Here is a 71121-nt window from a genome sequence, read left to right as displayed (position 1 = left end):
CAGTTGTTCTCTGGATACCTGGTACCCTGAGCTGGTGGAAGGGGATGGGGAACAGGATGTGGCCCTCACTATCCACGAGGAAATGGTTGGCGACCTGCTACAGCACTTGGATGTACGCAAGTCGATGGGGCCGGATGGGATCCACCCGAGGGTACTGACAGAACTGGCAGAGGAGCTGGCCAAGCCCCTTTCCATCATTTATCGGCAGTCCTGGCTATCAGGGGAGGTCCCAGTCGACTGGCGGCTAGCAAATGTGACGCCCATCTACAAGAAGGGCCTGAGGGTAGACCCAGGGAACTATAGGCCTGTTAGTTTGACATCAGTGCCAGGGAAGCTCATGGAGCAGATTATCTTGAGTGTCATCACGCGGCACTTGAAGGGCAACCAGGCGATCAGGCCCAGTCAGCATGGGTTTATGAAAGGTAGGTCCTGCTTGATGAACCTGATCTCCTTCTATGACCAAGTGACGCGCTTGGTGGATGAGGGGAAGGCTGTGGATGTGATCTACCTTGACTTCAGTAAGGCTTTTGACACCGTTTCCCACAACATTCTCCACAAGAAACTGGCTGCTCGTGGCTTGGACTGGCGTACGCTTTGTTGGGTTAAAAACTGGCTGGATGGCCAGGCCCAAAGAGTTGTGGTGAATGGAGCCAAATCCAGTTGGAGACCGGTCACTAGTGGAGTCCCCCAGGGCTCAGTGCTGGGGCCAGTCCTCTTTAATATCTTTATCGATGATCTGGATGAGGGGATCGAGTGCACCCTCAGTAAATTTGCAGATGACACCAAGTTAGGTGCGTGTGTCGATCTGCTCGAGGGAAGGAAGGCTCTGCAGGAGGATCTGGATAGGCTGGACCGATGGGCTGAGGTCAACTGTATGAAGTTCAACAAGGCCAAGCGCCGGGTCCTGCACCTGGGGCGCAACAACCCCGAGCAGCGCTACAGGCTGGGAGATGAGTGGTTGGAAAGCTGCCTGGCCGAGAAGGACCTGGGAGTACTGGTTGATAGGCAGCTGAATATGAGCCAGCAGTGTGCTCAGGTGGCCAAGAAGGCCAACAGCATCCTGGCTTGTATAAGAAGCAGCGTGGCCAGCAGGTCTAGGGAGGTGATTGTCCCCCTGTACTCGGCTCTGGTGAGGCCGCACCTCGAGTACTGTGTTCAGTTTTGGGCCCCTCGCTACAAGAAGGACATGGAGGTGCTCGAGAGAGTCCAGAGAAGGGCAACGAACCTGGTGTGGGGTCTGGAGAACAAGTCTTACGAGGAGCGGCTGAGGGAGCTGGGATTCTTCAGCCTGGAGAAGAGGAGGCTCAGGGGCGACCTCATCGCTCTCTACAGGTACCTTAAAGGAGGCTGTAGAGAGGTGGGGGTTGGTCTATTCTCCCACGTGCCTGGTGACAGGATGAGGGGGAATGGGCTAAAGTTGTGCCAGGGGAGGTTTAGGTTGGATATTAGGAAGAACTTCTTTACTGAAAGGGTTGTTAGGCATTGGAATAGGCTGCCCAGGGAAGTGGTTGAGTCGCCATCCCTGGAGGTCTTTAAAAGACGTTTAGATGTAGTCCTTAGTGATATGGTTTAGTGGAGGTCTTGTTAGTGTTAGGACAGAGGTTGGACTGGGTGATCTTGGAGGTCTCTTCCAACCTAGACGATTCTGTGATTCTGTGATTCTGTAAAGAGCCCTGGCATCCTCATGCTCCTGTTGCAGTTTGTTCTGATGAAAGAAGACCAAGTCTACAAATTGTATTTGTAAAAGCTGGCGCAGAATAGCATTACCTTAGCTTCTATTTACTGGGGATGGGAGTAGGCTCCACTGGCCATGGCTGAACATCTGCACTGAGCTTAGGACTTCTCCAGAAATTGCTGCTAATTCTGAGCATTCATCCACAAGCATGGCCAATACTGGTTTGCATTTGCCTAGGATAAATTTTACCTGCTATCTTCCTTGTCTTCTTCGATACTTTTTGTCTATCTTCTTTGATAGTTTTGTCATGTCCTTTCCAGTCTCCTTTCTTGTTTAACCCATACAAGTGATTTGCCAACTCCTGTATAAAGTAGGACGTTGAGATTTTCCATATTTACTGTTAAAATAAATGAGAAATGTGTAACTTTGACAGTCATATCACTTTGCATAGCATTTTTTTCTAGCTGTTAGTGTCTGGGACAAAACTACCTACAGATAACTTCTCCACCAATCTTTTCCTACAGGAGATTTTTTGTTGTTCTTTTAACTTGAAAAACTCTTAAATCTTTACCCTAAGTCAATCATTTGAACGGCCATTTTCTTTTACACTACCTTTTGGGAAATATTTTAGTAAAGTATTAATCCAGTCTGGAGCTTGTCCTTCAGGCTGTCACCTCTCTTGCATGACTGAAATAACTACTAAGTCACCATGAAGTCCAGTTAAGCCCTCAAGTCCAATTAAGCCTGCAGTACCCAGAATATCATAGGTTATGGTCCTCACAATATTTCTACATTTATCAAGTTTTGCCTTAACTTAATCCAGTGTTTGACCAATACAGAATCAAATTATTCAACCTACCCTCAGTGCATCACTCTTTCTTGAATGATTGTATGCTTTCAGCATTGTCGACTTTCTAATTAGAAGCATGACTCCTAATGTTACTGTTTTGTTGTTTTGTCTTCTTTTTTTTTAAAAAAAGAAATTTGGTCATATTATAGCAGCTGAATGAACATTCTGTCAGAGAAAGTGCAAAATGTTCTTAGTTTGCATATTCTGTATGTTTAACAATTCTTTCCAATTAAAATAGTTTTGTTGCCAGGAACATGCATTCATTCTCCTGTCACTGATTCAGAATTAGTCTATATTCCTTGAAGGAATGAAACTCAAATTGAGTTCTGAGCCTGTGTCTCAGTTTTATCATCTGTGTCTACGTTTATAAATTGTCCTGTCAGGACTTTTTTCCAACTGCATTAGTACACTGTATGTCCTAGTCAGTGTTTGGCATACTTAATTATTGAAGCCTGTCAGGGCCACTGATTCTGATAAACAGAGATGACAAAAGAAAGATGAAGCAAGACTGCATTTTATCCACTTGGCATGTCTCCCATGACACTGATGCTTGTATTTGCTATAGATAGAGGCTCCCCATGGACATGACCTGCATATTTGAGAAGGAAGAGTTCAAACACAAAGATACATCTACAGAACAATTAATAAGTGCTGTAAATTTGCAAAGTGTCAGCAATGGGTGCAGATTAAACATGCCTAAACACATCCAGCAGTGGCAGCAATCTAGTGCATTGTCTGAGTGATGCTGGGCAGGCACCCAGAAGGGTTAGCTGGAGCCTCCTAGCTAATTTTGTTTTCTTTGCTTTCACACATTTTATGCAGAACTATATGAGTTTTCCTTTATTTAAGATATCGCTGCTGATTTGCAAAGGGAACTTCCATAGGACATTGCTCTGTAACTAGATTAGCAGACAGCACTTGGGTACAGAGCTGGCAGCAAAGATAATAAACAGAAGCAGATGCAATTGGAAGAGGGGGTGGGCTAGTCCCACTGTGCTTGCATATGTCTCTCATCTCTAATTCTGCAGAGCAGACAGACTAGAAGAATATTTAGACCCAGTGGAGCTCTTAGTCGCTGTGTGCTGATGGATTTCCTGACTAAATATCTGGCTTTTAGTAAGTGGAGAAAAGATTATATTAACAATACTTCACATTTGTATAGTGTTTTTCATCCCAAAGGGTCCCAAAGTGCTTCATGCACACAGCTACCCAGGCATGCTGATCTGGTGTGATGCTCAGTGGCTAGTAGGACAGCATGCTTATACAGAGGGTTTGGGAGAGAAGGAACAGCAGGCACTGGCTGTCATGGCAGGTACTTTGTGCATGTTAGGAGTCTTTGCAGAACAAAAATGACCTTTTTTTTTTCAAGCTATTGTCTACTTTTTCCTAACATATTTTGTTTGGTTGGTCTGTTTTAATTTTTAAGAATAGAAAACTGCATGTGAAACTTGGATGAGTAACTTCAAACTTCCTATGTATTTTAGTACTGATGAGGCTCACATCTCTAAAAGAGGGGTCTCACTACATTTTTATTATAGACCAGCACTGCATGACTTACATAATATCTAAGCTCAGCTGAATGCTAGGTGGGGATCTGCACACAGTGACGTGTTTCTTTTTCAACTCCTATTTCAGAGTCCTTGAAATTAGATGAGAAAATGCTGTTATGTAGTAGACTTCCTAAACACCAGTGTACTGGCCGTCTTGAGAAGATGGAGTCTCTGACCTAATTAGCTCTTCACCACTGCCAAGTCCATGTAACTGTAGTGCCATGGTCTCCATAAGCAGAGTATGACAAAAGAGCTACAGTCCAATACCTCTCTCTTTCTTCAGCTCTGTTTCTTAAGGAATAGGTATGCTCCCTCAGGACATCTGAACTGGGACCACAAAGTCCCAACACAGACAAGTGCCTCAGGGCACCATCTACATTCATTATTAACAGGAAACAATGAGACTAATGAAAAACTTTAATTACAATTACGAATGCCTTTTGGCTCTCCCTCACTCTAAACTTAATGCAGAATAGGTTGGCAGGCAGTGGGGTTGGAGTGAATCCTTCTGCACAGTAATCAATCCAAATGGCAGTTTTACTTCTCCTTTTTGTCTTTCATGCTTTGGAAACATTAATAAAATCTGATGAGAGGGTCAGAGTCATTTGCTAGTCAACTTTTGTTCTGTTGGTGAATTCAAATATAAATGAATCAGGAATGATTTCAGTTGTAGCAGAGGGGATTCTTTCCTGGGACATAAGGAAAACATGACTGTTATATTCCACTGATATATTTTTCGTTGTTTGAGGAGAACGTAATTCTTTGTGCCAGCCTTTGCCCAGTCTGCCTGGGCATTACACCATCTTTCAAGTTCTTCCATTGATACCATGGTCAGCAATCAGCAGGGAAATAAAATGTTAAGAAGTAACTCAGACAAATCAAAATGTCAATCCCTGTATAATAAAGGAGAACTGTGTGTCTGAGGGTCAGGTGGGGCTCTGGTCCTTAGAAACAACAGGTGTTTCTTGCTGCAACCAAACATCTGTAGAGGAGTGACTCTGAAAGGACGTACACCAAGTAGAAGGGTAACAGATTTGGCAAGAACATGTGGGCAGCAGCTTCTCTAACCAAAGAAATAATGACAGTAAGAATGACCAAGGGCACCATATTTTCTCCCTTTGTCTCAGCTCATTTAACACTGAAAGAATCAGAAGAATTAGTGCAAAGTAATAAACAACGTTTTAATTTTCAGTTCAACGTTAAGAAAACAGCAGAGCCAGTCCAGCCTCGACCACTCCTGAAGTTTCCCAACATTTATGGCCCCAAACCAGTGGTAACTTCACCTGAAATTGTTAACTACACACAGTATTCCTTGAAGACAACAGAAGAACCAGTTACTGGAAAACATACTGTTTTGGATGAGAACAGGATGAAGATACAAGTCAATGAAGAGCTTTTTGTTCTCCCTCAAAACGGTAAGAACATTTGGTCTTCAGACTACAGATTGCTTTTCTGGGTGTAGATCTGTAACACTTTTGAGCATAATGTTATTGTAATTAGAGAAATAAACATGGAAATGAAGAGATGGGGTGCTTTTCACTCTCTTATCATGAACATTATGAGTTCTATTTTAAATATATGTGTTTAATAGAAAGTAATCATGGAGCACATCAGGATATTCAGATAACAAAGACATAATTGAAACTATTTTTTTTTCTCTAAAAGTGCAAGAATTGCACTCTTGTGTTGAAGAATCTGTCTCAATGGAAGCAGACATTTTGTAGAAAAACATGTATTTAGAGTAAAGTTTTAGTGAGAGCAGTTGCCACAGTATGGGTGGAATACTTGGCCAAAACTAGGCAGAATTGCTCCTCCAGAAGAAATGCTAGCTGTCCAGCAACTGTCCCTGTCAGGGACATCGGCAGCATTGGTTCAAACTTGTACTTTAGTTTCCTTGCTTCTTTACTTCCACCAGTTCTGTGAGATGGTCTTGGTTTGTTGTAATGTGAAGTGAAACCAAAGGCTGATACCTAAGACATTTTTGCCAAACAGAATTCTTGTTTTCCAGCCAGCCCAAATGGTAGCATGCCAAAGCCTGGAACATAAGATTCCTGGAGCATACGAGAAAATGCAATGTTAATTATATACATCTGGCAGCAAGTCTGGGTTGCTTCCATACTGATTTTTACCTTCACAGCTGTTTTTTTAACAGCATAATTGACTCTTATGGTTACCATGTTACCACATTAATAAAACCTTACTGAAGATTTGCCAGAGGCACAATGCCATCTGTCATGATTTTTTTCAGAGCATTTATTTTTTAAAATTGCTTGAGATTATATTTTTGTCCTTCGGGGAAGAGGATTGCCACATGCATCCCTCCACCCTGAGACTTATGAGTATGCAAAAGCAAGGAGTACTATGGGAAGCAGCTGCATTAGAGGAAAAGACTGTCTGAGCCACATCCTTCAGTGTCAGGAAGAATATTACAGGGTGGAGAGCCTGAAGGATGATTGCTGCGTGTAGGATAAAGCTTTACATAAGTGTGTTGGTGTAAGAGCCTCTCTGCACTGGTAATGGCACAAGTTTACTTCCTTCTTTGCCTGATTTCATAGCTCAAGTATTGCTGAAATTAAGCCAGATTTGTTGCATTCTCCTTTTGGTGCCACATTGAACAGACACAGACCATGGATGAGACTTTTAGGAGGAAATGTGCTGGTCTCATTATTGTTGTCTGTGTGAGTCAGGACCGACCTTGCAGACAATAGATTTTGATGCCAAAAAGTTGTGGCTTCCCTTTTGGTCTTGCAATTTGCTTTATTTCAGTATGAAATATGTAGCCAGCTTCAAAAATGACACGTGGAGAAACTGCCTCAAAGCTTCCCAAGCTCATGATCTTTAACCTGGTTAAGTGCTATCTGAATAAATGTCATATTGGCCTTCTGCATGACAAAGACTGTAGAGTTAAATTAAAAAAAAAAAAAAAAGTTATAGAGGTCTGAATTAATGCAGAGAAGAACACAAGATGCAATTCAGCAATGTGTGTAACAAACAACAAACCAAACCAAAACAGTGTAAAACAATAGTGTAGATAAAAACAAACAAAAAAACCTATATAAAACAAGAGTGTAGTTTAAGCACCTTGACTTAGGCACAAGGTAAAAGAGCAAATCTGTGAAGCAACGTAGAGCACACAATGGTGAAGAGAGCAGGAAGCTTGTCCGGGTGCTGTAGAAGACCTGAAAGTGTGAGAAGAGAGAGCAAGAAGGAGATTCGGTGAGGGAAGAAGAAGGAACATAAGTGATATTCCTGCATACAAAGTGCAGGCATAGTAAGACATTTAGAAGAGTTGAGTCCAGACATGGTGCGTTTGTCCTTCTTGGAAGGTGAAGACTTGCTTGCTAATGGGGTTACTTCAGTTTCAGGTGTGGTAAAAGATGTGTGTGTCACGGAGCACTTGAACCCCGAGAGGGCAGCCAGCTGTAACCAGGTCCCTGAACTGCGCTACTCCCTCACATACGATCAACAAAAAGCTGAGCTGCATGTGGCTCTTCTGGAAGGTAAGGGGCTGAGATCTGCTACTAGTGATTCTCTGTCTGGAAGGTACAAGACACCTTCTGATTTTATAGAGAGTTCCCCTCCCACATTAAAATCAACATATTTCCCCAGAACCATTGGATGTTTCATTGGCAGCTGGATTTGCAGAATAGAAATACCTAGAGATGTCAATGCTCGAATGAACGTGCAGGGCATGGCTTGTGAACAACCAGTTGCACAGTTCAGAAGCAGAAGCCAGGAACTAGGATGGACTCCTCTAGTCCCAGCCCTGGTACAAAGCAACCTCTTATTTAATTTTTACTTTGGGGATAGGGGAGGGGATCTGCTATCTCCTTCCTCTCTGTGACTTTTTATCTTCAACATGACCCACTCCCTACTGCCTCTTGCTCAGGCCAAGTTAGAAGGTGAGTTGTAGACACCAGACTTACCCTGTAGGCCCCTGAGGAAGAAGGTCCCTCTGGCACCGCCTGGCCAGGCGGCTGGGCTCTGTGGCACTCTCCGAAGTAGAGACTGACAACCGTAACAGCTTCTCTGCTCAGGGCTGGAGCATCATCGGTTCCTCTGGGAAAGTAAAATAAGCTGACTGAATAATTCATGCACAGTGCAGATCTCTGTGGAAGCCTAATCAAATCACACCCTCTGAAGTGAGAATTGAATGGGTGCTAAACGGCGGCTGCTGCTGTGGACTGACTGGAGCAGCAATCCCTCCCACAGCCTCTGCTGCCCTGCAGGGTGGATGCCCTGGGCTGCCGGCATGGCTCTTCTGCAAGCCTGCTCCTCCCTGGGTGCCCCAGTGCCACCCAAGCTGTGTCTGCTCTGCTCCCCAGCTCCTCTCCCCCAGAAATCAGGGGACTACAGTTTTCCGTGGGGCCTGGCAGCTCGGGAACAGCTCTCCTCAGACTGACTGCAGCAGGGACTTCGGTTTTGCCCACGGAGTCCTGCTGTTCCATGACCCCTCTAGGGAAGGAGTACTCCTCTTGCTGCACAGAAGGCAGTGTAATTCTCTTGATGCAGAAGAGGAGCATAAAATGCCATTCTCATTCTAGACTTTTCAACATAAAAGGGATATAAAAATAGGGATCAATGTCTCTTGACACAGATCTTTTGGGCTGTGGGGTGGCTTCTGAAGGAGTTATTTGCCAGAGGTTGGACAAGCAGAATGTAATAACCCTTAGGCATATCCCACCCTGGCCTGCAGGTGTGGATGTGTGCCAGGAGAGAGCTCCCTCCCGTCTCTGATGCCTATGAGTGACAATCCTGCTTTTAAACCTTTTTAAGAAGCTTTCTTTGTGTGCCAAGGTAAAGGTAAATGGGAGCTCCCTGTCCCTGTGCCATGCTGTGTCTCATCTCATTGCTGCTCTGCATCTTCAACAGAGCATGTTTCTTTGAACTCAGCTGATGGTCTCCCAAACACCAACAGCATCCTTCTGCAGCGACAGAAGGACAAAGACATTGTGCAACATGAGGAAAACACCACAGCATGGACTCATGGCTTAGTCTGCTCTGTGCAAGCAGGAACTGGAGTCAGTGTCTATGTGGCTGTTTCATTTTATGGCTTTTATGAAATAAGCAATTTAGCCACCAATATTTATGGGCTGTCTTTTATGAGAGGTCCTTAAAGTCAATCCTTCCTTTCCAGCTATGCATGGCAGAATGAGTGGTGACCAGGATGCTGGCTGCCATTGCTACATACTGGGCACACTGGTGAGCAAGTCTGGCATTGCTGAAGCCCAGACAGAGCTGAAGAAGAAGGTGCTTCACACCCTCTGGGAGGAGGTCTTGCGGTTCCCATTAACCGAGGAGGAGATGCCAGAGGGGACACTGACTCTCACCCTGAGAAACTGCGACAAGTTCTCCAGACACAGCATTGTGGGGGAACTCAAACTGAGCCTTGCTGACATAGAGGACTCCTTTGGGATGGCCCAGTGGGAAAGGCTAAAGATGCCAGAGAAGGTATGGACTAAGTCTGTGTTGGTAGACCAGAAACTCCATTTTTTTTGGGGAAAAAAAAGAACCCAAAACTCTCCAAAAAAAACCAGTGTTTTTTTGGAGAAGAGAAGCCCTCTTCCAAAACAGCTGCATGTCCTTGGGTGGGTGGCTCTGTTCATTTGGGCCCAGGTTTGGCCGGGTGATGTGTGACTGCAGAAGTCACTTAGCACTGCTATGTGTTGACCTCACCATTTCAGAAAGCAACCAAAAGCCCATCAACCCAGTCCCTGCATCTACAACTCCCAGCATGTGTGCCAAAGCTCCCTTTTCCCCTCCCTCAATTACATGACAATCTGACACTGATATCTGCAATTCAAAGTCTATGTTTAGAAGTTACGTGAGTTTCTGTGTGTTAACGATGCAGGGACTGTGGTAGCAAAAGTACAGCGACCAGACTGTGCCTACATTGCAGGAAGGAGGGACTCTGCTGCGCTGGGTGGGGTAGGGTACATGGTAGCAACTGAGTGAGCCTTTAGCTATTCAAGTGAAACACATTGATGGGACCAAAATGCTGAACTGAAGACAAGGAGCCGTTGCTCCTCAGTACAATCAGCCCAGCAGCGCTATTTGTTCTGGCTGATGTCAAAATATCACCCATTGCATTGTATTTTTTTTATTATTATTTTTATTTTTTGGTGGGCGTTGTTGTTGTTTTGTTTTGTTTTTTGTTTTTATGACAAAACTTATCTTTCTTTTGTTATCCACATCTTCCCAGTCGCACAGACAGGGAAAATAGGGGAAAGGATTCCAACAGTATTTGAAGTATGTACAGGGAGTGCCTCATTTGTATTAACATTTTACAAGCAAATTTCCTCAGGAACCTTTTCTCTGCTGTAAACTAGATTATTCTAGCAGCAGCAATATGCTTAACAACACAGCAGCAGGACACTGCTGTTGTTGCTTATAGTACATGGCTACAAACAGCTACCTACTGTACTCTGGTATGGCACAAGGTGAGCGATGCAAAATAACGCTAGTGTTGTTGCTAACCCTGCTATAATAAATTATTGCTTGTCACCATTGAGGGTGAGAGCTCTCCACTGAGCTGGTCATAGTCACAGAGTAGATTGTTTCTGATTTCCAATATTGATAATTTATCTGATCACCACTTGAATGCTAATAGGGCCGCCTATTCTGAAAAAAAACCTCTGGCAGAGAAAGGGGCAGAAGAAATAAATGGGTGGTCTGAATCAGTTTCATAAAGCAGAAGGCTAAATAGGTACCTAATAGCTGTAAGTTGAACTGAGACCCCAGATTGTTGCTTCAAAAAAAGATGTCCAAAAAAAACCCTATTCCAATATAAGCCATAATAATTTTAATTCCCAGACCAAGATAGACAGAGGTCTCTCTGATCCCTAATCTACTGTAGTATCTGCTTTGTAAACAATACCCAAGAAGCAGCCAGTCCACGGCAATGGTCAGTTTTCACTCGTACACCTGACAGAGTCCTGACATACTGGGTACTCTGGGACACACAGAAACAGGACAACACTCATTGCTTCTCCAGGCTGACAGCACAAGGTTAACACTAACAGTACTGCTGAACAGTGCCCCAATTTGAGCTGAGGATGTGCAGTGAAAGCTGAATTTGCGTCATCTGGGACCTGAGAGAGCCAACCATTGCACAGACAGCTTATATACAGATCCTGAATCATTCATTGAGAACCAGAGCGGGAGGCAGTGAGGAAGAGCTGATCAAAAAAGAGCAGCTATTTTTGACAGCATCCATCTAGGAACAAAGTTATTGGGCTTTGTTTAAAGTCTGACATTTCCTTGAAAAGCTGTGTGCTGCAGAATTTTTATTCCTAGCCTCCCGGTAATTCTCCCACACAAGGAAAAGCTCAGAGGGAAGCTTACAGCTAACCAGGTAGTGCAATTAGTATTCAGGAATTCATGGAGTGCTGTGAGCAATGCAAAACATAGATACTGCAGACTGATATCCTTATCTTGTCTTCCTTCCCTCCCAGTGCTTTGCTAATGACAGTGATGATAGCGGCTGCTTGCATAGCACCTTCCCTTTTGTGATTTCATGGTGCCTTGCACACGTAATTCACCGATGACCCCCTGATGCCTGTTATCCTCAGTGCACAGAAAGGAAGACTGAAGCTCTGGCAGTTGTGTGAATTCGCTAGGCTGTAGCACAAAGTGCTGGTTATGAATTTACAAGGGAAAAAACAAACAAACACAACAGAAAGAGTGAGAAGGAAAGGTACCCGTGGCTCAGTCTCTTCATGCAAAACTCCAGCAGAAACCAACCATTACAGGTTTTGGTTTCATGTGGATACAGGCTGGTCAAGAACTTGATCAGAACATGAGAGGCTAAAAAGCCATACGCACAACATGTGATGTGTGTGTACAATGTGTGTGTACAACATGTGTGTGTGCACGTGTGCATTCACACCTGCCACCCTCTCTCTACCTCTCAACCTTTACTGTATGTATCTGTGCCTGGAGGTACAGGAACCTTATTATAGCCAAGAGCTATAGAGTGAGACCTGGTGAGATACAGGGTGGATGCATAAGCAAAAAAACAGTTTATAACTTGCCTTAAACTGTGTTTTTGTATTGAGGTGGTATTTGGATTGGTCCCTCCATGTACAAACACCTATTCTGTTGTCGTAGACACACAGCCACTTAAATCTGCCTCTGCTTTTGTTTCTTTTTCTTAGATTCACTTGCATTTAGGACAGGATTTCTGTAAGTGAAACATATACAAGCCTTTCCTTGCTACCTGAGTGTATGAAGGAAGATTTACTTGTGCTGATTGGGGATTGAATTTCAGGCTTCCCTGCTAATGGCCTCCCACCTGATTTGTGCAGGACAAATAAATCATTCAAAGCAGACACTGAGGACAGCTATGCTTTCTGGAGACTCAATCAGCTCACAGGGAGCGTACAGGGGGCCTGTCCTTGCCTGTTGCAAGAAACCCGGTGAAAACTTAATTTGAAATATTTATGGCTCACTTAAAACGGCAAGTGGAGAGCACAGAAATAGCCTGGAGAAGGGCTGTCTGCCCTAAAGCTTGTAGATCACGCTAAGGAGTCCAAAGGGAGTCTATTGAATTGACATTGGCTTTCTGTGACTCTTCTGGGTCGTTAACCACACACTAAAACAGATTTCTGTCACAAGCTTGCACTCACCAAGAGAGCAGCCATTCCCTTTCGCCCCTCGCCACAGGCCCGCAGCCTCTACTCATCCACCTCCCGCCAGGCCGCAGCGCTGCTTTCCTAGGCGAGGTCAGCTGCTGGCGCGATCGTTTCCCTCCTGCTCTGCCTACGGGGATACTTGTGCAGAGTGAGTTAAGGGAAGAAAGGTCAGGAGGCTAAGAGGCCAATTGCTGATGGGAGGAAAGGAATAAAAGGACAGAAGAAGCAAGCAAACAAACAAAACCCACTGCCAACAAAAAAACACCACCAAACAAACAAAACAAAACAAAACAAAAACAAAAACTAAAAACAAAAACAAACAACCGCCACCACCACCACCACCAACAAAAAAAGCATGGTCTCCTGAAGTGAATGCTTGATTGTTCAGAGCATTTGACCCGGAGGAAATCCCACCTGGGCAGCAGGGCTGTTCACAGGCTGAGGGAGGACAGGCCAGGAAGGAAGGGTAAAACTGACAGAGGGCTTTAGGTTGGCTGTTGTTTTTTCTAATACCAGATAAGGGTTAAAGAAGGTTCAACACTGGCTCCAGAGTATGGCTGTGTGGCACAATCCAAGGTATTGCTTGGCAGTTAGTTAGTGGAACCTGCCTCCATGTCTGGTCAGAGCCCCCTCACACAAATGACAAGTGAATTATGAAAAGCAGTAATGGAAGTAGGGGATATAAATAAAGGACAGCTATATAGTTTCTCTTAAAACAAGTATCCACCTATTTGCACACAGTTCAGTCCCAAATTATTTTCTTCTTACTAAATATGACACTAAAAGTAGCTGTTGGGAAGCAGTTGCTTTCCAGCAGCAGAAGAAAGAAGTAACCCATGTGACCTGGGCCTTATGAGTGAAGGAACCCTCTCAGACATGTTTCCTGGTTTATTCTCACCCCTTTTAATTTTAAAGACTCCTGTAGAGAGACAACTTGGTCAGTCTATGACCTTACACCCATGCCCTTGTGCTATTCAGTTTTCCTAACGTTATGTCCCAGATTGTATCAGAAATTAACCTTTGCTGTATCTTCATTTCCAGGAGCCATCTACAGGCCATGGAGAGGTTCTGCTGTCTGTCAGCTACCTGCCAGCAGCTAACCGCCTGCTTGTGGTGATTATTAAGGCTAAAAATCTCCATTCCAAGCAGCTGAAAGATCTACTTGGAAATGGTGAGTGAAATAGTGAGTGGAACAGCACTAAACAGAGATTATTGTTTCTGCTGTGCCTAGAAAGAAAGTGGGGAGGATGGTATTTGGCAGAAAAAATATATTTGGCTTAGAAAGCTAGAGACTTAATAGTTTTTAAAAGTGAAAACCAAAACCCCCAAGATCATACTCTATCACTCAGCCTGATGTCATCAGTTAAATTTCCCTTGTGTTCATTCTATTGCATGATCTCTCTCTGCTTCTTCTATAGATGTTTCTGTCAAGGTGACACTGAGGCATCAGTCCTTGAAGCTGAAGAAGAAGCAGACCAAACGTGCAAAACACAAGATCAACCCTGTCTGGAATGAGATGATCATGTTTGAGGTGCCTCATGAGCTGCTGCGTGCCTCCAGTGTGGAGCTGGAAATGCTGAGCCAGGATGCTGCTGGCCAGAGCCATGTGCTCGGCAAGTGCAGCCTGGGATTGCACGTCACAGGAACGGAGAGGAACCACTGGGAAGAAATGCTGAGAAACCCCAGGAGACAAATTGCCATGTGGCACCAACTCCACATGTAGGTACACCATGATTACTGCCAACCAGATTTCCACCAAGCCTCTGAGCATGGAGGAATAAGCTGCATTTCACCTTCCACCTTCCCATACACAAAGTGGCCTGGCACAGCAGTCTTCTTAGGCCACCCTCCCTAATTTCCTGCCAAAAGAATGCCTCATGATAGCCCAGGGAACTGTCTGGAAAATGTATTTAGAGGACAATCTCTCACCCAATCAAGTGGTCCTCTGAAACAGGGGCTTGGCTGTCTAGATGGTTTGAATTACTTTTATTAGCCTGCCCATTGACATTTCTGTGACGTCCCTGTTTCTGTAGAGGAACAGAGGGAAGCAGAGGAATCATGGAAATTTAAGCTGTTCCTTGGCACCTGGCACTGTCACCCAAGTTCCTGTTGAGGGCTGGCTCCATTATTACAAACATGCAGCAGCCATTTTGCCAGCCACTGTTTTTCACAATGCTTTATAAGATCATAAGAAATGAAGATCACAACATTAATGTTGACTTCTGACCCAAAGTAGTAGTATGAAGGAAAGAGAGAAGCCATGTGGAAGCATAGACCAATTTACAGTAGATGGATATCTAGAAATAGAGAAAACAGAGGAAGAAGAGAGACAGTCAATACTATCATCCTGTGTAACCTTTGAAGCAAACACTGCCAAATAAGAAGTCAAATACTTTCCTTCACTTTTGTTTCCTAGGGTGTTCGATATCTTAGATTTAAGGTTCATAAAAATTGTTGAAAGCACGAATGTTTCATGATCCTATGATAGAATACCCGTATTTTCTATCTTTCTATAATGTCACCCAGGAAGACCCTAAACATGGACAAACAGTTATTGTGGATGTTACCTCCAAAATCTTGGACCAAATCCTTCTGCTTACTGACATTTTTTCTGTTTGGGAATTTCTGATCTGGAAAAGTCTCAAATACACTAATTATAATCCAGGCAGCATCTAAGACTAGACAAAATAAGTGGGATCATTTCATACCTTAGCAAATGATTGATGGTTTTGGTTTGACAGTTAACTATGACACTCAAATCCTCATACCAGCATTACTTGAAGACAACCCTTAAGAACTGCGATGTATTTCATCACTTCCAGACAGAAGGAATTCACTGACCAGACAGACTCTCTAGGGCTGTTTTTTTGTGTGCACTTTCAAGATTTGACATGGCTTAAATGTTACTGTTTACTCTCCTTTTATTGTCTAGATGGACTGAAAAGCTGGAATTGGCAGCAATGATGTTATGACCTCAAATGCACACTGCTTGTTCTACCACTTTGTTTCAAGTAGTAGACACAGCTTTGTCTACATGCATGGGGACAAGACATCTAAAAAATCTGAGAACAGAATCATATGGTTTGTAGCACTGAAAAACTCTGAGAACATTTTTTTTTTCCCAGGGTCAGCTTGACCCTCTATTTATTTCAAATATTAAGCTAGGCTTTATCTAGAATCCATCCCATTTTGCTGGTTTAGTCAAACAAGTCTAGCAAATTGTCATGTGAAGGATACTACCCTGCAGAGAAAGTGAAAACAACCAGAATCAGTCTCTGAAAACTGCTGAAGTGCCAGGCACAGAAGTTTATGAACAGAGGGGTGATGTTCAGCTGGAAGCCACTCACTGTTATTGACTGGGGCTGGTATTGCGACCAACTCTGTTTAACATCTTCATTAAAGACCTGAACAACAGGATGGAGTACACCCTCAGCAAGTTTGCTGAGTTTGATCCTTGGAGAAGATCAGAGAGAGAGAGAGAGAGAGAGAGAGAGAGAGAGAGAGAATGAGAGAGAGAGAGAGAGAGGAAGGAAGGAAGGAAGGAAGGAAGGAAGGAAGGAAGGAAGGAAGGAAAAAATCCTTTTTTACTGTGAAGATGATCGAACACTGGAACAAGTTTCCAAGAGAGGTTGTTGATCCTTGGAGACACTCAAACCTGCCTGGACATGGTGCTGGACAACCTGCTGTAGTTTACCCTGGCTTGAGCAGGGATGGGGTTGGACAAGATGAGATCTTCAGAGGTCCTTTCCAACCTCAGTGATGTTGTGACTCTGTGAACAAATCAACAAGGTCAAGGTACACTGGAAAACATTAACCATACACTGCTATTCCCATTATAGGTGGTGTAGCCAGAAGTTACAGGATCACTTTGAAGAAAGTGGTAAAAACAGCTTTGACCAAGCAAACAAACAGAAAAGCAAAATATGCCAATGACTCTTATACCTAATGATTTCATGTCTGATATCGCTCCACTGGCTAGGGGGGATTTAAACAAAAAAGGAATTGGCTTCTTTTTTTGCTCTATGGGCTTTTGTTTATTAAGAAAAAGATGTAGGATTCTGTGAATAAACTAGCCACAGTAGAGATTTAGTTGATAGAGCATTCTTACTAGTAGCTGTGTTCATGATTTGTCTGTATGTGTTCCTATAGATTTGGAATAATGTTTTCCATTTAAGTGCAAAATTTGTTGTCATGTTGGCGTACTCTACCTATAGTTTTCTGGCAGTGCTGCAGTTTTCTTCTTTCTTTTTAGGATAATGATAAGAAGGATAACTTCATGGTATGGTGCTATTTGGCTGGCACTGAAAGCCTGAAGGGCCAAATATTTGTCTTGCTGCCAAGAGATTTCTCTAGTTCTGCCTCCTGCTTATTTTAATGAGCCTTTTATAACGTCTTGGTGACTGATTGTAAACAGCATTATCTGCCTCTGCCCCTGGTGATTTTGGCACACCCTGTAATTAGATAGCAATCCTACAGCATCTAAGAAATAGCCCCTTGAAATCTGATTTTGCTGTGAAAAAGAATAATGTCCTCTTTTACAGCAGAAAAGATGTATATACAGATGAACACAAAACTTTCTTAGGGGCAAAGTGGTGGCATTCATGTTAAAGACTGGTGTTGTTCCCTCCTTTGCTGCATCAGAATTGAAATGGGCAAGAGGAGTACAAATGTATGCATCTCTCCTGGTTCAATCTTTTTTGTTTTCTGGCGTTTTAGCCTGGGAAGAATGTTTTTTGCATTCACCATAGTCTTAACAACCTGCCAGGTGTTGGTTTAACGAGGCAGCTGTTTGTTCAGGGACTAAAAGGCAGTGCAGTTAAGGGTGCTGGCTCCCATGAGCAGAAGGAATGCTGCGTACGTGTGGTACTGGAGGGGCAGGGACGCCCAGCCCGGGCCCTTTTGAACTCTGTTAATAGGGGCTGTTTGTCATCACATTCCTGCACCTGTCCAGGGCCCTGCCCTTATCCCAGGTTACCAACCGCCTGTATCACATGTTTAGCCATGCTTGTATGTCCCTGAGCCCCGGCACCCCGTGGGCCGCAGAAGCTGAACAGGCCCAAGGAGATGAACTGTGCAGTTACTGTGGTAGATGGCAACATTATAAATATAAACAAAAAGTATTGGAAATTCTCAGTGTCATCATATCGAGTAGTTTCAGCAATACGAGGAGTAGAAGTATCACTTCAGTGTAAAATTGCCGGAGAAGTCAGGCAAACAGCCCCATGGTTTTCAGTTCCTGAAGCTGTAAATACAGGAGTATCAGCGAGCATGACTGACATGTCTTAAATTAAGGGCTGCTGCTTATAAACTGCATTGTACAAGAAGAAGCTAAAAAAAAAGCAGTTATGACAATTAATGTTCGTAAGCTCTGTGTGTGACCAAGCAGCCAGGTATTTAGATTCCCCAGTGGTGATTCAGCGGTTGCACAGATCATTCTGCCTACTATAACCCACTAACATGAAGGTGCAAGTATGGCTGTAAGTGAAGTAGGGAGGAAGGAAAAAAATGCAGTCTATCTGGTCAGAAAGAACAGTCCTTTTCACAAAGCGCCAGGGGACAGGGACTCTGAGGATGGGGGTTCACTATCCCTCATCCAGTGACAGAAACCAAATGACACTACTGCTGTCAGACAGAATGAGAAATGCAGTTCCCATATTGCATCCAGCATCTCCTGGGAGAGCTGGTCTTCTGCTGAGACCTCTGTTCAGAGGAGGGAACTGAGAGGCCAGAAGTAACCTGTGGCTACATTAAGGTGCTATTTGGTCAAAGCATAGATGACAGCCATATGTTGTTTTGCCTTGGCCTGCCCTCAGAGCTAGATCTTCCCAAACAAATGACCTAGTTTGATTTTAGTCTATTTGTGATACTGTAAAAGAGGCAAAAAAAGCATAGATCACCAATAGTCCCTAAAACATCTATGGGATATTTTAGAGTCATTACTACCCTTGGCCACCTTCCTGAGTTGTAAGGGCCAGTGGTTGCAGCTTGTCTCCTCTAAGTGTAGCACTTTTTCAGTGGACAACTTATTTCCCTCATTTCTTGTCCCAAATATCCTTGCATGATGATAGGAACCATCTTTGCTTTGCAAAGAGGTAACACTTCAGAAATTAATGGAAAATTCCCTTCAACAGGACTGGGATAAGGCTGGGGAATTTTTCAGGCTCAACTATTCTCCCAGGCATTACTGTGCTTTCAACACTTTGAACAAAAGTACTCTGAATTTTTTTAGCATCTGTCATCAGTACTTTGTGGGAGTAGTGTCCCAAGACACACATTTTTTACTGGAATGGAGGAGGTTGTAATTTGGGCTCTAGAAATACAGCCCAAGGTTTACCCAAATTTTCCTGATGTGTGTGAATCTGAGATTCTGGACATGATCTTCATCAAATCATGTGCAGGAAACTGCATGTTACTTTAATTACTTGCTTCCTGTGATGACCATTGAAAAGGCAAACTGTGTAGTGATTTCTCACATCAGTGCTGCCACCTCTGCAGCATAAAGACACAATAGCTGTAAATTGCATACTATGCATTACAGCTCAACTGTTCTTCACCACTGGCAAGCACATGATTCATAGACAGCAATATGGTGGGAAATAGTTTAAAAACTGTATCAATAGCAGGGCACAATAAGCACAATGACATTTAGTTAAATCCGGAAGCCAAGGTAGCTTGGACCACGCTTCTTGCACTCTTTTGGAGGTCAGTTTGAAGTTCGATTGGACTGAAGGGCAGAGCTTTGGCAGCATCTTTTATGTGTTTCAGAATGTAGCGATGTCTCAAAATGAATTTGGTTCGTGTGCTGAAAGATAAGCATGATGAGCAAATATAAATACTTGACACTTTATATTGTTTTATTTTGTGTTGGTAATATCAAACTCTACAACAATAGTGGCAAAGTGAAGTAGTGTTTTGTGGCCTTCCAGCATGAGAAGGCTTTTCTGCTTACTCAGTCCTTCAGTGTTTGAATGTGTTTATTGTACAGAGCAGATATTGTTTGTCAAGACTATATTGTACGCACAGTCCAAAGCACAAACAAGAGCATGAGTCTCAACCATTGTGTCTAATGTTACAGCACAAAATGTAAATCACCACAAGTAAATAATTCCAAACTGTATTGACATTGTGTCTGTTTGTTTGCTGTAGGGTAAGTCCCCTGTGTGTGCGGCTCACAAGCCAGACGTACAAAACACTGGGATAAGTCCACAGAAGGTCCTCTGCACGGTACCTCCAAGGAATGGGTATACTATGAGAAGGGGAGCAGCCAGAAGTGGAGTCCTGTTCTGGCCACACATTGGAAAGCTGTTGGCTTTTCAGCAGGGTGGTGGCTAAGCAAAGCTGTAAAGGCTTTCCTGCAGCTTGAAGAGGTTAGGGAATAGGATCTGGCAGTCAGCTTCCACCCAGATACAGGCTCCATCTCTGAAACAAAGCTAAGAAGTGAACTTGGATTCAGCCTTTTTGCTGATCTCAGTACTTTCCAGGGGGTGCTGATGATACTCTGCAAACCACGCACCAATAAGAGCAAATATCTGCCTGACCTAATACTATCACCAGAATTAGCTGGTTCCTAACAAGACACAAAGATCTAAAACTACACATAAAAGAAACTGAAGACAGATTTTGGGGGCAGGAGTGGGAGCTATTTACCTCATTGACAGTTTGGGGGCAATCTGTCACCCATCACAGTCAGTGTTAGAGCACAAGGAGAAACAGCAAAGCGAGTCTGATGGAGCTCCAGGCTGTTGCTGGCTTCACAAAGAGGGCTGCTGCTCGTCTGTCAGCTGCACCACAGAGCTGATGCTGCTGGAGCATTTGCTGCAGAGGCGGAGGGAAAGGAGCTGCATGTATGCCCCACAGGGCATTGAACAGGGGCAGTATGTTTGACATGGACAAATCTCCCTGCCCAGGGGATCGATGCTGGACTACTCAGTAATTCCCAGCCCAGCCTATTCAGAAGCAGCAATAGCCTATACAGAACCATCCTTCTTTTGCCCCTACTGTTCATTGCCACATCAGGTTTATTAGAACTTTTTTCCCACCATTATTTAAAAATTAAAATGGGGCTGGTCCTTAATCCTCTGTGTGCCAGGAGAGAGGGGCACCTAACCCAGTGGATTTGTCACAGCTTTGGCAAGTGCTGGGCATAGAGGTCTGTAGCCTGTTCCTCCCTTTCCTTGCACCTTGAGTGGTGACCTCTGATAAACTGAACAAGGAAGGGGCCCCAAATGTCCCTGGAAAGACACCTCAGGCCTGACATGTACCCGCTGGCTCCGCCAGCCCCATCTCCATCCCGGCCCTGGTGTGCCTGCCGTGCCACGTGGCTCGTCCACCCCGCACCGTCTCCCCAGAAATGGGGACAGTTGACAGCAGTGCAGACAGCAAGCTTGTTTTTCCCCTTGCATCAAAACAACTTATAACGAGGGACTTCAGAGAGCTGAGAAGTCTAGTTAGTGCAGATGCTGTTCCGCAGGAGCCTTTGATTATCCGTCGGATATTTTTAGAGCCCCTTGTAAACGAGCTGTGCTTCTGTTTGTGTGGCAACAGCTCTGCAAGCAGCTGCATCTGTTCCCCTGTGCCCACTGCTGTGTGGTGCCGTGGGGCTGGACCCTGTTTCCCCTACAAGCCTCCTGTTTCCAGGAAGGGACAGCACGTTTGGTTTTTGGCTAAATTAAGTTTTGAGTGCCAGCTGCTAACAACAGCCATCTTTGTGGAGCACGGCCAAGACACCAGCAGAGCTGGGGATGAGCGTGCCAGGCGTTAATGCTATGACAACCATCACCAAGGAATTTTTCAATTTCCTTTTCACTCATATTGACATGGGAATCGGTGGTCCTAAAAATGAAAGGCACCTTTAGCCGTAGACCAGATAAATTCATGCAAGCTTCCCTTCCTTACACTAACTCAGATCGTGTACTTTGCTTGAAGAAATCTTGCTTTTAAGTCCTCAGTCTGCAGTTATCAGCAAGGAGGCCAATCACTGCCAACAGCAGTGGTCAAGTGTCCACAGCACAAAACCACTTCTAGGAAATTAATTACAAATCAGCAATGAATTTTGCATGCTGCTCTTACTCTTCACACACGGTTGATCTGCTGAAAGTGAAGCATCACCCTGCCTGGTGTGCTACCAATTGACTAGCAAAGACAAAACCTCAGCGACAGGGTTTCCACTGCTGGCTGCCGAGTGCCCAGCAAACCCCAAGCCTGCGGAGCTGGAGCTATGCCCTGGCTGCTGACGGGGTTTAGCTGGGCTTATTTACTGCTCAGAAACAAACAAGTTTAATCAGTGCAGTGAAAGCTGCCAGAAAATGGCAAATTATTTGTAATACTTGGATTGCTTCATGACTTCAAGGAAGTCACTAAGAAAAACCTTTTCTAAGTGAGCACTAATTTTTGGCTATTTTCACTTCTGAGTCTGGAAATTGCCTCTCGCTTCTAGTCCCTACGGCTGTCATTGTCTTTGGCTAAAACTGGGAACACTGAGTTCTGAAACTGATGTACAGCTACTCACTGGCAGTCATCTGTGCTCCTGAGTGCGTGTTTTCCCCCTAGGCCCAACTCTCCCATCAGCTACAGCCTGTGAGCCCTCTAAGCCCAAACCTCCTTCAAGGCCAGAATTTGCACTCATGTTTCCTTCCATCCAGGACCAGCAAAACGCCCAGCACCAGGGTGTTGTGATCTGAACAACCAGCAGCGGGACACAGCAAGTCACCAGGTTAAAGCCCAGGACTGTGAGGATTTATATGCCTATGGATTCTCTAAGGGGGAAAAACCCCTTTCTAAACCATACACATCCGTTGTATTAAGTTTGCTAGCAGGTTAAATAACTTGCCTACCTCATGTAACACTAGCTTATTCACTGGTATCCATTTCCAGGATCAACTGGAAAACTCAAGATTCACCCAGACCCAGTTAAATTAAACAGCAAGTCCTGTTTAAAACAGTTTTCACGTCTCAGTACTGAGCCTCAGCAATATTATCTGTATCAACATGCTCAGTTGTAGTTCTTCATACAGGATCCCTCCTCCTGTGTTTTCTGGTTCTCTCCCATTGACATACAGACACATTTACATTTGAGAGAGTAACTGTTTGAGCTGGAAGGGCCTTGCCCACCTACGTTTCCGTCTACCAGATATTGGCAGTCTGTGCCAGGGCTGGCGTGAAAAACTGAACCAAAGCAAAGGAAGGATGGGCCCTGTTGCACCTTCCTGGGGGGCTCAGTACCCAGCAGCTACCAGGCTGCACCGGCGATGGGAGGAGGTCATACTTCAAGCTTTGACAGCTGTTTATTCAGGAAACACATCTCACAGCCCAGTGCTCATCCACGTACGCTCCTGCTTCCCCTTGGTGAAATGATGCAGCTCCAGCCCAGGAGGTGGTGGACCTGCTCACCGAGCAGCTGGTAGGAGCATTTTGTGGGATTTTTGCAGTTACACACAGCACGTTTGGGAATGGGTCACCTAAGAAGGAGAGCTACCAGTACCTCAGGAGGCTGCAGCTTACCCTGCTGGATAAATGATCACTGGACCCGTGCCTTACACTCACCATCCACCGAAATGGGCTGGGGATGAGGGGGTGCATCTGTTTGGATGCCCTTGTTTTGGGAAAATCATGTTAATCTCCAATAACAATAGAAAGCATTAGCAATCCGACTTGATAAATTTAAATGTTTTTTTATTAACAATCATTTTACATTACAAGGATAATATGACAAAAGGAAGGTTCTCGTGTACATACTATGATATATCAACATAGCTCTATTCGTATCCAGTGTCCTAGGTCCTTTCACACAGGTACTATAAAGCATAGTCTGTAAAGTAATAACATTTTAATGTTCTCCAAAAGAGTGATATTAACATATTAATACATATGTAGTAATAGACTTCTAGATATTTTTCTCTCATTGTGTGTGTGTGTGTGTGTGGTAGGTGGGTGGGTGTGAGATAGCTTGAAACAGTTCAGCAGGGCTGTGCTTGGGTAGGGGTACGGAGAGGTTTGGGACAAAACCTTCTGTTTTCTGGAAGTAAGAACGAGAAACGCATCTCGCCAACAGTCGGGTGAGCCTGTGAGGACGCCACGACTGGCAGAAAGCTCTGCAGCCCTCCCGTAGCATCTGGGACATTACAGCATATGAGACGCAGTTCCCCCACCTGGCCCAGCGAGCTTATTCGACATGAGGTGCAGTGCATCAGAGTCCGTGGCCCGGCGGCAGCGTGCCCGCTCGCCGAGCCTGCATGAGTGTCAGTGGCATCCGGAGGAGGGGGCCGGGAGCAAGGAAACCCTCTCTGAGGTTGGCGAGGAGCGGGGCCGGGAGCTGCCCGCTGCGGGCGGGACGCGGCTGAGGTGGATTACCAGTTGTGTGGAGGTGAGAGGCCTTGTGGGGGGGGATGTGGAGTTTGGGGGGAAGCTTGCACAGCGCCGGCTCGTGCGATACCAGTGTAAGCCAACTGTCGGGATTAACGCCCACCCTCCTCCCAGCAGAAGGTGAAAATGAAAACAACCAAGCGTACATTGAGGTGGCCACCAGGCCCAGCCAGGCCTCTGCTTGTGGCCTGTCACTGCCAGACCCACTGCGCGGCCGGGCCCGTGCCAACAGCTGCCGCGTGAGGAGAGAGGCGCGGGGGCAGGTGGAGGAGCTGAACCACGGGAGCCACTGCCTGGATCCACCCCAAGTCCCAGCACAGATATGCTGGGCACATAAGCACAGGTCTGCTTGCACAGGGAGGGCTCCCACGGGCTCCTGGAGCACAGCGGCGGCATGATGTGCCTGACAAAGCCATTCCCTTCTTGCTTGCTACTCTGGCTCCATAGAGCATCCCTGCCAGCTCTGACCGTGTGACTGTCCCTCAACTCACAACGCATCGGCTCTCCTTGCTTTATTCCAGCTACATCGCTGATCACCGACTGATAACTGGTGCAAACGCGCTCTCTTGCCCCGTGCTGTGCTAGTGACAACAGGCGGGAAAAGTAGAGCCATGCTTTCGCAGCACGGGTACGCTCAGTTGCCAACCACATCCACGCAGAGACAGAAAAGTGCATACGAGGGTGGGATACATGTCTGTCCAAGTGTGAGCACACAGGACCTTCACCAAAGGCTTGCTCAGAAGAAGACAAGGACACTAGAGTGTTCTCCCACACCATGACATTCCTGTGTTACATAAACCTTATTGAGCACTTGGTGAACATGCCAGCAAGGAGCCCCCTTGCCCTAACCACAGCAAAGCCCCTCTCTGTAGAGTGCTATATGTGTAAATGTAGGCCTCAGTGTATGGCTAAAACTGTCCCAAAGTCCAAAGTCTTCAGTGTTACAAGCCTTGTGCCAGAACACAGGGCCAGCCTTACACAAGGGTGGTTGATTCTATCTCTATATTATATCTTTATATCTATCGAAAACATAGAAATATATAAATATATAGGATTTTATTTATAGATATATAAGCATGTGATTTTATCTTTTGTACGGTGTGTATATGTACTGGGATGTGCGTATATACAATATATAGACTGTATGCATATGTACTGTATACATACACTAGCTTACATGCACACACATCATACATGTCTCCAAGGGAGACAGGAATTGCATAGGCATTACTGCATTGAATACAATGGCTGGGGGAGCAACGTACCATTTCTCTGCTTTGAAGACCTCTTTCGACAGGGCTGAGAGGGGAATCTGCAAAAGCAGAGCATGTTGCTGCTTATTTGCAAGCCGGCTGTTTAAGGTGTTTTACCCATCGGTCAAACAGCAATACAAATGAGATAAAAAGGAAAGGGGACACCGAAGACCCTGCGGGCCACCTGGTTGAGTTTGTGCTGTGAGAAAGAAATAGACGGAGCCTGAATCACGTCTGAGGATTCCTATCAGCAAAAGCGCAACTGGCATGGGGGACATTGCCGGGGTCAGCGCAAACCCCAGCATGGACAACACACCGGGACCCTGCCCACCGCCTCTCCTCCCCATGGCTCCCGCGCGCTGCTGCTGGTATGGGAAGAGCTTTGGTCTCTTGTTCCGTGAGGATTATCCCTGCTGAGTTCGGTCTTGTGGCCAGAGGGGCCTGGATCCCACAGCCACGGGCGAGCCCTGCAGAAGGATGTCTGCATGTGCTTAAGGGGTTCTGCTTCGCAGCAGATGATAAGAGTCAAGGAGCTTGAGCAAAAAGTGGGTAGGGGAAATTGGCAACCAAAAAGCCCACGTGCTAGAAGTACAAACCCTGGGGTCTGAAGAGGTGCATATTATTCACAGTCAGATGCCCTAGCTAGGAAGGGGAGGAGAGAAGATAAAGAGCTCATCTGAGAAAAACAAAACCCTCCTTTCTCCACTGCTGCAGCCGCTCAAGATGCTGTGAGCAATATGCTCAAAACAACCTCCCCTTGGGTCAGGGCAGTGGGAAGGGCACTGACTAAAGCCAGTGCATGGCGACCTCCCAGCCGAGGTGGCCCCTCTCTGCCCTGCGCCATGACCTCCCTACCACTGCCACTGCCCGGCCTCGCATCCCCTCGAGCCGGCTGCTTGCATTTGCAAACAGGGCATGGAAAGGCACCTGCTCTCAGGAAAGGCTGGCCAGGCAGGGTGCCGAAAAGCCAACGGCGCTTTGCATTGTTATTCCTCTCCCCCCAGTCTTGCTCGTGCGGGCAGTCACGTTTCCATCCACAGGACTATCCATGTGAGTAACAGCTACAGATCTGAGATAGGTGGATAAACCTGGAGGGAAAACTTGCAAAGCACCTGTGTTTGTCTATTACAAAGGCTGGGTTTATTTTCTCATGTGGGGGTGATGGGGAGTTCTTTGTGTTGCAGCTGCTGCAGTGAGTGCTCATTTCCCCCCTCCCCATAACCAATGCAAGGGGTCTCTGACCTTTCCCGCTCATGGGTATCAGCAATATCCAGTCACTGGGAATTGCTCTTCCCACAGACACTGCTCACGGATACAAGCAAAGTTATTTGCAAAAGAAACAAACGCTTTCCCTTTTTCAGCTGGCTGCCTGGAGAAAAAGCCACCCGCTGCACGTTTCATTTTGCCACTGGGAATAAGAGCAGCCGGTGAAAGATGTCACTGATGAGAGTGGGATTTGCAAATGAACCAAAAGGAAGGAGTGGCAAATGACAGGACTCATTTCTGAACAAGTCTCTGGCAGCTTTTACCTTGCCAACCAAGGCAAGGTACCATTTTTTCCCCAGTGGCAAAAAAAGCAAAGAGGTTTGGAGTGGAGGCTGCACACAGGCATTTTAGGCGGCTCAGCACAAGCACTGGGGAATTGTTCCTGTTTACAGAGGTGCCTGGAGCCTGTTCCCAAGTGTCTCTTCCCTCACGTAGGCCTCCGTGAAAAAAAGCCCCATGCCAAAAAGTTTTCAGTGCTGCAAACAGTAAGGCAGGTGATTTTTTTCTCCCCCACAAAGAGGTATGGAGTTGAGAAAAGGAAAATTAAAAAAGAGGAGGAGGGAAACTGTCTTGCTGGCCTCTCTGACAGCAGCTCACAGCAAATATATATATATATATTTGTTATTTTTGCTCCTGCTGCCACACTTCCCTAGACATCTGTGCACACCTTGAGCAGGAAGACTCTCCCACATCTGCCTTTCTCCAACATCTAAGTTTACCTCGCCCATCTCCAGGTCAGGGACCCACTGAGCAGCAATTCTTCTACAGGGACTCTCTTTTTGCTTTTACCATCTCCTCAAATTGTAATTAAGGAGGAGACCTGCCATCTCCCTGGAAGGAAACAGATCCATCAGCTTTATGGCAGCACCATGAACAAAACTAACTGCTGGGTCTGGAGGGCCACAGACACCTCGTGTACAGAGATCCCTATTTTGTGGTCACATAAAGAGCTGCCTTGAGTCTGTACCATGCCGGAGGGTTTCCAGCTTAACTCTTACGCTTTTAGGCAAATGGATCAATTTGATCACATAATTTACTGGGAAAGGCAGGAAAAAATGCAAGAACAGTTTAGGCAAATAAAACAATTTTCTGCTTCCTAGGCGCTGTGTACTGATGCCCTGGCGCCACTATGAAGCGATGCCCCAACCTAGCCCGCGACATGCCAGAGGGCGGCGGGGAGAAGTGCCCCGGTGCCCGCGCCCACCTGCTGTTTGGAGGCACACAGGGGGCCCCAGCACATTTGCTGCCCCCCATCCGAACGAGCCTGCGGCAGGCCACACGTCATCTGAGGTACGGCATGAGGGAAAGGGAGTAAGTGCTACGGACTGCAGCCCGCCCACCCGGCCATCCCGCGGCATGTGTGGGAGCTGCTCTGCCCCTCTCAAAACGCAACAGGGCCGAGTCGGGGCAGAGGAGGCAAGGGTTGGCCACTGCAAGAGCTCCAGCCAGGCTCCACCTCTCCTCGCCACGGGGATAGAGGGGAAGCATTTCCAAAGCTCGGACAAAAACATGAGCCTGGCTGTGTCCGCGGGTCTGAAAGCTGAGCCGGTAGGCAGTGGCTTGGTTGCCCACCGACATTAACTGTGCAGGTCTGCTGAGGGCAAACGGGTTAGTGGGAGGTGAGTGAGATCTAGGTAGAGGTGTGTGTTTTCCTGGGGAAGACAGTGTGTGAACCCTGGCAGTGAAAGTGACTCCGAGAGAGATCGGTTCCAAACATGCTACATCTCCATTGAAAACAAACGAAAAAGTTTAAAAAATAAAATAATATTATATATATATATATATTTATATAAATGAAAAGCTATCAACTAGCAGCAACGGTTCTAGAGATATCTTAGCACCAAGACCAAGGGCAGGGGGGTAACAGGAGAAAGGAAAGGTTCAGTGTTGCTGATACCACCATCATGTTTCCAAACAACACAGCTTGGCACAAAGCTCATCCCTCTGGGAAGTGAGAACTTGTCAGCTCGGAGACCTTCTGGACAACAGGTTCTCACTCCCATGATGGTCTGGTCAGGTTGGTGCTGTCCATGCCACATCAGCGGGGCAAGGCACTAGCATCTGTGGAGTTTTTGCACCTTTTTTGTTTCTTTTTTTTTTCTTTTTTTTTTTTCTTTTCTAACCTGAAGTGATATTTTGTGAAAGCGTGGAGCTCGTTTACTTTACAATAATAAAACAAAGAAGAACCCCAAGCCCACAGAACAATCTCTTTTGTGATAGAAGGTGCAAGTCCCCCATTCACATTTTGGCTGGACTCTGCATCCCTTCAAGAAAGGAAGAAATGTTTCACAGGAAGAAGTAGAGCATCCCTTCTTCCTGCTGTCATCAGTCTGCTGTGCTGTGGAACATGTTACCTTGGTCACAAGAGAATACGTGAACCTTTATAGGACATCATCACATGATTATAATCCAAGATAATTTTGCATTGATAGCCCCTGCTACCAAACTGCAGCAGGTTTTTCTTTCAGTCATTCCAAACAAAACAGAACAAAACAAAACAAACAAAAAAACCCCACAACAATCTAGGATTATAAAGACATAGTATAAATAATGTAAATTAGAATATAATTTTTTAAGCCTTTGAATCTCTGCCCAGAGATGGCTCTTGACTCATTGGCTGTCTAGCTTCCACAGCAGCCCTGGTTTTGAATGAATAGTTGTATATATATATATATATTTATTTCCTACAATATAAAAATATAAATGCAAAAATTTCCCCCTGCCTTCTCTATTTTGCTATTTTATAGTCTGCACATGACATCATGTTATAATATATGTATGATAGACTGGTACTATGGTTATCATAAAAGGAGCTGAAAGCCAAGTATTACTCTACAGCCCAAAAGTAGGGAGAACTGAGAAAGGGACATCACAGTTTAGTGGAGGCATGTGTTTCTGAATCAGAAAAAAAACAAAAACCCAGCCCCAGCCCTTCCCTCCACCCAGTAACCTCTGTGAGTGCGAGAAGCTCCCACTCAAACAGAGAGCACCAGGTGGAGCTGGGCAGCCAGGGACAACATAAATGCACAGGATGCTCTGTCGGAAATCAGAAATCTGACGGTCGTCAACAAAAGGCTCAAATGGCTCAATAACTGGACTGAACAACGAAAAGAGAGGCAGAGATTAAAACTGAGGAAAACAACAAAAACAACAACAACACAAAAATCAACCCAACAAACCAACAACACACGTACAAAGGAAACCACCGGGAGGAGGAGGCTGACAAAGACCCGTCATCTAGCTTATAGATTGTTAGGTTTGAACATGTAGAGTATGGCCCCAGCACATGCTTCTAAAGAATGAAATGTTGCCACCTACACTGCAGCTGCCATGGTTGGAGACACCAGTAAATTTCTAAACATTGTCTCAATCTTTAAAATTCTGCTTAGCTTCTATCAGACGCACATCGTCTTAACTTTTAAATTTTCAGTGTGGGTTTTTCCTTAATATATATAATATATATATATTTTATATAATATATCAAAGTTTAGAGTATAGATTTAAAAAATTATTCAACAGCTTTCTGATCTGAGGCATTCCTTTCTAAATATCGGGGTAAAACTCAGAGCCATGGTCCATGCTCTGCAACATCGGCTTCTGATCGAGAGACGACATCCTGCTCAGCATCTCAGCTGACAGTGCGTAACTATTGCCCGACTTTTCCTCGAACCAACTATCTAGCGCCCGTTTGCAATCGAAGTTGGCAATGGGCGGCCCGTTAACGGCAATTGTCAGCAAATCACTGAGCTGCTCCAGTGTGAGCCGAGAGCGGTTGTTTTTGCGCACTCTCTGCAGGGCATTGCGCCCCTTCTCACAGCAGGCCGATGAGGTGGGAAGGACTTTGAGGATCTGAACTATTTTATTTAAGAGGGGGAATCTCTGTTTGTATTTACAAATGTGACTGAGTAAGTCTTTAAAACCATTTTTGGTATAATAATCCACCTTGAGTTCTCGCCACTCCATCAGCAAACTCCCTCGGGTGTCCATCCCCTCTCTGCAAACCTCTCTGGAAAATGATGGGACCGTCTCCAGGTGTTCAAATATTTGTACCATATCCTCCTTCCCATAGCTCATGAGCTCATCAGTGCTTCTGGGCCAAGCTGCAAGGTCAAATACCTGACAGGCTTTCACAAATGTCCGGCTACGGGAATCGAACCTTTGGGCTAGGATCACCTGGGTCTTCTGGCAGATCTTTTCTCTGATTGACTGGAATTTGGCTTCAGCCACCCGTAGGTTTTTCACAGCAATGCCATTAAAGCTTTCACGGAAGTTTTCCTCAAATTCCTGCAGGTACTCCCCAGGCGAGTCTGCTAGCCGACTGATCTCCTGGATAGCCTCCTCTATTTTATCGTCCACCTGCGACACAAGAAGGTACTCCCCTTGGAAGACATAGGCAAGGCGTGAAAGCACAGCAATCACATCCAGCAGGAAGTAGATGAGTTTAATCGACTGGTAGTCCATTAGGAACTGGAGGAGGGCCAAGGCAATTGCGGAAGCATCTGCCCTCTGGGTCTGGCCGCTGACGTCTTTGAGATGGGCCACAACCTCAAGGTAATCCTTGATTAGAGCATTGAGCACATTCTGCTCCCCAATGATCCACTTCACTGCTCGAATGTCCCCCAAGAACTCAGTCTCCTCGCACAGAGTGGCAGCAGTGACCCTCAACTCGCACATGAGTCGGGGAGAGTAACGATAGAAACTGAGCAGCTGCTTCAGATTGTTTTCCAGCTCCTCCAGGCACGGCAGTTCTTTCCCACTGATTGCATCCAAAATCTCCAAATGAGGTCTGTGTACCATAAAGGGCAAGCAGAGAAGCCACGGCAAGGTCTTTCTGATTGTCATGAACAAGTTAGCTCTCAGGCTGGCAGTAATGTTAGCACCATCAACTCCCAAGCCAATAGTTGGCTTCTCATCCTGCAATCGGATTCCCAGGCTGGAAAAGGCCCTGTCTAATGCTTGGAGGTAACTGTCTGTTGTAGAAAAGCCCAGTTCCTGAAGAGACAGGAATTCGGTTGCCGGAGGCCCATCACTGCTTGTGTACTGTACATAAACTGCAACTGTGTCGGCAAGCACGTCATCACTCTGCCCGTCCAGAATGATGCTGAGGAAAGGAGACTGTCGGATGCGCTCGACCAGGTCCTCTCGAAGAGCCCGTGCGATATGGTGGATTAAGATTTGGCAGTCTCCTTCATTCATGTATTGATCCACCACCTTGAGTTCACACTTTCTCAGTAGTTCTGCCAGAGGCCGGAAGTCATAGTAGGGCCTGCCCTCCAGAGCCAAGTGGTAGGCCGTATTGAAGAGCAGGGTCATATTTCGGCACATCTCTTCTGTCTTCTCTGGGTGCATTCTGAGCTTGTAAAGCTGCAGGCACTTCTTGTGGAGGTTGCTCTGGCTGTGAAGCTTTATTGTGTGTATCTTGAACTGCTTCGAGCCAATGATGAAGGCTGAAGTCCGAGAGGATTGCACTGTGTACTGCCTACAGACATGGCACCACATTTCATTCAATGTCGGGGAGTACCGCAGAAACCAAAACTTTTTAAGCCACTCTTGCTTGAACCGCCGTATCCTCCGGCCCGTTGCAGAAGACATCTTGGAAGGCTCATCTGTAGCAGCAATCATGTCATTGGAAACTGATTCATCAGCAGAATCCACCTCTTGATCATCATCCTCCATGATAGTGGGAACAGAGATGATGCTTTCTGAAGCTGGAAAAAAAAAAAGAAAAGAAAAGGAGGAAAAAATAAGGTATTTACCAAGACTTTGAGCTAGAGAAGCATACTACTTGTGACAGTAGAGCACTGCCTGATGAGCTGGACATACCCTGCCCACAATGCACTATGGGTAGAATTTGAATTACATCTTTGAAGGAAAAATAAATCAACGTTTCTGCATATGAACTTTGTCTCCAACATGCCACAAAGGACAGCAAGAAATGACAGTACATCCTGGCTACTTGCACAATACATGATATGACCCAAATATTCCTTTGGTGAAGGCTCCTGGCTGCTCAATAGCATGTTCCTGTTAGAAATGAAGTACCTTCAGAAAGGGGCACATGTTTTGTGGTAAGGCAGTGGAGAAAACAGAGAGTGCCTTCCAGTGAGGCACACATTATTTCATACACAAAGAGCGCAAATTTCAGTGTTACCACTGAGTCATTCGGACTTTCAAGCAATGCTTCTTGGTAGCATATAAGGTACTGGAGAGGGGCTTCCGCTGAAAGAGAATGCATCAAAAATACAGCAAACAAACTGTCTGCAATGGAATGTCTTTTTTATTGGCAGTGCATGATTGATTACAATGGCAACAAATAGAGAGAGTCATCATACAGAGTCTTTCCCAGACAGTGTCTTCCACTGTGCCTCCAGCATCAGTTCTTGTCCCACCCGTTCACAAAACCTGACAACGAACCTTCCATGGAACCACGTGTTCACCTGAATACTCAGAGCAAAACGCTTTAGATGGGTACACAGCACACAGGCATCTCACTACTTTCCTTAGGCAGGGTTTGGAGAAGGCTGATACTCGGCAAGGCTTACCTGTGGGGTCTGAGAACTCTTGGAGCTCGGGTACCTGGGGCGGTAGCACAGGTGGCTCAGGTAACTTCCCAGATCTCAGCATGTCTAACTCGGCCTGCAGCTCTCGGATCTTCTTCTTCAGACGGATGCAGTTAGGGCAGAAGGAGGTGGTGGGGATTTCATGGGAGTTGCCCTGTGCAGAGGCCAGTGACAGCTCAGTTGGGCTGTCTGCTTTCAGAGACAGAGGCTCTTCTTCCTCGTCTTCAAGGATCCCCACTTCTTTGGCAGAACTAAAAGAGGAACCATGGGGGATCTTCCACTCCCCTTCACTCCGGTTTCTGCCGAGGTTCAGGGAGCCGTGCTGCATGGCAGTGCCACACCTCTCAAATATGTCTTCAGCCTGGTATTTAGATGCTGTTCTGATGGTAAGTGGTGTACTAGTTGCTACCTGGTTCTCTTCAAATTTGGCAGACTCCAATGAAGCCTCCAGGACGTCTTTGAAGATGAGGTCAATCTTTTTTTTCTTTGTTTGGGGGTGAGATTCCCCCTCGTCACAGCTGCGCTTGTAGGGGCTCTTCCCTTGCTTTAATGTCGTGAGCTGGAGTGGCCCCCTCATATCCTCTTGATTTTCCACATTCTTTTCTGACTTTTCCCTCTGTAACCTTTTGTCTCCTAGAAAGGAAAATGAGGGGTGGGGATTATCACCGGGAACCGAGCAACATCCCTCAATCTAAAACTTGAATGAAAAAAAAAAAAAGAACAAAAAGGTAGGCTGAATCCCTGCAGGTCTGTACATTGCGTTATAAACCAGGGAACTGATACAACTCAGTGGAAACCGAGGCTCGCGAGAGGAGGAGCCCTGCTAATGGGCACGTCCGCAAAAACAGAGACAGTCCTGGGTAGCCACAGTGGAGTAGGACCCACACACTTTAAAGAGAAGAGAAACTACAGGCAGCCTGTTTAACCTGGCGGTATAACCAACCTGCGGTGGAAGGAGCCTATGAGGTAAATCACTGATCATGGTGGAACCTAATGCCCAGAGCCCAAATGCCATTTTGGCTGGCTGGAAGACCTGTGCCTGTTTTGACTTGGTAAAAGGTATCGAGTGTACAGCAGTGCAGTGAGAGATTCAGACTGTTTCACAAGAACCCCAGCATCTGTGCACGCCACAGCACAAAGGTTGCAAACCCCTTTACTCTCTTTCAGTTTGGAGGCTGCTCCAGAAATGCAAAGGCAAAGGAGTAGAAATAACTTGCACTCTTAAAGCCCAAGGTACGCATTGTCAACTGAGCTATAATGGGTGTATGCCCTCCAAGGATGGGATACCTAGCTTGTGCCAGTGGAGTCTAAGAGCATGGCCATTCAGTGATTAAAAAAAACCAAAACACATTAATAAAAGCAACCTCATACAAATTATTAATTGCTTAAAATAAAGGGAATAGCCAGATTTCCTTACCTGGAAATTCAAAAGACGATAGGTTTGGCTCAATTTCCATCATTCTTCTATCTTGTAAATAACTTCAAGCATTGATGGCTTCCCAAACAAGACGCTGCTTTATGCTGCTTTTTGGTTTTGTTTGCTTTTAAAGTGTATTCATGCTTTCATAAGAGTTACGGAGTAAAAGCTACTGTTCCCTCTCTAAGGAGAGCAATGCTAAGAATGCAGAAAAGATGCAAGACTCAAAACAGTTAGAGTAAGGCACCATAAAAAGGGTTGGCCTGCATGGCAGGGGTCTGTACTGGGTTTGATGCTGGCTGGGAACCCCAGACACTTCTTGAGGGAATCCATAACAATAGACCTTGTTTGCAACACATCCTGTTGGAGAATTTCTAAGGGCAGAGCCTTGGGTCTCTGTCTTAACATTTTCTCTGTTATGGACTCTAAGAACTATTGGCAGAGGTAGGGTTTTAGAGAATGGATCCTTCTTCTTTCTTGGTGATTTTTTTCCCCTAGCCAACTGAACGATTTGGCCCTATGGAAAAGCCAGAAATCACAAGACGATCCCTCATATTATTGGTATCAACTCCAGTGATGAGGCGGGTCAGAAACTACCGATAGAAACAAAACCCAGGAACCATGTTACTTTTTGTGAGTTAGTAAAGCTTGCGACTTCACTTTACTGGTTCATCTGCAGGGAATTTGGAATCTTTTAAACAGGAAACAGCCCAGCAGATTTTTGTGCCCTTCTCTGATCGCCCCCCCCAGTGCCCTCCCAGCTGAGGCTGCAATGTCTCGCAAGTCTAGCAGTGGCCCCAAGTGATGCTTCATTTTAACAACGCTTCTGTGGTCCTCTTGCGAACACAGCCTGAAGCCCAGCTGGCCGCAGGATGGGCTCACTAGGATGTCAGGAGTTTTCTCGGACGGTATACACAGCCACCTAAGCTTCTACCCAAGTGTGAGGCAGGATATGGCAGGTCCTGAGGAGCTCAGAGGCAGATCTTCACAGCACTCGTAGCACCGAGCCAGCTGTGTTATCATTTCAGCTGACACAAACCATGGCACCATGATGAATCAAGACTAAAGGCAAGTCTGTAGGGCAGGGCTCATAGCCTTGGAGCCCCTCCAGACCAGTGCTGCAACACAGCTCCTCTCAGGGCACAGTCTGTCTTTTGCAGCCCTTTCAGAAAGTACTAAGCCATCTGGACAGCTAACATCTGCATGGGATGCAGCAAAACCACTGCAGCATGTACCTAATCACTCAGTGATTAATACGGTCATTAATAGAGAAACGCACATTCATACCAGTGTTAATTCAGAAGTGGGAATTGCCCAAGCACAGCCATCAAGATGTAACACTGCAAGTGCATAAGAACTCCAAGGTGATGGAGGACAACCAGCTTTTTCAGGACATCTTGTCCACCCCATGCTTAAAGAGGAGACACCTTTTACCAAGTCAAGGCAGCAACAGCAGCTGTGTAATAATATACACGGGAATTTTAATTAGAAAGTTATTTTTAGTGTGGCTGCCCCTCCGAGGCCCTGCTGTTCTGTGGCTAGGCCTGGAAAGAAATGCCCTTAATTAACTTCAGGTCTCAGCATTGTACAGATGAATAGATGCATTAAGAATTTTTGCCTTCCTCTAAAGCTTCCTGTATTGCTGACATTACACTGACCTAAAGGACCGCTGGGTTTGTTCCAGCATGACTATTGCTAAGATAAGGTAACAATTTTTATCCAGGGAAGAATCAATCTGACAAGTACAAAGCCTTCTGTACGTTGTACAAGCACTCTAAGGTTGTAAGACTAAGGAGCTGATGTCGCGCCGATCCCAAATTATCTTTCTGAAGAAAGAGGAGATAAATTAAGCCAGGAAAATGGACATACAAACACACCAAGGAAATCTCTCTTTCATATGCACGCAAAACCAGCCAGAGCTCCTTTCAACAAGCTGCTCACAGGAGCCAGAGAAAGCGGTATGTTCAAAGAAAAACCCAGCACCTGTCCCTGGGACCACCAGTTTGGCAATCCTCAGGCCAGAAAGTTTTGTGACAGGGGAGCTCTGTGATTCCTGGGCTTTGTATCAGGCCCTGGTAGCACACAGAATATACAACACAACACGACACAACACGACACGACACAACACAACACTACATGGCACAACACAACACAATATGACACGACATAACATGACAGAACAAAACACAACACAACACAAATCTTTCTTTTATGATTCCATGACAGTGTTCACATTGTCCTTCTTGTGCAGCAACTTCCATCCACGGCACGCAGAACTGGGGGCTCTTGCCCAGATGTGAGCTGCTTGTACAAGGGCAGCTCTCCTCGCACAGCCTGGGCATTACCTACTTCACCCACTGCACTTGGTGCAACAAATGTGGCGGCCAAAGGGGACTGGGGAAAGGGTGGAAAGAGACTCACCTCTTGTGAGATTTCTGTTGATGGTCTCCTGGGACATACTGTGCAACCGCTTCATGTAGTCCTCGCTGTACCAGACCCGCAGCTTCTCCCCAGGCCGGATGTCACGACAGGCACGGAAGTAAATCCTCTCGCTGTGCTGGAAGGCCATCAGGTTCTGTTCCCTCTCCTCCCGGGAAATGATCACATACCTGCGGGTGAGGTGACAAGGCAGGCGTGAAGCACGCATTTTCTCTCCTGTGCCCCCCCGCCCTTGCACCATGATGACAACCATGATGATGCTGGAATGAGCTTCAGAGAGAGCCATCAACACAGCCAGACTGGAAAGCATGGAGTTATACGCAATGGTGTGCAAACTGCCAGAGATACAGGACAACGAGCATGGACACCCAGGGAGCACTAAACCAGTGAGTTCATTTCTGCTGGGGAAGCGACTACTACACTGTACATCTGACCTGAAGGAGTATCTCTACTAGTAATGGCGATGCAGATTCTCACTGGCAGAAGATTCTTTGCCTAGTGATGGAAACAAGGACTTCTAGATTCCCTACCAGCATTTCACATCCCAGGGCCTCCCTTATTCTCAGGGGCATCCTGAATATGGCTGGGCCACTCTTCTGGTCTCTTCCCCAACATCATCTTCCTTTTAGTGGAAACCAGATTTCCTTGCTTCTCTCCTCTTGGTCAAGCAGAATTGAGATAACTTAGGAGAGAAAGACAGACATCCAACATGCACAGGGGCATTTGCTGGTAGTCCAAAAGGAAACCAAGGTCGTGCCAGTACTGGAAGATTTTGCATTTGGACATTCAGCACTGGAAGTCTAGGGAAACACTAACTGCCTGAAATGCCAGCACTGTGCTGTGGGGACCTCTGGGCAGTGCTGACAGAAAAGTTGCTTTCTGAGCATGGAGTTTGTTTTCCAGATATAAAATGTTTAAGTTTCAGCTCAGTAGAAACATACTAATTCACCACTCCAACCAGCTGGCCCCCTGTGCGACTTGGTAAGATAGAGATCTATAGGTAGGATCATATTATTCATCCTTACACTCCTTTTCTTGTTAGTGGAAATGAAAAGACTTGGTAATAATGGCTCTAGCTGCCTCTGTGCACAAGCTGACAACAACTGCCCAGGACTAGAAGACCTGAGCACAGACCGGACCAGTTCACAGCTGAAAGCCTTTTCCTCTCGTATGCCATTTGCCTCAGTTATTCAGCACTCCCTGCTGCAGTGACATTGATGGAGATGAGCAGTGTGTTGCTATTAGCCCTTGCCCAAACGTTCCCCTCTAGCTCACAGGCATTTCCTTGGCTTAAGGAAGCTGTCAATTTTTCTCTGAATGCTCTTTTTTTCTCTGGCCACGTGCATGAACAGATAAAGACACCAGCCCACATGCATGTGACCACACTCACCCGCACAGATAAGGTCATAAACTTGGTCAAACTTCCCACAAAACACAGAAAATGAGTCGGCAGTGTCTCAGACTGCCCAAGGCTGCAGCGGTTCTGGTTTTAATGTTAAGCAACTGTGCATGTGCCTGGAATCAGCTGCATTTTTCCCAACTGTGTTACCCAGGACACTCTGCAATCTTCAGCAATTATTTAAACAGGCTCTGACATTGCCAAAATAAGCCAAACATTGACTTTTATTAACTCTTATTTTATGTATTTTTTATGACAAAACTAATGAACCTTTAGACCACTGGTTTATGCATTTGAGAAGGAGCCGAGGCCTGGAGCAGTGTGGTGGGGTGAAGTCCAGCAAAGGTGCTCAGCTGATGCTGCCAGGCCGACACTCCTGGATATTAGTCATCACAAAAGCTGTGGTGGTCATCCAGACAGACCTGCCACCGCACCCTGAAGATGCAGCCATTTGCCGCAGTCAGTCTGATGCTCCGTTGTGTGGGTGATCCTCAGAGATGCTCTCCCCCATGCTAGCAAAATGCTGGGATGCTTTCTAGTGACAGCAAAGGAGAGAACCTGCAGCTCATAGCTCCTTAATGCAGGACCCAAATCCCCACCACCAGTGGTACTGAGGGCTTCACAGGGCAGTGGCTAGCAAGGCAGGTCCACCCCACGTCTCCCAGCAATGAGGGTTAGAAAATTCTCTAACACATCACTTTGTACAGGGAGGGGAGAGACTGGGTAACCACTCCTCACTTCTCTTATGAAGTATTTTATTAAGCGTTAGTGTGCTTTTCCTGCTGGCTCTCCTCCTGCCCCTGAGCTCCTCCAAGGTTCTGCCTCCAAGAGTCTGTCAGCGCTGCTGGCCAGCAGCGACTGGCACTGGAGATTTCACTAGGAGAGATTAAGGAAGCCTTTAGCAGACAGTTGTGGAATAATCCAGTCATTAACACGTTTCTTCATGGCTGCTGGCAGCTCGGAGCTGGTTTATGTTGTGAGAGAAAGGTTGTATCCACGATAATTTCCTGAGGTAACATGAATGCGGATGAGATCATCCACAAAGACAAAATGCTTTCCAACCAACGCTGCCCAGCCCTGACTCCAGCAGCCCCAAAGGCACAAATTACACAGGTTAGGAAGGATTGCATAAAACTCAAATTCCAGCTGTTGGACTAAGATGCCCAGTGCTGCTGCGCATCATGGTTTGAGCCACTCCAAAACCCCCAGTCTGCTCAGCGAGGCAGGGCCACACAGGCTGCCTGAGGAGAGCCTGTGCCCAACACGCAACTGGTACTAAGGCAACAAACAGCCTTTGTTCAGACACCTGGGACAAAAATGGCACTGCTGTCACAGCAGGTTTCCTGTGGGACTGTGATCCCTGGAGGAAGAGCAGGGATGGGACCACTGCTGGGGCAGGCCCAGCCATCTGGAGCTCCAAGCAGGACACTTCATCTGCCCTGAGGGACAGACCTCCCATCCACTTGGGTCCTGGGATGGACCAGGCTCCCGGCAAGGCTTGAGGCCAACAGACTCTGCCCAGGCTGCTCAGGACCAGCCGCTGAGACAGTCCTGGCACCGAAGGAGAGCATCTACGAGCTCTACTTGCTGCTGTGGGGGCTTGGATCAACCTCATAGCTGGCAGAAGCACAGCTCCACAGACAGGGACACCTGCCCCGGCAATGACTATCCTCATAATCCTTTTTTTCTGAGCCATGGCCCTTTTAGGAAGCCAAATGGTCACGTTTTGGGATAGTCCACTGAGCACACTTAAAAAAACGTCAAAGTATTTTTTGGCAGCCAGGGCCTCTTCCTCCTCAGCCTTAGCAGCAAGGCAATGGGAGCAGCTGGGAGAGATGGGGGGGTACAAGGGAGACCTTGCAGCCAGTGGCTCAGGCTTCTGCTCCTCTCCCAAGGATTTGCCCCATGCTTTCCCCTCCCTGCTGACCCCTCCACTGCTCATCCTTTGGCCAGCCCCAGCGATGCTCTGCTGATAGCCTGTCATCACAGAGTACCACCAGGAAAAGGCCACGGGTCTTTCCAAAGTCAAGGTGGGGCGCAGCACTGTGGCAGAAGGTGCAGCAGGAGAGCTGCTAGCAGCCAAGGCAGGCACCATGGGGTGCCACCACTCAACCACCGCCCCAGCTCTCTGATGCTGAGCACTCCTCAGGAGACTCAGCATCTGTGACGGGTACGGTCTGGAGCAACGTGTAACATGTTCAGGCAGAAATTTGAAGAGAGAAACAAATGACTCAACAGCAGGTGTGTTAAAAGTGTTATATATTTATTGTAATCTTAACAAAAATACTTTGAGAGAGAGGATTTTTCAGCACGGACAAGACATGGAGACAGTGGGGCTGAGCACAGCAGTTTGCTTTAACACGGGCACTTACTTCAACAGCCAGTTAACATGCTGTCTGCAGGAGGAAGTATCCTTTGCGAGCCAGTACAGAAAAGCCATTCCACCAAGGGGTCTACACAGGGCAGGCAACAGGTCCCCAGAGCTGGGCCAATCTGTAATAGTCCACAGAGGAAACTGGGGGAGAACTCAGTCAGTCCATAGTACAAGGTCCCTTCTCCAGACCACAGCCCAGCCTCTGGGGAGTTCTACGAAGGTTGCAATTCCTGCGCAAGGACAACAGGTTCTCTCTCTCTCTCAAGGCATCTGTGCAGGCAAACTGTTGGCAGCGATGATGCCAACAGCACCCCTAACTCCCTCTAGCGCTCAGCACTGGCGGGAGCCTCCTCCTCTGCTGACCTGAGGGTTCCTGCATGGAATCCCCCCAGGCAACATCAAAAGAACTAATCCTATCAGTATATCCATGGGAGAACATCAGCAGGGACCATTTATTATAAAAATATAAAATACTACCTCTAATATATAGCAGCAGCACTGTATTGACTCAGAAAGCCTTTAAAACTTATCACCATTTTTCATTTCTCTGTGATTCATATTATTAGATCCACTTACACCATTTTCCCCAATCTTCCCTTCAACTGAAGAGAGACTGTGACTTTTGCAGAACTCAAACGGTACAACAGAAGTAGAAGGACATCCTCACAGGAAGGTAAGTGCCCTGGTCTGGCGCCAGCACTATGAAGAACTTCCTTTGCATGAAACCAAAGTGGGTCATTCCTCAGAAGAAAGGAGGTCTTTCTTTTTACCAGACCTCTACTTTCTTGAGCAAGGGCCTTTTACCAAACCACTAAAAATAAATTACTCGAATTAGGATTACAGAACAATTAAGAAGGAAAAAGGAAAAGAACATCAGGAATGCCTGACACGGGAGACGTACAGTCACCTTCCCATCAGAGAAGCTAGTGCACTATTCTTTCAAAGGATAGGCCAACAGATTGAAGAAGATCCTTCAAGAAGACATAAAATGAGCCATCCTTCTGCTATTCTGTGCTGCCTATGTTCCATTCCTGCTGAAATTTATACAGCTTTTTGGCTAAGCCTGTAGCCCACATTACGTGATGATGGGCATTCATGTTAACTTGAATAGTTTTCAGCAACCCACCTTTCCCCACAATAGAACAGCCCAGAGAGCAGTGGTGTGCTAACTGTGTGTGGATAACACCTGGGCCCTCTTCCCTGCTGAGGCATGACACGATAATGGTCCAGATTTATCCAGAGATGGGGGCAGCACAGTAGGTGCGGACGTGCAAATCAAGCAGAAAACAGAGATGCTGTAAAAAAGCTGCCACATATGTTATCACCACCTAAGGTGACATTATTAAAGACTAGTTTAGGAATTGGGATTGTACATGGAAACCTCATGCAGCACTAAAGCAATTAAAATGTTTAAACAGTTCTTTCTTGCATCTCTAAGGGAAAAGGTAGCAGTATAAAACCAACACGTTCAAGAACTTAAAACTATACAGCTGGGACTTGAGGTTGTAAACTCTTCATGATAGGAGAACACAGTACATATTCCACCCTAAGTAATACTGAGCAAGTCCAAAGTAACTGTACTGAAGTTGACAGAGTTACAGTGACACAAAACCAAATTTTTCTTGAGGTCAGAAGCAGGCCCTGTATCTTCCCTTGTTTCTGTGCAGTCTCTCACATTTTGAGGAGGGAGAGGTGATTCAAAACTAAAGATTACAACATGCAAGAAAATAATATGATACAATTTTGTTTAAGAGCTGTCATATTACAAAATAACCGTATTTTAAGTGCAATTGTGAAAGGTAGGTGAGGGTTTCAGATAGACTGGAGGAGACAAAGATTAAACTATTTGATATAAATGCACGTGGTATTGCAGCATCCAGGCACGTGCAATAGCAGCCCTTCTCAGCAGTCTAATGCCACACAGGGCTCAGATCTTTTCTCCTGTCATTCTGATGGCAGAAAGTTCTCTCATCTTTGTGCTTTCTTCCCTTTCCTGCATATGCTCTGCTTTTATATACCTCTCCCAAACCTATGCCTAACAGTCACAGTAAGCCCTGAATTGCCCATTATTGCTGAACACAAGATAAAAATAATGAGCAATAAATCTTTAGAGCTGTAAGGATGCATCTGTTAGTTAAGACTCTGCAGAGTGCATACACTAATTCACAGGAAGATGATGGGAAGGTAGTATTAGGGTAAATTTGTGGGTTGATTGCAAGGGAGCTCTCTAGGACACTGCCTCAGTAAATAATGTTTCACAGGCACAAAAAGAGATCAAGATAATGATTCCCTACTGTATCTCTTAGCTTACAGAGTGTTTAAAGCATGGGGAAAACAGTGAAATCTCCTAATCTCTATGAATAGAAAGATGCCCTACATCCCAAGCTCTATAAGGTCTGAGATTCCTCTTTGCCACTGCAGAGGGACAGCACTACTATTCAGCTGCCATAATTCACAGTGCTTTGTTAGATGTTAGCTGGGGGATGGATGGGTTGGGGGTGGCTGATGACCTTCCCCACATAGTACTAATACACATGTAGAGGCCATGTGAGCATGCAGCAGCTCAGGACAGGGCACCCTTCTTTATATGAAGCAGACTAAAAATGGTGTTTTCTCTTTCGTGACCTGGTAATCCGTGCAGGAGGAGTCTGTTTTGAGGGGGTTTGATTAGACTCTGCACTGGGCTCAGGGGCTGGTTTTGTGCAAGCTGCTTGCAGAAGAGACCCCTGCATGACACTAGGACCCTGTATCCTATGAAAAGCCTGGACCCCATCACGGATTTCTGATAGGGTTTGGCACATCTGGCCAACCTGGCTGGTGAGGTCAGCCATCTTCTGACCGATGACGTGCATGCTCTCTGCCATGTCCCTGTGAATAGCCACCAGCTCCTGGCAGAACTGCCTGAACAGCTCTGTTTGCTGCGAGTGGGAATGAAGAAGCTGGCGATCGAAGCTGGAGAGGGGCGGGCTCCTTGTGCGGGGGCGTGGGGGTCTGCAGGACGAGGAGGTGCGTGGTGATGGACGGTGCAATTCCTGCCTTTGGCTGATAGCTTCTGAGTGCTCTGACGAGGAAGAGGTGTGGAGGAAGGAGGGCCCAGAGAGCTGGCTGACTCCTGCACTGGCCCTCTTCAGCGAGGAGGAGCAGTGTTCCCGAGAAGTGCCTGGCATCTCTTCATCTTCGTCAGCTTAAACAGAAAAGGAAGCATGAATTATTAACGCGAAAACCCTCACAACCCTGACTTCTGTTTCAAGGTATCTCAAAGCACGTGGAAAAAGAGTTCCCCCCCACCCCTGCAGCCTGTAGATGCTGGCGTGTAACTCAACATGCACACGCTGCAATGTTAGCAGCTGGCTGACAAGCTTAGCCACAAGAGGCCTGAAGAGCAGGCAAACCCAGCCAACTGAGGAGGAGTCCAAGCTGCCATGGTGTCTTCTACATAGCATTATTCGTTACCAGAAGATCAACCAATTTCGGACCATAGCAATGACTCGCTTTTTGCAAAATCACAACTAGCTAGAACACTCCAGTATTTTGGGGAGACAAAGGTGCCTGGTCTTTGGTTGAGCCTCAAAATACCCAACACATTTGGTTCCTCATGCCAGACCCCTGCTCCCACGTTATTTCTTACATCCTCCTCATCAAGAAAGACACAGATGTAGCACTTGCTGCTCACAAAGTCTGTACTGCAAGGCCACTATGTGGTTTGCCACCACTGAGTAAGGTGAACAGGCAGTCAGGCACAGCAGCAACAGGACCTCATATTTACCGGGCAAGCATACTTGATGCAAAAACAAAATCAAAGCAAAACACTACCAGAAAGTTCTTGTTAGTCTGACAAATATCTAGTGATGTGCCAGTTCATGGGTACAGGCATGCCAAGTATAAGAAGAGATGATATTACAGTTGTTGCAACTGTCCACTGTCTCCTTGCTCAAGTATTAATTTTACCTCTGAAATAGCACAACTGGCTTCCAAGATAGATGCAAAGAATGATCAAGTCCCACTTCATCAGTACTTGGAAGATTTTTGTCCTTGCATTCCCACTAACAGTGTTACTTCAGATATGAGATAAGACCTAACATGATAGGACAGTGCCATCTGTGATGTATTAGTTGGCCTATTTCCGAGAAGTTATCTCCTCTTTCTCTCCTGTGTATCTCTAAAAGCTCACAGACCAAGAAGTTTCCACCACCACACATGAAAACCGTATATATGCAACTGGGGAAAGACTTGCCAAAAGCAGCTCGTGGTTCAGCACTGGAAGGTATCCGAGAGTAGTGATGCAGGAAGATTAACTTAGAAAGCAGGGCCAGTAGTTTCTTTAAAAAGAGTGGAGAAGGGAGCCATTATCATCTACCTTTTTCATAGCACTTGCACTGAGCCTTCAGACCACTAGTAAGAAATCACTAGTGGCCTGGCCTCATGCCACAAATGGCAGTGATCACTGAGCTACACCCAAGAGCCCTCTTGGAAGGAAGATGGTTACCATGCAGCGATCCATTAGTGACAGGCACACGGCTCACAGCTTGACAGCTCTGCCGTTTTACTGGGGTGCATGCAAGATGAAGAACTCCTAATCCTTCACAAATGCTCTTTCACGGACTGGAGGCAGTTGCACTTCAACTACTGCTGTTCCCTCACTTGTAGGATTAGTTCAGGCTTATGACCTGTTAAGAAAGCGTAATCCAATGTCTACCCTTAGAAGACAGAATGAAAAAGTACTAGATAAATAGATAAAGAAGATGATCTTAACTCAGAAACAACCTTCCCTCAATCCATCTCATCACCCCATGATCACCAGAGCCTTGCCTTGAAACCAAACACTACAGCAGGACCTGGCTTGACGGGCAACCCAGCACCTCACAAAACACACAACGCTCCTCCAGTGTCAAACTGAGAAAGGCAAGCATAAGACAGAGAGGTGTTAAGGCAATGATACTTACAGCTTGTTGACGGGCTGTCAACCACGTCCAGATCCGCTCTCCGGAAGCCGTGCATCTGGCGTGATGAATGCAGCGTTGACTCGATGGCTCTCTCGTGGGCGGTCAGGACGATGGCCGAGGGCCGCCCCTTGCTGCTGGGGCTAGAGAGGGACCTCTGCATGAATGCCAGTTTGTCCTTGGTCCTTCTCTTCATGTCGTCCCATCTGTGTTTAATGTCTTTTACAGACCTGGGGACCTGGCTGACTGATGTGATCTGCCTGGCTATGTCTTCCCAGATCTTGTCCCTGTCAGCATGGGATAGACGCATTGTCTCCCTCCCAAACAGCATGGCTTCATTTCGGGTCACCTCAGTGACCAGAATGTCCAGTTCTTCCTTGGAAAACTTGGGCTTCCTCTTTCGTTCAGCCATGTTCCTTGGGTTGAACATCCCACAAAGCACAATTGGGTAAAAGGAAATCAGCGCAAAGTATCCCCCTGTATCCAACCACTTGACCAGTGCTGCGTCTGGGCAGAGGAGTTTGGTGGGATCCAGCTCCCCCCCACCCTCATCAGCCTCTCAGTTTTCCCTCAATCGCACCAAGAAAAGGCAGTCGTTTTGTTTTTAAGAGGCAATTTACAAGCTTAAAAAAAAAGACAACAACGAAAGACAAACACCAAGCGAGAGCAGTGTGAAGGAACCTTCTCAGATTAGCAGTTAAAATCAAATTTTACACTTAGCCTGATGCCCTGGCTCACATAGGAGAATTTCAGTACAGCCTCATATCAGTTGCTGCAGTTTGTATACAGAAAAAAAAAGCACGAGGACTTGCAATCATATTCATGAATTAGTTTCTAAGGTGACATTGCTCAAAAACAGGTTCTTGAGGAAATTTAAGAGGCCTGAAACATATCTCATTGTTCTGCCTGGCAGAACATGCCATGGAAACTTTTACACTACCCTTTTTGTTAAAACTCACAGAATCTCATGCAGAGGCTACACTAAAGTGGATTTTTTATTTTTATTTTCAGGGGAGAGAGATTTTAAGTAGATTCATGGGCAATTTCTGTAATTTGTTTTTCCTAAGGAAAAGTCTCTTCTTCAGCACCACAGTACTGAGCCTCCAACGTCTGTCTGCTTCACAGTAAGCTTTTGTTTTACCCAGAAATGGTTGCCATTTCCTATTGTTCTCAAAAGGAATGAGGCCACCCACTTGCTTTTCTTGGCTAGGCTTTGCTGTCACTGCTGCTGACAGGATCCTGTGCCTAGCCTCTGGTGCTTCAAAAGAACAACACGCAGCCTCAGCCCACTGAGGAGCAGCAGCCATTCTGAGAACGAGCAATTCTGTGTGGAGCCTCCAAGGGGGGGTCAGAAGCATTCATTTTTTCAGCGACAGTCAAAGGAAACTTAAAAAAATAAGCAAAATATTAGTCCTGAATATGTTTTTTTACTGGGGGGGAAAAAAAAAAGAGTATATCTATTCCCTAGGGAAGGAGAAAATGGATTGTGTGAATGTGCAATTCTATGTGTAAACAGGGTGGGATTGTGGATAGAGGAATAATCCACAGCCTGGGCGATGGGAACCTGAAGGGATCAGGTGGCCATGGACGAGAAGAACCATTGGGATATTTTAGTGCATGTGTTGATCTGAATTACAACAGAGTGAAGTAAAGGTCAAAACGGTTACTCTAGTGTTATACACTTTAGAAAAGATTTCTTTTACTTCTCTTCAAGCAGTTAAAAGCAGGTATGTTGGGGGCTTTTTTTTGAGAGAGGTCAACTTTTTCAGTATTCTTGTGATATAATTCTAAGTATTTTAAAAGGAAGTTCTCAGAAATCTGCGTCGGCATGGACTGTTTGTTGAGAACACAACACATCCGAGGTAAAAGACTTCAGTGTTAATATAAATCATTCCCCAAACCATTACTACAAACCTAGAAAACTAATGTTTAAAAAGGATATCAAGATGTAACACAGAAGTAAAACATCTTCATAGTTAGGACACCTAACAACCTTAGTATTGCTCTAAAGTGACACCGTGGGAGGGAAAACATACTGGCTTCCCCATACGCTAAATTTTCTGTTCATGGTCCCAAACTAAATGAAAGCAAAGATGCTGTTGTTAGCATTATTGTGATATTAGGGAAAAATAATCTCACTGGGATAGCTCAGACCCTCCTATTCCAAGAAATGAGATTTAATCCTAAAATCTACGCTGGATGTCCTATCTATCTCTCACAGCCAGACTTCAGCCACCCCACAGTACTTCCTGAGAAGCTGGAACGAGCCAAAGGCCTCACTCGTCCCATAATGGTGACGGCCCCGCTGGCACCCCAGGCCTTTCAGCACTGCCATGGCCCAGCAGAAGAGAGGTGGTTTGGGGTACACTCATGTGAAAGGAGCTTGTAGACTTCAGACTAAGAAAAACTCACAGAAAGGTAAAGTGACTCTTGTCAGCCATCATCCTAGTTTCTTCTTAGCACTGTTACACTTCCGTTAACAAATCTTGCTGACACTGCTGCCTTCCATCAGGGAAAGTGTCAGAAGCTGTTAACCTTGGTTGAAGCTGAAACACCAGTGGGAAATGCTGCTCAGACCCAAGACATATACGGGGAGAGCCAGGAGCTAAGTGCACAGAAATATTTCACTGGGACAACTGTAAATTAATCCTTGAGATACTGTTTTGGTGAAGCTTCATTTATGTAGGGACAGAAGGAGCGTTTAGGGAAGATGGTAATTAAATGATGGAGAGCCAGCAAAGCACTTGAGACACTGATCTCCAGAAAAAAAAAAAAAAAAAAACCACCACCACCAACAAAAAACTTAAAAGGAAAAAGGAGTTTTCCCAGCTGAACGCTGGAAGAGGGGGAAAAGGCTATGTGAAACACTGAGCAAGAGAACATTTATTATTTGATTTTTATCATATCCAGCAAAATTGGGCTTCATGTGTACTTTCTTTGAGTACCCACAACTGCATAGAACCATCAACTCTTCCCTGCAGTAGAAACAAACCTACACTGACAAGCTGCTCTGGTGAAAAGGAGTAACGCTATTTCGCTAAGTGCCCCTTGGTACAGGTGAACTTGCAGTACCTAATTCTCTCAGGAGCTGCTCAGAGCCTCTGATGGGGTCAGGAAATCTGTGCTCTTTCTACTCTGCTGAACCTATGGCTGCTGTCACCAGCACAACTGCACCGACGAGGAATTAGAGTCCCTTTTTTACCCTTCCCAGACAGGGTATCCCATTAAGTGCATTTAGCACAACGTCTGGCAGACCCAGCTATTCAGGTTTCAGGGTTTCCTCTTATCTGTTCCAGCAGGACTTCGGTCAAAACTATTTACGACAACGTAAGTATTGCAATAGCAAACTCGCCACATAAAGAGTAATGAGTTCTGGACAGTTTTAATCATTTAATTCAATTAATGTTAGATTCCCAGCAGGCATATTAACCTCCTCCTCCTAAAAATGCAGACAATATTACTAGTTTCTGTCAGAGAGATCTTCTGCTCATGCACTTCCCCTAACACGCAGGTTATCAGTAGGAGCAGTCACTGTAAGCTGCAAGTACCTCTCTGGGGATGCTGTGTGGGTTTTACAAGCTCCAGAGGAGGCACAGCAGTGACGCTTTGAATCTGCTCTGTAGCCCAAGTCAATCTGAAAGCGTAAGACCTCACAGCTGTTTCTTTAAAACCAAAAGTGAAGTTGTAAACTACATGAACAGTGGGCACTTAATGATCACCCTTACAAAGACATCAACCAACTCTCAGCCTCTAAGAAGCCTTTGCCTCTAAGAAGCAAGCATATATTTGCTTCAGAGCCCTGGGGAAAAAAATTACAGTGATCGCAGTCCTGCGGTGCTTTAGTTTAGGATCCATTTGCTCTGCATAACTTTCTGTCTGTAACACATAAGAACATTTCAGCCACTTGCTAGAAGGTAACAGAGAGCAGTATATGAAGCTCAACAAAACGACTTGCGCACAGGCTCGTGGCTTTCACTCCTCCTGAACACATGGATAGTGACAGTAACGATGGTTATAATATATATATATATATTTTGAAAGAGGTCCTGTAAAATCAAAAAAACAGCTCATTGCTTAAAGATCTATTGATCCGGGTTTGTCCTGCTTTGAGTAGGCCACTGGAATGTATGACCTCCAGAGGTCCCTTCCCAGCTCTAGTACTGAACGAAGATCAACTTGCAGACATCTCCATTATAAGGAAGATATAAAACAGTCTTGCTCCCCATGGCCTCTCTGTCATCATGTTTTGGAAGGGGAAGGGAACAGGCAAAGGAGAAAGAGATGAATGAATTTTGCACTAGCCTTTTCACATGGGCTGAGGGAGAGGATGAATTTCAACTGTACTAAAAACCCGAGAACTGAGATAGTCCCATGTAAGAATGGACAGAGAATATATATGCCAAAATTAGCCTGGAGACCCCCCACATGAGGCACTGCACTCCAACAGCTCGTTTAGACACCACCAGTTTGCAGGTGCTTCCTATCCTGCACCTCAGTCTGAGCAAAGTGATAGACACACAGGGGCACGTTTCCTGGACTTTCTGAACGACTTTCCATTTTTGGTCAGATCCCTTTTTTTTAAGTAGGATCCCCAACAACTGAGTAACAGAATTTCCTCAGAAGTAAACAGGAACAACAGCTGGTTCTGTGTAAGCCTTCAGAAGACCTAACCTCAGCAGCAACAGTTTAAGAATTTATGTCTGAGAAAGCAACAATTTTTTTTTTGATGTTTGCTGTGATTCACAGTATTTGGTCACTGAGTCCCCAGAAACAAACAAACAAAAAAACATAGGAAGAGGTTTACACACGTCCCTGCAGTTCGAAACCATGGAGTTTCATAAAGAATTGGAAACAACAGCACTTTACACTAGACGGAGATAAAGGGTGTGTTATTGTGCCAGTGGCCAGCTTAGGGGAAGATGCTTGCAGTATCAGGAGCATCTTGACTGACTAAAGAGGGAAAGGGCAAGAAGATATTGTCATTGCCATGTCGTCATCTGCTATGCTTTGTACTCCTTCCTTCCTTCCGCTGCCCTGGGTAAACAGGGACTTGAAGTTAAAACAGCAAGTGCTGTGGTGTACAAATTGTTCTCAGCGGGAACATGAAAATGACTCAGATGTGGTAGTCAAACAACAAAAACAATAGCCAGATCTACAAGAAGAGAGAGGAGTCAGCCCAAGCTGCCCTCCCCGTGCCATACCCACCTACCCAGAGGGTGAGTAGATCTGCTTTGCAAAGCACTCCATCTGTGAGTGATGGCAAAGAGCACCATCTGAAAAACAAAAAGAGCGCTGTCTACAGCGTCCTGGAAGTATGATTTCTGTGGGTAATCTCCGTGACAGGTAATATCCTAGTGCAGGATATTGAGTGCATCTCTGTTTGAAGGCCAGCAACGTACAAAAGCAACGCTTTTTGAGGACCACTATTTCCACTTGTACTGTCTGTCAGACTCCAAGTAGTACTGATATTACAAGTATTTTTCAAGAGTAAAAATAGAAAGATCAGTAAATATAGCCTGCACAGGTCCTCTTCCCCAGAAGCTACAAATATCCCCTTTACTGTCCCTACCCTTCTCACTAAACTGTAACCTCTCTGCCTTTCAAGGCTGTACAAAATGGCCCAGACCACACTTGTCTTAAGACTTAACTATGGCAAATACATGTTTAAACAAGTACATTCTATTCTTTGGTGCTGGAACCATGAGTAATGCCCATATAAATCCAGATATCAAATCCATGTTGGTGGTACAAGGAAGAAGAGTTCATCATATGATTTTTGCTTTCCAAGACCGTTTTCCCCCAGTTTCACTGTCGTCCAGATCACGTAAAGAGGTGATATAATCCAAGCAGAAAAGTCTCACTGATTTCTGAACTTCACACTCTTTACTTCAAGATATGCATCCTCCTACCTAACTGTCCACAATACCACTGCTTTTTTTGGAAGCGACAACTCCAGTCTCAGCACAAGACTATCAGTTTCTCTCACACAGTAGTGAACAACTATAATGGCTGGAATTCTTACAGAAAAATTAGATCGTTTGCTGAACTTAATGAACGTAAGTATCGGAACAGCTGTTATCCTAGCAAGGACTCAAATGGAGCAAGAAGTTGTGCTACCGGTTTTGGTCAGCTACACTGGTCTTACATCTACATGTCTGTACTTCATGCTCTCTCTTCTTGCAGTGACCGGCAACCGAAAATCCCAGGCATCCAGGCCAACGATCCAGTTAACTCCCACGCTAACTTACTGTTGTACGAAATGCCTTCCTGACAACAACCGCTTCCAAAATTCACCCCTGAAGGCAGGATTGGTCCGAAGTGGGACAGGCCACAGTACACAGCAGTGTCCCGTTCCAGTAACTCACCACATGCACAAGGGCACATCAGTGTTTTGCCTCTGCCTCAGGAGGCTGCAAGAGCGACCTACATACACAGATATTTGAAGCACTGCATTGTTTTCAAACATTTTCTCTTACTGCTGCAGTCAACAAACCAGAGCCTGCCACACTCCTGGTTCAGCACTAACTGGTATTTGGGATGTGTTCTCTTGAGTCCCTGGGCCGGCAGAGGGAGCACAAGCACGTTCATGTCTACATTTGGAGCTGCAGCAACTCACTCCATGTTTCTCGTAGCACAGCAGAGCTGACGCTACCAATGACAGCCACCACAGACAACTGTTACAAGTGAAGTCCAGAAAGGGAAAAAAAAAACACCTCTTTCAATGTCTGTCAATTAGGAAAGGACAAAAAAACCCAAACAGAACAAATACTACCTTGGGGATTTATTCAAAGCATTTTGCAAATATTTGAACATAAAGTAAGGAAAACAAAATATGAAGTGAGATCTGTCAGCATTTCTAAGAGTGGATAAATAGGTCTTTATCATTTGTTCTCATTCCAGAAAATAGCCATGCTCTACACACATCCTTGTTTTAGTTCCTGTCATTGACTCTGAAGAATTCTTAACACAGCAAATGCTGAAGAGCACAAGCAAACCCTTTATGGAAGTGGTTGTGTCATTCTGATTTGTTTTTCTGTCACACAAAACAAGGAGTGTTTGATGGCCTCTCTCTGGAACACAAAGCCCCAAAAGTGAAGGTAGAAGAGAACTGGACTCACCTCATCCAGTTTGCTTTGGTTTCATCTGTCCCATCGATGGATTTATAGCGGTTGTTCTTGTCAACAATCTGCAGAACAGAAGAGATGCAAGCATGTGAACTAGCTGGTTCAGACAGAAGGAAGTCTTCGACTTCCAAATCAGTTTCAGTTTCAGCCTCAGGTCAGGACATAAAACTAACTATGCTAGAATCTAAGTTTCATAGTTACAGGCTGCTGCACAGGGCATTTGTGTGAAGGCTACTTTGAACTTGTAGCTAGTCTGGTGACTTCTTCCTATGTACAAATATCTGTAACATAGAACTATGGATGCAGCGGACAAAATGGTTAAGTCCCAAGATACAAAAGATTAACTTCCTTTTCAGGGCATAGCTGAGACACACATTTATTTCAGACAGAAGAGTGCGAGCAGCATTTCATACAAGAAGCTCTCCTTTTTTTCCTACCTAGAATTCAAGTCCCACATCTTATTTTTAACAATAATTAATATTTGTTGATCTAGTGATACCTCTACTTCACAGGCTAACAGATGATTTTAGTACTAGGGTAAAAAATGTTTTTTTGGTGTTGGAGGCTGCTTGTAGATCAGTTCCTGATGGACTGGGAGAGCTGCACCTCCTCTTTCCTGGCCCCTTGGGCCACCTGCTCTGCTCAAGCTGGATGGGAGGGATGTTGAAGGCCCGAAAATGAGCTCTGCAGTCTCTAAATATGATCTTTCCTCTCTCCTCCAAATGATGATCAGAGCAGAGGAGGTACCAGAGACGTCTTTGAGACTGACTGGGGATGGAAGAACATGGCAAGAGCGAAAGGAGAAGCAAGCTCTGCTTCCTGCAGCTGTGAACTGAACTCATGCATCATGGCACCTCATCTGCTTTCACTTATCTCTGCCCTTAAGCCACTAATCATTATGGCAAGTCAATGTCAGCCCGTAGCCCACATGGGTCAGCAGAGGAGCTTTGGGAAAGGGGGAAGATGGCTAAGCTCTGGCTCCATGTGCCCGCAAGTCCCAGCCCTGAGCTGTGCAACCGGGAAGCCACTTTGTTAGGGAGACACCTCACTTACCAGCCACGAGAAGAATCCTGCAGACTTGTCCTGGCTAGAGATCTGCCCCTCGTACGGTCCGAAGATATGACCTTTGGGGATCACCTCGTTCATACAGCGCACGTCGTTCTCCCCGCTGGGCTCTTTCACCACCTCCATGCCAGGCGGGATGGTCAGCGCTGCCCGGTCAGGGATGCCAACAGGCACCGGGGTGTCGGAGACGAACACTGGGGGGCCGTGGTTGGGGCACTCATCCACAAAGTACTCCTGGCAGGACTCACAGACTGTAGGTGTGAGGGGAGCAGGGGTTAGGTTTGGCAGACGGGATGCCCACACCAGCTCATACAACACACGGTGCTGAGGCCTGCTCACCTCAGCCCCCCGTTCTGGCCCTGGCTCAGCTGAGGCCACGGTGACCAGAGGGGCTGGCCCCCTTCCCCAGAGCTGTGTCCCTGGCCACAAAACCTGTGCGGTCTGACAAAAAAGTGTCCCTTTTTCCCCAGCTTCTTGGGCAAGCACCAGCGGTGCCACCAGTGGCTCCATGAAGTGAGAAATCCATTCACTGTCCACGGGGAGACCCCTGCAGATTACCCATTAGCAGTAACCTCCTCTACCCAGGAAGTTTGACTCCCCACACACCAGAGGGAAATGAAAACCAATATCCCCGAAAAAAATACCGTCACCTACAGCCTTCATCTTGTGCTCTGCAGAGAGAGATGGCACCCCAGGCACTGGCCCTGTGGCCAAACAGGGACTTAGGCCTACAATATTCAGGGTATGCCAATGTAACTGGCACATGTTTTCTTTCTCAAAATAAGAGCAAAGAGCTGTTGTCCACACCATACTCCCTTCTTAGTTTCAGGTCTCATACCTTTGGCTTTTGCAGACTCTTGGGGTTTTTCCCATGTCACTTGAACTTGTATTTTCACGTTTCTAGCACGCTTACCACCTATCTCCCTACCACTGCACAGCCCCATGACTGACAAGCCACTTTCGTGCAACAGCTTCCCTATCAAATGTGTCTTAGAAGACCACGTGTGTTTGTCCCTGGCTTTTTCCTTCCTTGCTTACTTCCTGCCCCAAATCAACAGGTTGTCAATTAGGAAAGCCTGAACGCTATTTAAGAAGAGGCATTACTCTTCCCCCACCACCAAGACACTTACACCAGAAATCCACTTGCTGGAAGCTCTTGGTCACGATCAAATCCCGTTTCCCTTTCAGTTTCTTGGGCTCTACATCCATGGACTGCGGATCAGGCCTTCCAGAGCTGTGGAGAAAACAACAGAAAGATGACTTTAAGTTACTGAGACCTGGGAAACTAACAAAGAGGAACAGAGGTCATGGGGACTAAACAACACTTAGTCCCTACACCTGTAGCAGAGAAGTGATTCAATTTGTCATCTAAGCTGCCAAAAGCCAATACTTGAGAGGCTTTATGGCTAAAGCCTACAGGAGTTAGTGGCTTCAGCTAGAGCACCTCCACATATGACATGCACCTGGCCCGTCCCACCCACCAACAGGATTTCCACCAACAGAAAAGGCTGAGCTGCTCTGCTACAGCCCCCAAAATGTGCTGATCAAAGGCAAAGCATGGCCCTCAATACAAGCCAGCACAAGGCTGGGTGTGAACTAGTGTGTGTAGCAGACACGTGCCTAGCACATGAGTGGGTGATCATCCCAGTCGTGCACCTCAAGGCAGATCTCACAAGAGAGGGTTTTAGCAGCTTTGCGAGGTTCGAGCATATCCCTCAAACTTTAAGGTAACGGGGAGGTGGAGAGAAGAGGCGAGAGTGCATCCGACCAAAGCTCAGCCACGTACCAAGGTTGTCCATACTCCTGGTCCCGGTGCGGAGAGCAGGCCTCTGTTTTTATTGTCACCATCTCCCCTAAGGAAGCCTGGGTCTGGTTCAAACAGTCCTTCAAGTTTTCACTCATGTTCTGAAAAAGAAGGCAAGGGAGGAGAAAAATGAGCAGCCAGGAAATCACAACCTTCCTCCCTGAGGCGAGGACCCAGCCAGGAGGTTCCTCCCTAACCCCGGGCACCAAGCACAGCCACCACGCCGAAACGGGGGCACCTACATGCATACGTAGGTGGAAACCCCTTCCTGTGGTGGGGAGGAAGCAGCAGTTCAGTCTCAGGTCAGGTGAAGAATGTGAGACACTGGGGAGCAACCTGAGGCACAGGGAATGCAAAGTATGCTCCACCGCGCTCACTGAAAACGTTGTGCATGGAATTTAAGGCTGATTGATGGGATGCGTTACTGAAAGGCAGGGCACGATTATTTCAGAGCAGGTCTTCGGGGACAGAATGCCAAGAAAAAGGAATACAGGTGGCAGCATGAACCAGGCACTGCATATGAATATAACACGTCGGTATCCTGGGAACAGAGCAAGGCATATTACAGCTCTGAAGATGGAGCTTTCTGTACACTTTGGACACCTTTGACAAACAGGTTAAGTGCCCACAATGCCCTGCAGGACTCTGACAAAACTGCACAAGTCATGTTCTCCATCTTCCTGTCCCTCGCAGTGAATGGAGCTGAGCTATCACCACCCTTCCAGAACACAGGCCACCATAACAAAAATGCTTCTCCTGTAGCCCATCACAGGAGACAGGAACTACTTAATGATGCTTAAAGACAGCAAGCGTCAAACCAATAACCTCCCACACCACTTGCCACAGGGTGTTGCTGAACCGAAAACATTAGTATGGCAAGTGATGATAATTCAGAATTAGTTTAGTTAACCTTTTTGGAAGGGCCACTGAGTATCAGAGCATCACAGCTTGAGACAAGGAATAAAACAGAGGGTTGCTCATCTCTTTGTTATATTTGTCTTAAGATTTCCTCTAAAGTGCATAAACTGGCTGTTCTCAGGCCTGCTACCAAATTGGACAGGCTTCACGGCTGCTCCCCCAAAGTCTCCTGTGACCCCCCTTCTCCACATCTGCTGCCCGATGATATGTTGCATATGAGCAGCAACCAACAGACAGGCCTCTGCAGCTGATCAGTCCCCTTCTGTCAGGGAAGCTGGTGGAAGAGCCCATCCCCATCACAACTTGGCTCTGGACATCCTGAAATTCATGTTCTTAGGCCACAAATCCCCGAGGACAGGAATTTTCTTATGCCACACACGCTTGTGGAAGACTGAGCACCATGGAAATCTGGTCTGCATTTGTACCCTGTTTACAATAAGAAGGAACTCTACTCCCAGCCTTTGTGGCTCTTCTTTGTGCCGGGGGACAAATGATTAATTTTTCCAGCCCAACTTCTCACATGCCAACGAGCAGCCTGAAAGACCTTTATCATGTGTGTATCAAGGAAGCACTGGTTAATGTTCATACAACACTGAAAGCAAAGCCTCAACCTAAGTACAACCAGATACATGCAAACACACAATTTATGCCTTTACAACACGTCCAGCACAGGATACATTTTCTTTTAGAATTACTATAGACAGTCAAAAAGAAGGTGACGGGGGTGCTCATCATTTCAGCAGGCTGAGCCACCAGTCTGCATTCTCCAGAGAGAGAGGAAAGAGAAAGGTCCCCTCTCCATGGCCAAGGCTACCAGCCTCTCCCAGAGGAGAAGCAAAGGTCTTTCCTGAGAAATCTGCAGAAAAGCAGCTCATGAGGAAAAAAGCAGCAGCTGTGTGTATGTGGGGCATTGCTTAAGAAACAAATAGATGGATGCTGCCCCAGAGCTGACTAGCTGCAGGGCCTGTGCTGGCGCAGGCGAGGCGGATGCTGGCGGTGGGGCAGATGTTCTGCAGTGAACACTGTCCGAAAAAAATATCACACATTTGGGAAGCTTGGAGGACAGGGCATGAGGAATTTAGTTGCCCACAAACCCCAAGGCCATTTAGTAGGAAGAGCTGCAGACACATGCCCCTGCAAACAGACAATGGCTCTTCCTCTCCCATTCTTCCTTGAGGAGATTCCTGCGTTATGAAGCAAGAGAGACCCCAAGACTGTGCAGTCTGACCTCCTGCACAACGCGGGCCGTGGCACTTCCTTGAGTGAATTCCTGACTAAACTACAGAATACCTCCAAGAAGAGCAGGGGAAAAAAAAAAAAACAGAAATGTAGTGTTGATTTTACATATGGAGGTTCCTTGTTTCACTGCACGGTGTGTTTTCCAGCCCTTGGTTTTCATGGTCCCCCCTGAACTCGCTGCAACTTATCAGCAACATTCCTGCCCAGCACTGACGGCCATGTTCCTGCACAGACTGCAGCAGTACCTTGCACTAAGATAACACCCTCCCTGCTCCGGCTCAAGATTTCCATGTTTGTGTCCAAGTCCCACATGTACTTTCTGGCCACCGTGCCCGGCTGGGATTTTGTGTTCAGCAAACCACCGCGCTGCTGTAAGAGTCCTAGCTCCTGCAGAGCTCTCCGGACACCACCACTGCCAGTACACCTACTGTCACTGTTCCTGGGTGCCTGGTTTTACATACAATACTCATGTAACTTGCTGTTTTCTCATCCAGCAAGCATGAGATCACATCCCTATCAGTAACTCCTTTTTTTTCTTCATTAGCGACTCTATTAAACTTTGCATTGTCCACAAATACCAAGATTAATTTGTGTTTTCTTCCAGGACACCAATAAACTTGTTGATTAGCATCAAGCCAAGAAACTGAATCCCAGCGGACACAACCAGAAATACACCCGATCAAGCATGGTTCTCTTCTTGTTACTGTGACCTTTCATTTAGTTGGGTTTCTGTTTATTCAGTGTGACAGGCTGAATCATTCTAGCTGTGTATTCCAACGACCTGTGGTACAACTTCTGTGCATTAAAGACTTAAGACACCACCACTTTTACCTTTATTGAGCAATAATAAAGCAACATCACAAGATGACATCATGCTTGCAAAGACCTATTTTCCAAAAATCCATACAGATGGATTATTACAAATAATGCTCCCTTTCATCATAACCAATCGAATCCCTATCAGCTACTATATTATTTTACTGGATGCCAACTTCAGACCAAAGGTAGCCTAATATCCCAGTTTGAACAGATTAAACTTGGTATTAGCTTGCTTATTTATGACTTAATCACTAGCACAGAGCATTTTTTTTCAGTCTAACTTGTTATGAATACATTAAAAAAAAGTTTTTTGCATTTATGGCCCACAGAGAGCTGTTCAGCCAGCACTTTTAAAGTCCCTCAATTTAAGTTAGCCAGAACAGCCAGCCTAAAAATGTTCTGCTTTAGTAGCTGTTGTTTGTTAATTTCCCAAGCTAATATTACAACAGAAAGCATTATGCTGCTGCTGTAACTGGTATCGTCATCCAACTTACCTAGCTTTTCCTTGAGTTGCAGAAAAGAAACATTCATCATTTCTCCAATTCCAGGTACCAGTAGATGACTGTGCTTTTAGGACTCTTCAAGTTCCTGATGTATATAAAGCTGTATTTATTTTTTCTAAATTTTACCTCCCACTTTTTTTTTCTTGCCCATTCTCCTAGTTTTCCACAATTACAAGTTTCCAACTCACCTTCTACACTTTTCACTGCCTTCTTCCACTTCATTTTTGGGCAATTTTTATAGCTGTGTTGGTTTTTATACCTAAATACCAATTTCCTCTGAAGATTTCAGATAACGTAGAGAAGCAAAGCATACGCATATTCAGAGCAGGCTGCTTTGGTAAACTGCTGGAGGCATTCCCAGGATGTACATGTCCCTGTCACCATCAAGACACTCAGTCCCCTTAATGTCAGCATGCACACAGCCTACTGCAAAATCCCAGCAGCGCATTAGGGAAGACAATCCTTCAGTCAAAGGGATGCTGTGAAGATCCCGGTGCTGTTTACACACAACAGCAAGTCCTTTGGACAGCAAAGACAGTCATGGTGTGAGACACAACACCCCTTAGGAGGCCTGGGACACCAGCACAGCTGCGGCAAATCCAAACAGGCACAGGCAGTGCCACGTCATCTCTCCCTTTTTCACTACAAAGCAAGCAAGAACCTGTAACATCACTGCACGACACACGTTAAGATCTCCAGTGGCTTTACCATGTTGCTAACAATAAAGGAAACAGAAGGCACAAGCACATCTGAGCTGTTAACCTCAAATGTGCGAAGAAAAGTCCAAATGGGGTTAAGCATGAACAAACCTGTGAATTCCTGTCCTCAAGAATGCCGTCTTTATCACTGCCCCTCTTGTAGTTATTAGTTAACAGCCACAGACTCTTATCTGTGTGGATCAGGCTCCAAAACAGAGCTTTAATTTTACGTTTTACTGGCGCATTTCCCAGATTCGGACATTCTTGCATGTGAAACAGCCATATAGGAATCCATCCCCTCCTCAGTACACAGCTCGTTCCCTCCATTTCTCACTGCTGGCCTTCTAGAGGTCATCGCCTCTTCTTTTAAGAAAGATCTTGCATAGCTAGTATAACATTTTAAAGTGTGGGCCCATGGTTAAAGATGGACTTCAATTCATATGCTTTTCCTACAGTTGCATATTATTACCAGAAATAGTAATCCAGAACACTCAGCCACTGACGAGCCCAGAAGGGGAATAAAGCACTGCATTCAAGGCTCTGAGGTCCCCCCCCTGACAGCCACAAATGACCCAGGAGGACCATTTTCCTCGAGGTGTATTCACTTACCAAGGACCTTGGCCATGCCAACTGTTTCAGGTCACTCTATGAGGTATCAGCTGGCTACACAGCTGGCCACGCATGGCCGCAACCCATGTAAACACCAATGGATCCCGCAGGATGAGAGTGGGAACCAGTTTGTTCAGCGGAGGTCCCTGTCCATAGACAGACACTAACCCCATGCTATGATGGGAAAATTGCTTCTAAGTCAACAGTTGCCACAGCCTTGGCTTAACATCCCCCTGCTGGAGTACAATGTTGGGGGCAAAGCTGTCCTGCGGCCGGTGGCACAGCTGAGCGATGTCCTGACACGGTGACACCGGTGACCTGCCTCCTCGCCTGCTGCCGGGCTCTTCCTCGACAGCCTCAGAACAGGGCTGAAATGCATCCAGCTGCACAAGGTTGAAAGCTGGGGCACTCACAGATTCAAACTTTGTGAACATTATAGTGGCATGGGTGATGTAGGATTTGAGCAGCATGGGCTGCAAACACGACTTGTTTTAAACACTGCCAATTACTTCATTACAGTTGGTAGCCATAAACTCACTGGAAGAGAAGTAGGATACATTTTCTTTGAGTTTTGAATTCTCAAAACACTTAAGAAGATCAGGACTGCACCAAAGACAACTGTAAACACCACCAATTTTGCTGCAGCTTTCTGAAGTTTTAAGAACCACCCTCAAAACCACGGGACTTTAAACAGTTTTACAGTAGGGAAGGCTGAGAGTTGTCAGTGGTTTCAGTGACCTGCTCAAGACCAGCATCTGAGGTGACAAACGGTGTCATGGCACCCAAATGCTGAGTTCCCAGTATTATCCTCACTGCATAAGGGCTGAGGACAGGGAAATTTCCGTTTGCCAGCCTCCTCAACTCCTCCTTTCATTTCAAGTAGACGCAAGACACATTCTCACTGTCACTCTTATATGGTTCATTAAGAAAACATGCCATCAAAACCTGCCATGATCTACCTCAGGACAGACATAATTCGGAGGAAGAAGGAAAACAACATCTGAAATAATCCCTGAGTTAGTCTAAATTAGTTTGTCTTACTGAACCCATGGTTGCTCCTAGTCAAGGTGGAAAACACTGCTGACTTTACAGAACTTACCACAAAACCCTGTATTATGGTCATTTCAGAGCGTTTACCCTTTGTTGATCCAAGAGCAGGAAGCTAGCATCATGGCTCAACAGAAGTCTCTGCAAACTGGATTATTTGGCGCAACTTCTCCACATTAAGCATTGAGTAAGGACATATTTGCACAGCAGGATGCTGACAAAGTAAAGCTCCCATGCAACCTAAGCCTCTCAAACAGTGCAGCATGCTACGGAGCAAAGACAGCTGCTCACTGCAGCGAGAAGAATTTGCACGGGACTTGCATTTTCAAAGTACATTGAAAATAATTCCCTTAAACTGAAAACTTCTCTTTTTGGTGTATTTGGCTCTTTGCACTGATCTCCCTGATTCATAGTTTAAGGGCAGAAGGGAGAATTAGGTCAACCTGACTGATCCCCTCCAAGTCACATGCCCTTACCTTTAGCCTATAAAGGGGACGAAATCTCCATCTGAGTCTGGCAAGGGGAAGAGGAGCCAACAGAAGTTCATTTCAATTGTTAATCACTGCCGCTGACAAGTTATATGTGAATCTTTCGAGTTTTGGGCACCAGTCAGCAGTTCTTTTAAAGGGCCCTGCAACCTCGTGGAAAAGGCTGAAATACCCAGCACGCTGGGGGGCTGCTTTGAGCAAATGGAAAGATTTGCTTTCAGGGTTAATGGCTGTAAGAAACCTCACCATCTTTGGTCAGGAGTGCCAGTTGCACTTCTTCGCCTTTGGCTTCCTCAACATAATATATACGTACGTGTATGAAGTTAAACAAACAGGAACAAAAATGCAGTACTAAAACAAGATGCCATTCAAACAACATTTTTCTCCCCAAGGACAGAGCAAGAACACAACGAAGTGACAGATGTAAGCCTTGTTCCTTAAGGTACTACTGAGAGGTGTTTGGATAGCAGTAGCGATAAGCACCGAACAAAAACATATCCATGGCTCAGTTCAGTACATGTCCCCATCCAGCATTCTCAGCTTTCCAACAGTTTTCATCGTTCTGTGTCACTGTTCCAGTTTGCTGTACGTTATTTTAAGATGCTGGCACTGGAAAGCCACGCTGATGTAAGAGTGAATCTGAAGTAAACATAAGGGCTACAGACATAAAACCGCCTCCGTACCCCTATTCATTACTTCCCCACCGGTGTGTCCAGACTTGCGGCAGTCTTTTTCAGCCGTGACTTGGCACAGAAAGCTCCGCAGAGCTGCCTGCCCCTTCTGACCCCTCTGCTCTTGCAAGGGATGGCTTGGGATGCAGCCTCCTGTTTCACAGATTGTGGTCAGACCATTCCTCTCCATGGTCATAACTCTCCACTTGTCTATATGAAAATGGTTTTATTTTATATATTGTTTTTACTTTGTATATATGGGTCCATTTACCAAAACTAACTGATTACTCTGCACAGGTGTCCTGCCCTTGTCAATAGCTACAGTTCACCAAACTTGTTTCAGCTACACATTTCACCAGTGATGAGTCATGCTTTCTTCTGCATCATTGAGTAGGTGTCAAACAGAATTGGCTTCTTTCTTCCCCTCAGTTCAAGGGAAGGGTCACCAAGTCTACTTCTTTGAAAATGCAGGCTCCACGTATCACGTTGCGGAGACTCTTCTGTAAAATGATCAAGCTCTAGCTTAAAATAGCTGAATTATTTGCTCCCTTCGTCTAAGGTGGCAATGCCAGACTTGCTCTTTCAGCGGTGAAAAACCGTTTTCTATATTCACCTTAACGTTAAACCACAAACGGTTGATTTATTTGTGTGCTAACACTGTCCTTTAGCTTAGCGTATCCTTCATCCTCCCTACTGTTTATACTGCCGCTTCAGTTTATTTATTGGATGCCGACTCTCTATCAATCACTACCTTCAGTTCCTAAGCCACTTGTATTTTACTGGTATTCTTTGGCATCGGATATTAATTGGGTTCTCCTGCACCGAGTTAACTGCCATATGTAGTATCTAAGTATATCACGTCTACTCAGCTTTCTTTAAACCAACTTTAAGTTTCTTGAAGAATAAAATTAGACCTGTTAGATGGACAGGTAGAAGACACGTCCTGTAACAATCACATTCAGCTGAACTTCAACCAAGTTTAATTCATCTCTTTACATTTACCAAGAGCTGGCAGCACACTATCCAACCCATCACTTCCTTGGCCATTCGCATGGCCATTTTCAGAACCGTCCCAACACAATCACTCTTCCATTCTCCTGGACTTTCTGTGATACATGAAGAGAGGTGAAATGTGAACATCAGCAAGCTCGAGACATCCTCTTGTTAATCTAGTGCATGCTTTGCTTCAAAGGAACATGCTCAAATGGCCTTCTACTACTCTCATCCATGGAAAGACAAAAAGGCTGGAGCAAGGTCACGCTCGGTGCCAGGCTGAGCTGCCACAGCTCAGTGTCCAGCCAGCCCAAAACCTCCCGTGGGTCAGCAACACCAGCGTTTCACGAAGGTTTAATACTGGCGAGGTAAAAAGGGAAAGGAAAGGGAAGGGAAGGCGTGGGGGCAGGCAGGAAGCAAACCCAAGTCGCTGCTTTCTAAATAGCAGATGTGGCTATTCTGGTGAGCAAACTTCCACCTCAATTTCTAACCCACAAAGATGGGAAATGATTCATGAAAAATCAACAGGATAAAATTAGCTGGAAGGCAGAGAGATAATTCATGCAACCCAACCGTCACGGGCTGAAGTGCCAGCACTACCAGCGCTGCCTGGCATTTCAGCCTCCGGTGCCCTTCAGTGACTGGCATCCGGCCAGTGATCAGCCTCACATATATTTCCTTACTGTCTAAATTAGCTCCTCTGGAGAGCACATCCATCTTACAACAACACAGCCTTTCACTCAACGCTTTTCTAGAAGTTCAGGCTTTTTTTTTTTTTTTAAAAATGTTACCTGAAGTACTCTGTCTTTTTTTCTTCCACTGGTGGTAGATGGGATGGACTGGCAGGACACACAGGCTTGCACACGCATGCAAAGCACAGCCAAGTTATGCACGAAATCCAAACCGCCCCACCAAGTCAGAAAGCTCAGCGCATGTCACCAGAGCACCCTGCCCCTGCACCACGGCAGCAATGCACTCCACAGCGGTAACTGAGCCCCTGTCCGCCTTTATGCACACCAGTGTATACACACACCTTTATAACGCTGGTGATTTTTGAGAAACTTCCCCTAAATTCTGTCACACGAAAAGCACAAGCCACAAAACACAATGTTATCCTTGATACGGCCACGTGACATCAAGTTTCTCGAGCAGCCGGCACTACTCACAGATCACAACCCACAGCTCTTCATCCTAACGGCGGGTGAGACACCTCCCGCCCCTCCATCAGACCTCAGGACTTCCAGTAGGCACCTGGCCACTGCACAAGGCCCCTTCCTTCCCACCACCCCAAGGAAAAGCTTCAGGAACCAGCTGCCAAAGCCTCCGCAGCAGAGCAATGACACCTCCAGGCAGGCAGTCTCAGCCACAAGGGGGGTCCCCATTCAGCTGGGACCTGTGGGTATGGACGTAACATCAATACCAAATCCTGCTCTGGCATCATTTGTCCATTTGGTACCATATTGCTTTTGTTGAAAGATGTTACATGACGGCTCCTTGATGCTTCTTATAGTGGTGTCACCCTTCTTGGGCTACAGGACACAGCAAGCAGTTCCTTTCTTTGCACACATTCAGCCTTCTGCCTCCATCCCCTCCAAGCTATTTGGGGGGAAAGTGAGAAGATACACGTAAATCATACTTTCAGCTGTTTCTAAAACTCTAACAAACTAGCTCACCCCTTGAAAGGCGCTAATGAACACACCGAGCAGAATGAGCACAAATCAACTGCTCACAAAATGCAGGGAAAGCAAAAGCCATATTTATTTCTTCTCGTTTGTACCCTCTTGCAGGCCATTAGGGAGATAAGATCTCACAGTACAACAGACATTATTCAGGGCTGGTAAATCTGTCTACAGGTTAGGGGCTCACGTTACACCGCTTGGATGAGTACTGGCTGAGCGTGGGTCACACCGACCCGACCCCCTTTCCTTGGTGCAGGCAGCAGTCCAGATACTCCCAGTGTCAGATCTGCCGAGAAATCAGATATCCGTGTGCTGAATTCACCACCACCACCACTTGATCTGCACATTCCCTTCTATACAGAGAGAGGGGTGTTCAGATCCTGCATATCCTAATGCAGCAAAAAGTTTCCAGCAGGAGCCAAGCACCTCTGGTCTACCCCTTCAACACCCCCTCGTCAAGCATGTCTTCGATGTAAAGGTGTCGGGTTGCACAGAAATAGCTAATCCTTTACACTATGGGCATTTTTAAAACGCTGATTAGTGGAAGCACAGAAGAGCTCATTCAATGCCTGTCCAAAGAGAAGAGGGGGCATGTCACGGTGACTTCAAGCACACGTGTCATTGGCACACTACAAAAATTCACTGACTACACCAACAGAACTCAAAGGCAACATTTCAACACCTGACAACAGAATGAGACCTGGTTAAAAGGAAACACAACCACCAGTTAAGTCCTTCAGACCTAGGGAGCACATGTTAACATCTGATTTAGTTGGTGCTAGCTCTCAACACGTCTAGGAGACACAGTAAGTGGATCCACCTTTCTGGAGGTGCCGTCTTTGCAATAGCAATGCAGTGCTGGCTGGCGAGGTTCTGCGCAAGAAGTCAGGTACTGCTGCACCCATCAGTCAGTCCGTCACTACGTGGTTTGGGAAAAAACTGTTAAGGAACAAAGCAACTTATACACTGTATATAACAAAGTTTTCTTTGCAGTTGTAAGGGGAACAAAAATTCAGTAACTGATTCGTTTCTATTCTTCAAAAGCTGATTGACCTCATATGGGCTCAAATAAAAAAATCAACACCAAAAAAATCAAAAAAAAAAACAAACACTGCAAGCCTAGGCAAGTACACAGCTCTAGAATGTATGTTATTGTTCACAGAAGTATGTCATCAATACTGATTTTTCCTTTAGCTTCCAAGTATTTTCATTAATTTCCTCTGAATGAAAAGACTGGACTCTGCAAACCGTGGCATAGTTAACATCTGCATCAGCCTTTCCAAGCAAAATGTCTCCAATTGAAGGAAAGCAGCAGAGCTAATGAAGTACTCTCTAGTAGATTGGGAAAATAAAAAAAAAAAAAAAAAAAAAAAAACAACACAAGAACAGAATCCTTCTGAATACCCTGAAGCACACAGACACCAGCAAGTCAAGGATTATTCAAATGAAAGGTGTAAAGAGGGATGTGCTAGGAGTGAAAAGGTAACCCCAGCCAAACCTAGGATGCCTTTCAAGGAAGATAGTATGTAAACCTCGTCTGCTCAGCTATTTGAGGCTCCGGGTGTAGGACTGCAGTTAACTGTACTCAGTTTATTATGATATAGTTTATATGACACATTTTCAAAATAAAGCTTCATTGTACTGAGTGGGAATGTGCTGGACAACATTTCAAGTTGATTATCAGCCTGGAAACAGCTGATGTCCCTGGCCAACATCAGCTCCAATTACTGGCCTTCAACATGATACTCTCCGAAGCAGCGCTCGCTGGGAGCCAGCAAAAGCCACGTGCCCGCGGCACTCCGATGCTCGCTGAGAAGGGTGCAAGCAGTGCTTCCAGGCATGCAGGTGTGCCCTGCCCACGGACCTGCACAGGGTGCACGCTGGGCAGGCGCCCGGTGCAAGGCAGTGATGCTGCTAGCTCTCTGGAGAGGCCACTTACAGCAAGCCTGAGATGAATTCCTAAACAACACCCCTTCCTAAAAGCCATCCTGGCAACCTTACAGAGCCCCTGGGAGTGCTCCTGACGTTCAGTGCTCGGCCTCGCCACTGAAGCTCATTTCAGTGCCCCCTCGGGCTAACCCTTCCTGCAGCACTGCTGCCAGCACAGTACTGGAGAACGGGCTCCTGACAGAGGTGCTGAATTTTGGAAATCCTGTCTCCACCTTCCTCTGACAGTCATAACCCGAGGCACCTACACTTTTCATAAAGCCTTTAAAGGGAAGACACTCACTTTCCATGTTAACAATCCACCAGCTTAGACTCCTTCACCAGTAATTCTCATGATCATATAAGTGCCTAAAGCACATTTCTCATGGAAAATGCAGAAATTACATATAACTACCAAGGCACGGGACATGGTACAGTTTGCCCACTAACAGAAACCATAGATTCACTGGTCAGACCACGGAAGTAAAACTATTCTGGCTGAGAAGCCAAAGCCTAAGGAGGAAAAAAGAAAAGGGGCAAAGAAATGAATCCATTTGTCAGCGTGCTCAAATGGGACGACTTCCCTTATGATACCCTTCTGATGGGCCCCTTATTGATGGCTGTTTGCGACCGAGGGACTGTGCTGAAATGCTGCTCTGCAGTATGCATTACCGATCCCTCTCCAGAGGCTGCCAGATTCTGCAGATTGCAGCTTAAACCTTAAATTATATGTATAATGTTTTTACCTTCTGACTGCAGAGAAGCTGTTCCGAGTATGAAAGGCTGGACCGCTGCCTCCCCGTGTTGCGGACAGAGGAGCCCTTTGAACAACACCTCTCGGGGATGTAGGCTATCCCGCTCACACAGGCACAGCATTGACCGGGAAGCATAATGGCAAAGGTTTAAGTGTCAATATTTTGAATTGCTTCACTCTCCCCGCAGAAACATATAGGTTCTTTCAATTATGTGCGCAGTTTGGGATGGAAGGAGGAAAAGCACCAGTGCTACCCTCACCAACTCTAGCTTAAGTCAGAAACTTACACAGTAAGGACAGTGACTAGACATCTAAGATCCATACTGCAAACCCAACTCCAGATGACAAGTCAAAATTTGCACCCCTTCCCCTCTGTGGTCTTCCCTCCCTGCTCTCAACCTTCCCAATCCTCTCTGGTATTAGTGTAGTGCCTGCCAACCGCGTGATGGGCATTTTAAAGAAAAACATCTCTAATGTGGGATGTTTGTGCTGCCCTCCTCACCAGGTCACTCCTCCATCCACTTTGGCTGCCCTCACCTTCCGGAGAAGCCACACAACTGTTCTGCATTTTCCACAATGCATTGTTCGGCCTCTTCTACCTGCACACCTTCTCTGTTTCTGGAGCACTTTTCCCTAGCCTTCTTTCTGAAGATGCTGCTCAGCAAGGCAAGAGCCTGCCTCTCGCCTTGTCCTCTGTTTTTTCTTCAGAAGGTTGGACTCGCTACTGGAATCCACTTTCACCAGCAAGTTCAGCTAGCAGGGATTCTCGAAAAGCAACATTTCACAGTGTCATTTTAGAAGGACCACTGCTCCACAGGCTTTACTTTTTCTCCTATTTAAAAGAACCTTCAGTAGCAGAAAAGAGGTCACAGGGAGAACGGAGGAGTCAGCGCCTGTGAAACTAAAGCCTTCCTCACCCGACTACTGCAGAGGAGGTCAGTGCAGAAGACAACACTAAAACTGCCTGCAGCAGCACAGGATTTCTGGTCCACGCCACTTCCCCCTGCACCACAGAGCTTCAGGCAGCAGCACCGCAGAGAAGTGCTGGCGATGAAATACTTCAACACGCAGAGAAACAACAAGAGAGATACAGAGCAGGGATGCTTGTGGCCTGCGCCATGGCACTGCTGCCCACCAGCAGGCCTTGGGACTTGCTCTACGACAGCGTGGTGGCACGGGCCAGCTCCTTGTCACCAGACATGTCCCTGCCTCCAGCAACTCTCAGCCCTGGGGCAGAAGGACCTGTGCTTGGAGAGCTCCACGCTGCAGTAAGAAGAACCTCCAGCCTACCCTGACGTGTGTCATAAAGAGCCCAGATTTCTTAAAATGCCAGAAAGCTGCAACCCAAACCGAGGAAGGAAAGCTATTTTTGCTTGTTTTGGCTTTTTCAGGAAAACTGGTTGTTCACAGGTCTCCGATACACGTTCCCAACGCTAAGCTGGGAATCCACACCAACAGTTCCCACCTGCCCTCCCACCAGCGGGAACAAGGCTTGGATCTCCAGATCAAGCTCTAGCAGCTGGTTTCTTCCCTCTGGAGGCCCCCCAGTTCAGCTATGGCATTATTACTTGGTTATCGACCTAAAACCAGTCACTTTGTCTCTGGGACAATGTTTAGCCTCTCCACGCAAGCCTTTACACAAACGCCACCACGACCACCGGATCAACAATAACCACTTTAATGATGCTATTCCAACGCCACGAACTTTAGACGTTCCCTGGTGGCGAAGGCAGAGCGGGGCAGCCACCGGCACCCCCCCCCGCGCCACCCCAGCCCCTCCCCGCCGGGCGCTCCCGGCCGCGGCCCCCGGGGAGCCCCTCGCCGCTCCGCCCCGCCCCTCCCGCCCGCCCCCGCCGCCCATTGGCCGCCGGCGCCGTCACTCAGCGGCCGCGCTCCCGCCGCCGCGGCGCGGGCGGGAGGGGAGCGGCGGGGCCGGGAGGGAGCGGGCGGGGAGGAGGAGGAGGAGGAGGAGAGGAGGGGGCGCTACCTGGCCGCGGGTCGCCACCGCCGCCCCGCCGCGGGCACCGCCGTCCCGCCGCCCTCCGGCGCGACCCCCGGGCGGGGCCCCCGCGCTGGCCGCCCGCCCGTCCCCCGCAGCCATTTTCGTGGCCACCTTGGCTACCAGCGGGGCTGACTCACCTCGGCGCTGCGGGCGCGGGGGGCCCGCCTCGGCGTCCCGGGGGGGGGGGGGGCCCGCTCCGCACGGGGGGGGGGGGCCCGGCTGGCTGCGCCCTGCCTCCCCGCCGCCCCGCCGGCCCCGCTCGCTAGGCGGAGGCGAGGACGGGTCCCGGGGCCGGGCCGGGCTCGGCGGAGGCGGCGGCGGCTCCCTCCCTCCCGGCCGTGACCACCATCTTATTAGCACAGGAAATGACATGGAGAACGGAAGAGAGGGGCGTTCGGGGGCCGAGCCCGGGGACCCCCCGAACCGGGGGGAGGCGCCGCCGGCCCGCCCGGCCCGGCCCGGCCCGGCCCGCTGGGGCTCTCCCGGGGCCGCGCCGCTCCCGCCTCGCCTGCGAACGCCCGCCCCGGTGCCTGGCGCCCGAGGTGAAGCGAGAAGGGGAAAAAAAAAAGAAAAAGAAAAAAACACGCACAAAGCAGGAAAAAAAAAAATAGCGAGGAAACCCAAACCGCCCTCAATTCCCACCTCCTGCTCCGGAGCCTGCGAGTTCCGCGCCGAGCCGGCGGCGATCTGTGCCCGCAGCCGCCCCGGCCGGGCAGGGGCTCTGGGGGGGGGGGGGGGCTTTTAAGGACGGAGCCGGCGGCCGAGGGGCCCCGTGCCGTGCCGTGCCGTGCCGTGCCGGGCTCCCCCCGCGCTGCCCGCCCGCCGCCGCGGCCACCACCTGCCGCCGGGCCGGGCCCGCCGGGCCGCCCCCCCGGGGGCCGCTGGCAGCCCGGGGAGAGGCGGAGGAGAGGTCCTCGGCCGCAGCGAGGGGGCTCCTGCGGGCTCCTGCGGGCTGTGGGTGCCCCTGGCCCTCCCGGGGCGTCATTGCCCCCCGCAAGGAAAAGGCGAGCCTGGGGACTCGTTTCTAATCCTCCCCCTCCCCAAAAAAAACACAACACAACCCAC

General features: G+C 46.6%; 2 protein-coding genes and 1 long non-coding RNA gene across 10 annotated transcripts in view; 2 read left to right on the top strand and 1 right to left on the bottom strand.

The window, feature by feature from the left end:
* Positions 1 to 18585, top strand: part of SYT13 (synaptotagmin 13) — a 20569-nt gene extending 1984 nt beyond the window's left edge. The window contains exons 2-6 of one of the 2 annotated variants that reach the window (XM_040559259.1): positions 5268 to 5490; positions 7435 to 7575; positions 9213 to 9526; positions 13750 to 13879; positions 14127 to 18585. In XM_040559259.1, the coding sequence (XP_040415193.1) occupies positions 5268 to 5490; positions 7435 to 7575; positions 9213 to 9526; positions 13750 to 13879; positions 14127 to 14431 (1113 nt within the window). In that variant the 3' untranslated portion in view covers positions 14432 to 18585. The remainder of the gene's footprint in view (positions 1 to 5267; positions 5491 to 7434; positions 7576 to 9212; positions 9527 to 13749; positions 13880 to 14126) is intronic. The other variant, XM_040559260.1, reaches the window with a different exon arrangement.
* A 9803-nt stretch (positions 18586 to 28388) lies between these two features.
* Positions 28389 to 70829, bottom strand: PRDM11 (PR/SET domain 11). 7 transcript variants are annotated; one of them, XM_040557631.1, is made up of 8 exons: positions 70699 to 70827; positions 55693 to 55811; positions 55037 to 55140; positions 53895 to 54157; positions 52836 to 52903; positions 36987 to 37174; positions 33131 to 33781; positions 28389 to 32296 (listed from the first exon to the last, which is right to left on the bottom strand). In XM_040557631.1, the coding sequence occupies exons 2-8, from the start codon at positions 55806 to 55808 to the stop codon at positions 30132 to 30134; spliced, it is 3555 nt and encodes a 1184-aa protein (XP_040413565.1). In that variant the 5' UTR covers positions 55809 to 55811; positions 70699 to 70827; the 3' UTR covers positions 28389 to 30131. The 7 variants fall into 7 exon arrangements, with proteins under 7 accessions (XP_040413565.1, XP_040413563.1, XP_040413564.1 ...); XM_040557629.1 differs by lacking the exon at positions 70699 to 70827 and adding an exon at positions 70194 to 70391; XM_040557630.1 differs by lacking the exon at positions 70699 to 70827 and adding an exon at positions 59181 to 59287.
* Positions 37189 to 41633, top strand: LOC121070461. Its single transcript, XR_005820092.1, has 2 exons — positions 37189 to 37390; positions 41344 to 41633. It is a non-coding gene; the product is annotated as an uncharacterized LOC121070461 (long non-coding RNA).
* Positions 70830 to 71121: the final 292 nt, after the last annotated feature.

This window comes from Cygnus olor, chromosome 5 (genome assembly GCF_009769625.2).
Source record: "Cygnus olor isolate bCygOlo1 chromosome 5, bCygOlo1.pri.v2, whole genome shotgun sequence".
NCBI lineage: Eukaryota > Metazoa > Chordata > Aves > Anseriformes > Anatidae > Cygnus > Cygnus olor.
This window is presented reverse-complemented; position numbering and strand designations above follow the sequence as displayed.

Bases quoted from the DNA above. Each gene is read 5' to 3' on its own strand.
- PRDM11 (XM_040557631.1), bottom strand. From the start codon at position 55,808: ATGAGTGAAAACTTGAAGGACTGTTTGAACCAGACCCAGGCTTCCTTA. The intron at 54,158-55,036 runs GTAAGTGTCTTG...TCACACCTACAG, and splicing joins CCAGCAAGTGGATTTCTGGT to TCTGTGAGTCCTGCCAGGAG. The intron at 52,904-53,894 runs GTAAGTGAGGTG...TCTGTTCTGCAG, and splicing joins CAGGATTCTTCTCGTGGCTG to ATTGTTGACAAGAACAACCG.